The 60,948-nt window shown below is 39.2% G+C and overlaps 2 protein-coding genes across 3 annotated transcripts; both read left to right on the top strand.

Annotated features, from left to right (window-relative positions):
- The first annotated feature begins 290 nt into the window (after window positions 1–290).
- Window positions 291–7,738, top strand: LOC115006419 (secretory carrier-associated membrane protein 2-like). Of its 2 annotated transcripts, none has more exons than XM_029428663.1 (9): window positions 291–436; window positions 1,190–1,267; window positions 1,378–1,464; window positions 2,433–2,550; window positions 2,673–2,801; window positions 3,208–3,367; window positions 3,952–4,053; window positions 4,591–4,708; window positions 5,857–7,738. In XM_029428663.1, the coding sequence occupies exons 1-9, from the start codon at window positions 380–382 to the stop codon at window positions 6,010–6,012; spliced, it is 1,005 nt and encodes a 334-aa protein (XP_029284523.1). In that variant the 5' UTR covers window positions 291–379; the 3' UTR covers window positions 6,013–7,738. The 2 variants fall into 2 exon arrangements, with proteins under 2 accessions (XP_029284523.1, XP_029284524.1); XM_029428664.1 differs by lacking the exon at window positions 291–436 and adding an exon at window positions 804–864.
- A 147-nt stretch (window positions 7,739–7,885) lies between these two features.
- bbs4 (Bardet-Biedl syndrome 4) lies at window positions 7,886–22,796 on the top strand. The gene is made up of 16 exons (XM_029428697.1): window positions 7,886–7,945; window positions 10,022–10,064; window positions 12,753–12,832; window positions 14,725–14,788; window positions 15,037–15,148; window positions 15,417–15,489; window positions 15,901–15,954; window positions 16,050–16,177; window positions 17,084–17,138; window positions 17,289–17,357; window positions 17,574–17,726; window positions 18,790–18,961; window positions 19,227–19,296; window positions 19,398–19,542; window positions 19,629–19,833; window positions 21,915–22,796. Exons 1-16 carry the CDS (start codon window positions 7,886–7,888, stop codon window positions 22,067–22,069), a joined length of 1,638 nt encoding a protein of 545 aa, XP_029284557.1. The 3' UTR covers window positions 22,070–22,796.
- The last annotated feature ends 38,152 nt before the right edge of the window (window positions 22,797–60,948 follow it).

Here is a 60,948-nt window from a genome sequence, read left to right as displayed (position 1 = left end):
AATAAATTAATTAAATTGTTTAGGTATTCCGTAATTCCGACAGTACCTAAAGGCAACTGAAAATCCTTTAAAAAGCAGAAGGTTTTGGATATTTATATACGTTTAACACAACCGACTGGATCTAATTTCAAAACAGACGTGAATGGACTGAATTCAGACAGATTTAAAACCAATTAACATTATTTCTAAAAATAAATAAAGGTAGTTTAATTGATTAGATATTACTCGGGGACAACATCCTGGTGACGCTGGCCACCTATAGAGCGACGCATGCGCAGAAGCCCAGCGTCACAGCACCATCAGCAGGAGCAGTAGCCACCGCCGGGGAGACGGGAGCTGTAGTGTTGTTTATTCCACACAAGATAAACTTTTCTCGACAATGTCGGGATTTGACAGCAACCCCTTCGTGGACCCAATGGACATACACCCCTTCCAGGTGAGATTGTTGCTTTGTTTTCTGTGTGCGAAGTCTTTAGGAAGCTGTTTACGTGTCAAGTGAAGACTGAAAGAAAAATATGCTGCAACAAAAACCTGTTTGGTTGGTTGCTGGGTTTGGCCTCAGTATTTCCTGACTAAGAATCGTCCCTATTATGAAGTATGACACGTTGTAGTTTCATTATATTCTATTTATAAAGATGGTCTATAAAACATAGTATTTACGCTGTAGCCTACGTGAGCTCCTAGCTCACCTGCGCAGGTAAACAGAGCCACGAACAGGTGCCTGCTGTTATTGAGCCATTAACGATGACTCCTCTTCAACACGCCATTGATGGAAACCAAAATGTTAATTTTGTAAACCAGATCCCGAGGGGCAATGCGGGATTTTATGGCGTACCTAATAGCCTTAAAGCATCTTTATTTAGTGTGAGTGTTCTAGTTTATTATCACAACCCGGTGCTCACAGGTGTACTAGCTCTAGGAATGAATGGTTATGGGTGAACAATTGTTTTAGTGACATATTAACTTAAAGAAAACACCTTTTTATTGATCCAACATGAGTTTTAACTGAGACGGATGTAGTCCAGGTAAGGGCCAAGAGTCTATTAATAGTCAATGTGGTGTGGGACAAATAATGGCTTTACTTTGACTTGTTGGGACTCCTCATATGTCAGGCACCAAAAAAGGTGAAGGGTCTTGGCTCTCAGCAATACATCATGATGACACCAAGTCATTGTCTTTTTTCTTTCAGGATGCCTCAATCACACAAGTTACCAATGGAGCCTCTGAAAACGTTGGGGAGTTCAACCCATTTTCTGCCAATGACATGGTTAGCTTCTCCGTCTTCTTTTTAAAAATGTATAACTATTGATGTGATGTATAGTTGTTCCATCATTGAAAGATCATTTAATTATTTAAAAAGCTTCACTTGTTTCACAGGGAACCCACACTGGCACTACCATCCCCATCTCTGCTGCCTCCTCTCAACCCGCCATCCTCCCGACGTCCGTGGAGCAGAGCGCACAAGTGAGTCAGACACACGCATATAAAGATAAAATAAATGAAATAAGATGGTGTGAAATCACACTTTCAGCCATTTTATACGTCAATTGAGATTAACAATAAAAAATAGATCACATTACACTGGCTGTATTTATAGGGTGTTCTTTTTCACATGAACGCTCAAATTCAGAAGTGGATGAAGTACTCAGAGCCCAGAAATATCATAGTCTAAAATACTCCAAGTAAAAGTCCTGAATTCAAAATGTAACTTAAGTAGAGAAGTATTATCATAAAAAAAACTACTTTCACAGTGTTGTATTATTATAAAATATCATATTATTCAGTTTTTATCATTAACTAATACATAGAAGAGCATTTTATGTAGTAATTTGTCAATGTGGAGCCAATTTTAGACACTTTGTATACTACTGGGTAGATGCATCATATATCAGCATAGCATATGTTTTTATGTAAAAATAAATGTAGTAGAAAGAAGCATAAAATGGAAATACTTAAGTACACGGGCAGAACTTGAGTAAATGTACATTGGTTACACAACTGTAGAAATTACATATTGATAAGGCACATTGTGAAACAAGAATTGTGACCAAAGTTCAAATATTGCAGTTGAAATCCAACTTGCTAGGGCTCGTTGGTGCCTTATCTTCTCCGTTATGCGCCACTATATTTGCCAATACAAATATATCTGTCATTTGCTAAAATTGGGTGATAGTATCACCTGGTTTTAATATTGATACATCAGTTAGGCTATAGTAGTGAATCGGTAGGTACGATCCATAAATCTGGATAACTTTTGGTCTCTGGAGCCTTTGTCTTACACAGCTGAATCAGGTATGGAGTGGGTGTACTATTGCCTGTAGTGTAGCTCATACATTTCCCATCACTAGGTAGAAAAATGCAACAGGGAGTTGTAGTGCTGCAGTAACAATATTTCACACTGTTAAGAGTGCGGCTCTTCCATTGCCCACCAGGAAAATGCAGCTGCTGGCCAGGCTAACCTGCTCAAACAGCAGGAGGAGCTGGAGAAAAAAGCAGCCGAGCTGGAGCGTAAGGAGAAGGAGCTGCAGAACAGGTCCGGAGGCACAGGCAGTAAGTCGTTTTAGAAGTTGCATGTCAACTTGTGTTGTACATGCATACATACGAACGATAAGAATTGACACACCGCTCACAATGTTAATCCAGCTTTGAATAACATTTTCTTTGTCCGTCAGTTAAAGAAAACAACTGGCCACCTCTTCCCAATTTCTCCCCTGTGAAGCCCTGCTTTTATCAGGACTTTGAGGATGAAATCCCAGAGGAGTATCGCAGTATCTGCAAGAGAATGTACTACCTCTGGATGTGTACGTACATGCACTATTTGCTTCATACCTGTAGTTTGTCAATATGAAAAAGTCATCGATCTATAATTTAGCATGATAATGATGGCTCGGTATGTTAATAAGTCTCATTTATGAACTGAGTCGTGTAGTAACCCGGGTCTACCTGTAGAGTGTAGGGCAGCATTTTCATATCATGACTTGCAACATAATATTCACAATTTTCTATATGATATTGATCAAATGAACAAGCCATCTGATAACCCCCACAGTTTGTTGAATTACGGTAAATATTTAATGTCAGAATTACATGAATCATAAACATACTTTTGTTGCGAAGAAACACGCACAACTCTACTGAACTATTCCAAAGCAGAGTGGTGCGTTTGTCCTTCAGTTGGTGCCTCATTGTTTGCTGTCTGTCTAACAGTCCACAGTGCCACTCTCTTCCTCAACGTGCTGGCCTGCCTGGCTTACTTCACTGCAGACTCTCAGTACGGCGTTGACTTCGGTCTGTCCATCCTCTGGTTCATCCTCTTCACCCCCGTGTCCTTCCTCTGCTGGTACCGGCCCGTCTACAAGGCCTTCAGGTACACTGTTTTACTCGCCTTGTGCTCAGCATGAAGTGTTATTTGATTTGCATGATTTACAGGACTGGAAGTACAAGTAGAAAAGGGGAACATGCAGGTTACTGTAGCTAGTCAGCAGTATTTTCTCTTCTTTTTTTACTTGAATAAAACTTTGCGAACACCCTCGTCCTCCCAACACAGCCAGAGGAGTTAGAGGAAGTATATGTGAGCCACTCTGTACTCCATTAAAAATATCAGAGAATGCTAATATCAGATTGTTCTTGCTTACAGCTCAGTGATTTGATTAGGTTGCATTTTTGGCAGAGGAGAAGCTTCTGAAACAGCATTAACCCTTCACTGGACTCCAAAGATACTTTGAACAATTGGAGTGATATCTGTAAAATAAAGTTTAAACAAAGACTATTATTATTATTATCATTATTTAGTTATATATGGAGGCTACACATTGTAGACGCTCTCTTGATCATCTTTGTGACTTGTACTCTTGAAAGTGTAACCTCTATATCTAAATAATCTGGCAGCAAACAAACCTCTTGAATACTAAATATCATTAATAACACGTCGTTTGTGTTTTCCATCTCTAGGTCTGACAGCTCCTTCAGCTTCTTTTCCTTCTTTTTTGTCTTTTTCTTCCAAGTGGCAGTGTACATCATCCAGACTGTAGGGATCCCCAAGTGGGGAAACAGGTCAGTGGGAACCTTTTCTAACTGAACAATCAACATTTGCATGTTGGGAGAAAGTGAAGGTGTGGTGTAAAGTTGTTCAACAGGTTTCTATTTTTATTATTAAGAATGAGTTTTTTGGGTAGATGTGTAGTAAATGTTGGTGTGCATGGGTCCATCTTCATTCTCGCCTGTGTGTGTGTGTGTGTGTGTGTGTGTGTGTATTGTCCTGTATCTCCTCTCTTGCATCTCTTTGACAGATTCCTGCTGCCTAACTTGTCTGGGTTGCTGCTTTGTAAGTGTGTGGAACTTTACTCTTTGGGTTTTCTTTTCTATGTCATGTTATATATTATGCTTCTCAGTTTTCCATCATTCACTTATTCAAACTTCATGCTTTTCCATTGGTCACTGGGGCAGGTTACGATGTTGGCTTATTTCTCTTTAATTTAGTCATTTCAATACTATTTAGTTTTTTATGCTTGAATTTGTAAACTGTACAAACACACTCATTGTAGAGAAAATGTGAAATGACACATTGCTATTCGTGTCTTTTGTTGACAGCGGATGGATCGCGTCCATCAGCATGATCAACAAAAACTTGGCTGTGGCTGTGGTCATGATGGTGGTGGCCGGTTTTTTCACTGTAAACGCTGTCCTGGCTGTCATCTTACTGAAAATGGTATGTTAATGTCAACTTCTTGTCACAAAAGGGAATATTAAGCCGTGTTACAGTTTGTACTTTGCAGATAATCTGATTCCTATTTGAATATTACCAAGTTGGGGAAGGTTACATATCTCTAATTTAGGTATTTTAAAGTAAATGGCAGTCTACACATACTATATGTTTGCAGTAAAATTAGAGATTGCAGTGCCCATTTGTTTGGAACTTTCCCAAAATAGAAAGTCAAACATGGCACGGCATACGTGCATAAATATGGGTATTCCCACTGTAGCTTCATATTGTTTGTTTCAGTGACAGCGCATGCAGATCAAAGAGAGAAACATAACAAGAGAAACTAAAAATGTTAGTGACAAAAACGTGTAAAAGCAACCGAGGCACCAGAGGGAGTATGAAGTTTAAGAAACTGTTGAAGGGTTATAAAGGTTTAGAAACAATCTAAGTAGGTCAGTCTAGACATAATTTATTAGACGGAGACAAGGGCAAATACTGGGAGATGGAATTATTTTAAAAGCAAGCATGTGCACTTTGTGGAGTCTGAAGCTATTTTCATTATCGATTAATCTGACAATTACTTTTACTTGATTAATCGTTTGGTCTATAACAAGTCAGAATTTATTTTTTAAATGTCCATCCCAGTGACTCAAAGTCCAAGGTGATGTCTTTAAGTCTTATTTTGTCAGTCCAAAAACCAAAGATATTCAGTTTAATATAATATGAAACAGAAAAGCTGTATTTAAGGCTCTGAAAAAAACTTCTTTTTGTTCGTAGAAAATTACTTTTACAATAATTCTCTAAATAGTGGGTGATTATCTTTCTGTCGACCGACTGGTGTAGTCTGAAGACCATGTTGTCCTTCATTATTATCTAATAATATCTGCTCTTAATGTACATACAAAATTCTTAATTGCAACGAGAAAGCAATCTCAGAGCACATACGTCCACCAGAACTTTACAATCCTAGAAATGTGTTGATTGGATCGTAAAGATTTTCAGAAATATTTGATCTGCATCTTCTCCCAAATCCATATTAAAATCCATATAGTGATAGAAAATCATCATATTGTTTTGTATTTAAATATACTAAGAAAAAGATCTTGCAATGTAAACCGATTCTTTAAAAATATAAATTTTTCTTGTATCCCCAGGTCCACTCTAAGTACAGAAGGACAGGTGCCAGCTTCACCAAGGCCCAGCAGGAGTTCTCCCACGGAGTCCTGACCAACCCAACTGTCCAGACTGCTGCGACCAGTGCTGCCACCTCTGCTGCCCAGGGAGCCTTTGGCAGGAGCCAGGGAAATTAGACTATTTTTCACATCCTACGTGCTTCAGGCTAGTCTCTTCTCTGGCCAACAGAGCCATCTCCCAACATACTTCAGCGGGTTTAGGGATGGGGGTTTGATTATTTATGAAAAAGGCCAAAAAACAACTTATGATGAAAGAAATTCTTCTCGCTACAATATGAGCCTAGTGAGCGTCCCTATTTTCCACTTATAAACTTTGAAAAGAAAAAGGCAGTGCATACGACAAGTTAGAGGTCTTTTATAAGCATGCAATGACTTGCATGTCTCGGTTGTTATTGAACTCTCGACCACCCTCATCAGTATACAGCGGTATACAAATTCATGTTTATACTGGGAAATGTAGGAAGGAGTTAGAAAACTGAATTTGAATAAAACAAGTTAAAGGAGGAGGCAGAGTGGGTATGACACAAAAGCAATTGGAAGCACCTCATCCCAATATAACTAACTGGAATACATTTAACATAGTTGACTAAAGATAAACATGAAAGTTTCTGCGCTGCACCAGCGAACAGGACTGGGGATTAGTGATAAAGTACATTTATTTCAATCCTGTCACTGTTTAAAGACGCTGGCAGAAAGTGTTAGGATTTTTCTATCTCTCAGTTTTATGTAGAAATAACAGACTGGGGCCTCAAAAATAAACACTGCGAAGAGTTGGGGTTATTTAAAAAGCATACTTGACATGAGAATGTTTTACCATCATTGAATGATGGATCCACTTGATGTATGTATACATATTTTTGGCATTAAGGCAGCAAGTAGAGCGTTGCAGGGTAACTGGTCTATCATCCTGCCTTATAAACAATGTTAATACATACAGTACACTACTGATCGTTGCTGTTTGAATTCTGCTCTAAATCGTATGTGTTCTCGTGTGTATTACTGTATCGGATGCTGGTTAATGAAGGTGACGGGATGAAGGTTTTTTTCTTATACTGTTTTGATCAGTTTACTGATGTAGATGAAGTGAGACAGAGTTATTCTAAAGGCAAATGAAGACGTGGTTTAACTGGGATGGCACATTTTAATTTATGTTGTTGTCAAGAATACCATTATGTTTTCTGTATGGAGCCTTGCTGTGATTAAAATGAAAGACACAGCACAGGATTGTAATTGTAAAGTTAGTGACAGTATAGAATTGAGTGCATTTACTTGGAGAAGTGTATTAATGAGCAGAAAGAACACAATATTTATCTGTCAATTATCCATTCTTTAGACTTTGTATTTGTAGTAAATATACTGCAGATTAAAGTCATGTTACTGAATAGTTGCAGACTTTCTACCTACTTGTCGTTAGGTATTAGCATTTTCCCATTTTTACTCATGCATATATATAATAGAATATATAAGCTGTCTGATCTTTTGTTACTGTAACACTGAATCATTTTGTTTTGTTCCTTTTGTTGTAACCTCAGTGCCTTTTCAGCAGATTTCCTGTGGGAATTTAAGCACAAGGCTGTTGGTTGTAGTTTTGTCTCATTTTGTTTGTCTTAATAGTAAATAGAGAAATTAGTTTTATGTTGAAATGTTCATCAATGATCAGAATGTGTGTTAAGGTGTGTTGTACATATTGGTGACCTATTTAAAACATATTTACTGGGGGGGATGGGTACTTGCTGGAAATTGATTCTCAGTCTTAACATTCTTGTTGAATGTTGTGTAATTCTTTCCCTCTTTCAGAAACTGTTGATCATGTGGCCTGCTAAGTAAAGAATACTGTACATACCAACTGTCTTGCTCCATGATGTAAAATACACTTTAGACGTTACTAAACCTAAATATGATGATGATGATATCGCTTGGTTGGTAACACACAGAGTGAAACCATTCATAAATCCAACCAGCCACTCCTCCGCATACCACTGGTGTATCCATGGCAACAGCTTCTAGTGTTGATCATCCCAAGATGGCGGACGAGGAGAACGCCACGGCGGTGAGTGCAAAACTAAAGCTAGTTACCGTTTTCTTGGGTAAACAGAAACATGGCTCTTGGGTGAAGTAATAGTGTGACACTCCCGGAGTAAACATAACGTTGTGTTTTGGAGTATAGCCTTCACAATAACGCCCGTTTTCTTAATGTTAGCTGCCTTGCTAACCGATTCTAAATCGCAGCTAAAGTTGATTAACCTGCAGCTAACGGTAACTTTAATCTCACGCATTCAAGGACAAGCTACTACCTGAGAGCTAACAGCTACAGCTGCAGTGAGGTGACAACAACAGAAATCTGTAGGTAACGTTACAGTGCAAATGTTGCATCGTTGACCCCATCGTTAGCCCACGCTTTATACTGGACCTTAGGTTGGATAACGTTATTAACTGTCCAGCTTTGTAGTAACTGAGGCTGGCTTTACCACACATACTAGTTGTGTTGTTGCTATAACGTCTAGCGTTTAGGATGTGAACTAAAGAGAATGTTAATGCACAAAACGTCAGTGGCAATGCAATCCACAAGTGAGTCAAATATGGAGAAAGAAAATGTGAAGCAAAACACTGGGATTGAGCATGCGTGCATCTACCTGCACACAAGGAGGCTGTATGAGCCCACAACACAGTCTATGATATGTTCCCTGTCAATCAACACATGAGGAAACACAAACTGCTCTTTCTGTGATGAATATTCAGAAACAGTTTCACACCAAGTCCTTTGCAGTTGCCATTGATCAGACTTAAAATTATTATGGGAAAATGTGGTGTGTGCTTCTTAAAAAAATGTTTTTTTATAATGCAAATGATATTTATGCAAAATATTTTATTCATAACTACATTAAAAAAATAAAACGTGTTTTCCTGAATGATGTTGAGCAATATGTGGAAGTACTGTCTAGTTTGACACAAAGCTATCAAGCCTCTTAATATAGTATAGTTTTATAATCTATTCTTTTCTAGTGTTTTATACCCCTGGCTCTTTTGTTATTGTTGGATTTGTTTACTCTCCTCTCTATACTGAATCTGTATTAGCGTATGTTCTTTTGTTAAGGCTATTTAGAAATAAAGAGCTTTCTAATGTAATGTGAGCTAGTTAATGTTTATGTTAATGTAATGACTGATTAAAACTTATAGCTAGTCCCCAGTAAGAACATGTAACTTGGTAGGCTACATTTACTCAAGTAGTGTACTTTAATACAATTGTGACGTAATTGTTTACCACTTGAGTATATTCATTTTATTCTACTTTTACTCCACTACATTTATTTGACACTTAGTCACTAGTTACTTTTTGCATTAAAAACAAACACAGGGTATGCTTATATATGCCTACTATTACTATTACTATTATACTACCTACCTACTTACATACGACTATCTGCCCGGTCAATGTCCTATATTGTACCTCTCAGGAATTTGAACTTTTTAAAATCTAAACCTTGGCTATAATGATAAGAAAAAACATCTGCACACACCTTCAGAGATGGTCTCTGACCAAAAGCTTCCCTCAGTCAATAAATATTGAGTGTGTGGATAAGTTTGTTCTCATTACACATTCAGCATCTGCTCCGACACCGCTCAGAAGCTTTTAGCTGGTGAGCAACAGGCGTGTTGTGCTGCATGCCACTGCAATTAAAACTCTCCACACCTGTAGACAGTGGGCAGAGTGATTTTGCTGGGGACTCTGTAATGTACATAAATGAGTGTGTCCCATTTGTGATGGGATGGGAGTTAGTTGGAAGCTCCAACATGTACAGTACGTCAGTGCAGTTTAGTTAACTGGGAACGCTTTGCAGTCCCTGAGCAGGACATACTGCACAACATACAACGACAGCACGTTCAGCAGACATCTCAGTCAGTTTGAACTTCGACCTGTATTTCCCCACAGCCTTTTAACAAGAAGGAACACGACAAAAAACTCTTTCTTTAGGTGGAGAAAGTCTATTTTGATGGGGCCATCGTACCTGCTGCTTATGGGTCACACTGATAGATGTTGTCCAGTGTATTTTATATATATAGTGTCTATAATGTATCGCTCGAATGGTGTCACTTATTTGTTTATGCTGTATTTCATATATTTCAGCTTCCAGTTGCTTCTGAAGCCAAGAAACGTCGGGCACCTAAAGGTACAGTGAGACCGTTGACACTTGCAAGTCATATTACAAAATGATTTTGAAACAATTCCTTTTACAACACTCATTATTTAGATTTCTGGTCATTAGAAAGGATAGAAAGGATTAGGGTAAAGGATACTAATAGAGCGAGTGGAACTAATCGTCCTGCAGAGGTCACCCTCACCCTTCTATCTACCGTCCCTATCGGGAAGAAGCTACTTCCTGTTATACAGTGTGCTATATTCTAGAGATTTCTGTGTGTGGAAAATATGTGTTGATTATATATTATATCAAAATATTTTGTCATCATAATGAGGGTTTAATGTCCCATTAACCAGTTAAGCTGTTGTTCATGATTAAGCTTTTTAGTTTTGTTTTACAATGTTTTGTAATCATCATCAGCGCTGCTAAGAATGCAAATCCTATGGGAGCAATTAAGTGCATGCTATAGTATTGTATTCTATAGTATTGTATTTCCATGCATTGCAGTGATCTTTCACTTTGCGTGCAAGCCTGCACTCTGATGTTCTTAGTATCATTTGAGGAGACAAATCAAAACTCTACATTAATGTAAAATACTGTAAGATGACTGAAGTCATAAAAACAGAAAGAAGAGAATTGAATTTTAAGCGAAGTGAAGTACTACAAGGAATTAAAAAAAAACAATAAAAATGGTACTTTAGTTTATGACTCTAATGTGCAGATATTAGAAAATAAATAACCATTAAGAGTGCAATATTGGGAATAACCACACAAAAGTTTAAAAGTACAAAATTGAAAGATAAAGCTGTAAAAACAAATGCCACACGAATAGACTCCAAAGAAGGAATTACAATTACAACAAGTACATTATGTTCTTTTATTACATTTTGTGCAAATGCGACATTCTTAGCGTTTAAGACGAGGTGATGCAAAAATATGAGCATGCACACAAGAAAGACCTGAAACCAGCCACACAAAAACTGCCAATGGCATAAGGTCATGTTTCAATTGTATAGAATCAAGTGTTCGTGTTGCAATCTGCCTTATTTTAACACAAAGGTCTGTCAAATTCACAGGAAGAATAAATGTCTGTAGCTGAATATGAGACTTAAGTTGCTTAACAATGCCGAGGGGTTTTTGGAAGTTTTTTGGTGAAACTTCCCCCCCAAAAAAAGTCATCGTATTTTTCATTACATTCTCCCCATGTGTCTTTTGATCTCAGCATGCCTCTCCTCTGCTCTTATCCCCTTTTAACAGATGGTTGAAGCACACGGAAGCCAAATCTGTATTAGAATTAGCCAGATCAAATATAACAATGAGAAAATTCCTCCATGTTTTGGATGATTTTCTTCTTCTTTTTTTATAGAACTTTATTTAGGACACCTCCTGCTGCGCTCTTCTTCCGAGCTCCTTTCTACCCTTCTTTCCTACAGTAATTACAGGAATACATGTCACACATGTATCCCGTCTCTCCTCCACCAAATACGCCCTGCTTTGTGTATGTGGACACTGGAGCGCCACAGGACCCCATCTGAAACCTAGAGACAAGAATATTATTGCTGTCTCAGCAGGAAGAAAGCGGATTAGGGTGCTACAAATAGGGCCATTCCGAATCTTGACGGGGCAAACGTGTGAAACCCATGCAGTTTCACACTCGGCGATGGAGAGGATTTCTCTGAAGTTGTTGGAAGAGGCTCTAGTTCTCGTGACAAATCAACACAGCACTGCTTGAAGCGCTGTCAGATAAAAACAGAAGGGAGCTTTGGTGTAATTCACACTGTATTTTTACACTGGCAGTTCATTAATGATATCCCCCGATGTTGGTGGCAGACTCAAAGCCGAGCACTTCATTCCACATTGCCTTGAGTCCTATTTTTAGCCTCAGAGGAAGGTAGTAGGTCTAAGATAACAGGATTACCAGAATCAAACTCGCTCGAATTGGAATTACGGTTGCCTCCTTGTGAAATGAAATGTTGTACTCCGCTGGGAAGAAGACTCGGAGCATTGTGGCTGGGTTCTTGAGGTTACCTAACCCTTTTCTAAAGCTGGCTTTGTATTGTGCTGCTCATTCCTGCAGCCCTCAGCCTCCCTCCCTCAGCCTCCCTCCCTCAGCCTCCCTCTGTACCCTCTGTGTTCTGTCACAAGCACCTGGTTTGCGAGATACATTGTTGCCCTGGCAACGGGGAGAATATCTCAACCTGCCAAGACGAAACGCAGTGTTTGTAACGGAAAAAACTTGCTTACAAGGTGACATTTACAGCGTGGCTGCTGAATTGATTATTGTTTAGCCCGGGGGTTTTGGGTTGAAGTGTTAACATCTATGTTGCTGTCAGATCAAAGACTTGCTAGTGACAGCGGGGGATTATTTGTTCAAATGCCAAAAAAATAAATAAAAAAAGACTTCATAAATAAAATAAAAACTGTCCAAATAGACATAACTAGTGATAGTCTGAGCTGTCTGTTTGTGAATGAAAACATTGCCGTGTGATTGGTGAATTGACTTTAATTTAGCCTGTGGATTCAGGTTGAAGTGTTACAGCTGTGTTCACTGTCAGATCAGACACTTACTAATGACTGCAAAGGGAGGGAGCTTTCAGGATGAATCATTCAGCAACTAAATAAGACATTATCTGAACAGCAAAAGGGTATTGAGCTTAAAAGTTTCCTTGATTCTTTTTACATTATAGTCTTCTCATCTTCTTTTATTCTTCCTTCTAGCTCCAGAGCTTCCCATTGTGGAGAGGAGAAACTGGCTCATCCACCAGCACTATATACGTAAAGACTATGATACCTGTAAGGTAAAGTACCTTCATTCTCCCTATGGTTCAGTCCGTCATTGACCCGTGTTGGTCTGATTGACCTTTTAAAAAAGAATGAAGATAATGTACAGGGTTCTGTCTGACACTGCACTCTATTATGGGCTAATTCACTGCATTGACCTGTGTATTCTCACATGAAAACAGTAGCTACTTAATAAAGTCTCCGGATACATGCCTGTACTTGAGTGAAATCCTTCTGGTCACTTTCTCTTTGTGAGAGATGCACTCCTCCTCACTTCATTTTAATTGCACCAGCGCAGCGGCAAACATTGAGTAAGTAGGTCTGTGGGCATCGCAGCCGACCTGCTTTCTTTGGTTCATGTATGTGCAGCAGTGCAAAAGAACTGAGTGAGGCGAACCAAAGACCAGAGGGTGTGTGGTGATGATAAATACGCTCCCAGGCAGTCACATCACTGGACTCATTGCCCTAACAGCTGAACCAATCACAGTGACGCACAGTGATACAACATACAATACTCAACTAATGCAGATCGTATCGTGTCTGAATAGTGCGGAGCAGCAAGATGTGAGCACACAGCCCCACAGATCTTCAGCCATAGGCAGAAGAAGTGGGTCCTTTTTTTTTGATAGAAACTATTAGAAAAATATTTTGGCGAAGCAGTTTAAATGATCGTAACAATATTTAAATGCTTCTGTATTTCACGTTGCAACTGGTTACATCATGTCTTAAGATGTGACAGAACACGGTTTGCTTCGTACCACTACATTTCTTTTCTTTTTCTTTTTTAATTGGAAAAGAGGCTGTGATGCGCAGGATTAATGAGCCTCAATGATCATTAGTATCATTTCATTATGACCCTTATGAAGGCCACGAGCAGAAACGCATTGGTCTTGCAATTACAATGTTGTTGCTGGAGTTTTGACGTCTCCGGTAATCTAATGGCCAAATGTTGAGTTATAACGCACCTGTCTGGTGTGTGTGGAGGTGTATGGGGTTACTTTGTAGCAGCCTGGTGTCATTTACGCATGACTTAATGAAGGTAAACACGGTGGACGGCGTGAGTCACTTTTTCTAATCAGAGACTGCAAATGTATCAACATATTTGTCCTGCTGTCTTCAGATGGCTGCAGAGATTTAATGAACTGAAGGAGAAGGTTTGCACACAGTATAAAGCCAACAGTAGGTGGACAACAAACACTGTATAGTCACTTGTTTAAATGTGTGTGTATATATATATATATATATATATATATATATATATATATATATATATATATATATATATATATATATATATATATATATATATATATAAATACAGACCGATTTACCACATTGATGGCTATTTAATTGCATCTACTGGTTTGATTTATATATTATATTTATATTTTAAGCATTATTCTGTTATTTCCACACATTTGTATTCAGATTGCTTTTGTTGACAAAATCATCAGTTTGGCAACATATTGACCAGAAACAGACGTGGTTCTGAGAAGAGTGTTTTCAGCATGAACTCTTAGGGCCACATTTTCAAACAAAGTAGCAACAGCTCGCGCTGCGCTGCCTCATTAGAATGAACCTCCCACCTGTTTGCGCCTTTCCTCCCATCTGTGCACCGTGCGCTCTGCACTGGACACCAAAATACCACACAGCTGGGCAAAACACATTTTAAGGTCAGCAAACTGTCAGAGCAAAAATACAGCTCTGTCTGCTGCAATGCAGATACAGAGCGCAGTATAATACTCGAGAATTACAGAAACTGAATCACATTGGGCTTGGTGTTCAGCTGGGCATGAAATGTTTTTTCAAGGAAATATGCAATTTATTTTAGCAGTATTCCTATTCACACATGTTAGAAATAAAATCCACCTCAGTTATAGGAATTGTCTGCCGTTTTGTGTCCATGTAGGCGATCATCAAAGAACAACTGCAAGAGACTAACGGGATGTGTGAATATGCCATCTATGTTCAAGGTGAGCCATAGTATTTATAGTAACTCTTCCCTCTCACACATGTATGATGTTAATTAGGAGCCACACCAAGTTAAGGCTCGGTGGTTGTCGACACCCAAGCGCCCCGATACATCATTTAGTTCCCTAGAAATCAGGGTTTTTTGGACCCCGTGCTGTGCCTTTGATTTTGAATGTGTTTTTTTTTTACTTCCTCGTGTAGATGAAGATCCTCTTTTTTTTTTGTGTGTGTTTTTAATTTCTTACCACAGCACTAATCATGCGTCTTGAGGGCAAGATCCAACCGTCCCTGGAGCTGTTTCAGAGCTGCGCCATCCTTAATCCCAGCAGCACTGACAATCTCAAGCAAGTGGCCAGATCACTGTGAGTCTACCGGCCTCCAGCCTGGGGTGCATCAACGCGTCTCCATTAGCCAACAACACAGACATAGGAGAGACATTTACAGTGATGACTGCAGGCCAGTTATGTCCAGAACTTCTTCTTTTTTGTTATACTAGTTAACTACTTGTAGAGAAAAGTTAATCCACCCCCAGTGACTATTTTTCATTGTTGTAAGAATAGCTATTCAGCATGCAGTGATTAAGATTGACTCATTTCTCTTTTGTATTATTGTTGTTTATTCTTTCCGTAGATTTCTCCTGGGAAAGCACAAAGCAGCTATTGAATTCTATCATGAAGCTGCAAGGCTCAACGAGAAAGACTGGGTAAGAGAAAAGAAACTGTAGTACTGAGTTTCTGCTTTGTCTTACAGCGTGTGTGTTCAGTGGGTCGAGCATCTTTCGCTCTAAACACACAGCATCAAGTTCTCTGCACAAATTTTAAAATGGAAAATGCCCAGACTGAATGTCTTTTCATGCACCGACTTTTCAAAAACTTCATGGTTGCACTTCCAAACTGATCCGTGACTGTTTTACTATGAGGCCAATAGAAAACATATTAAACTGGGCAGGCATTGTTCACTAACATGACTGTCGGTAATACTGCAGAATTTTATATTCCACCGAGCTGTTGTCTTAAACAGCTTTTATATTTGGAAATTAAATTATGCTCAGCCTTTATCCACCACTGTTCAATTAAGCATGCCCCATTTAAAATTTGACATTTTCTCACCCCAGGAGATTAATCATAATCTGGGGTTGTGCTATTTCTTCATCAAAGACTTCAAAAATGTGAGTATTTCTTTTCAGATTTTTCTGACACTGTACAGTACAAAATGTACTCAATCCTTAGTGATTTGATCATTTGGATCTTCTTTCTCTGTCAGGCTGAAGAGCATCTAAACATAGCTCTCCAGATAAACAAGCACGACAAGACTTTCATGATGCTCGGGAAGGTTCATCTGCTGGCTGGACAAACTGACAAGGCCATCGAAGTGTACAAGAGGGGAGTGGAGTAAGTAAAAGTGGACGATGTTATAAAGCACTGAGAGAGACATTTAAAGATGAATCAGTCAAATTAATATTTAAAAATAATATTTCTAGGTGTATGGTATAATGTACCGCCACTATGGTTCTCTATATATTTTTAAAATATTTTAGAAATGCATGTAGATTAATCCATTATGAGTTATATTTCAGTTCAGGAATTGTTTTCCAAGACGAGTTTTTCATCCAACCCAAATGATAAGAAAATCTTTTATTAATAACTGTTCCTCAGTATGACATTTTTCTTTATGATAACATTGTCTCAAGACACTAAAAGAGATAAGAGCCATAAAACATGCTGTTTCAGAGGAGGTTGGTTACTTCCAAGAGGTTCATTCTTGATTTATCTGACGCTTCTCAGTCTTTGGAGCTCATTTCAATAAGCGGTCCTCCTTCAATCTCATACAAAGATCCACTCTTGCCACATTTTAACCCGGGGCCCTTTTCAGTTCAGTATAAATTCTTTTCATTTACACTTCCATTCACATGTTGAATATTTAAACATTAGGCTCTGATGTAAATAAGGAAATTACATCAGTGTCTACAATAGAGCTCATTATGGCTACCTCCTGTTGGGGTTAAATTAATTAATCAATCGCCCCAATGCTGGTGTTGCTTTTAATGAGACGTACCACTGTGAATCTTATTTTAATGCAGATATGCATCTTGACTGCCATTTTCTGTTGAGAGCCGCATCATCCCCCCACAGGTCATAATTAATACTCCACAGTAATGTCGAATCAAACCCTGATTGAATCAGCAGATTCCCTGAATATCAAATATGTGTGCTTAAGAGTAAGTGCAGGCATTAAATGTAATTATAAGCATAGATAAAGGGACATTTTTCCTTCTACTTGTCTCTTTCTTAATTCAGATTCTCTTCAGAGAATACTGAACTCCTGACTACTCTTGGCCTGCTGTTCTTACAGGTAGGTAGATCTTTTTTAATAACCTTTTCAGTGAAATGATGTGTACACAAGCAACACGCACGACAAGATGAGAGTGGCATTTACTCTAGGTGTCAGAAACATCTTAAAAGGAGTAGATGTATAATTGTCTGTGTTTATGTTTTTTGCCAGCTTGGGAAATACCAAAAAGCATTTGAGTACCTTGGAAATGCCCTCACTTTTGACCCCTGCAATTATAAGGTATGTGGTTTTTTGAACACGCATTATATTATTGGTACGATGGTACATAGTTTGCTACTAAGCTCCCGAAGGACATTGCATTAGACTTCTTTTAAAGCGGTTCAGTTAAAAATAAAAGGTCATTTTTTTTGTCAGGTGGCACCATCTTTCATCATGTGCACTTTCAAAGGGTACATCTTCCTCTAATATCTCTCTAATCATTGTTTTCATTCACAGGCCATCCTGGCTGCAGGCAGCATGATGCAGACCCATGGTGACTTTGATGTGGCCATGAACAAGTACCGAGTGGCAGCATGTGCTGTGCCTGAGAGCCCCCCTCTCTGGAACAACATCGGCATGTGCTTCTTTGGAAAAAAGAAATATGTAGCCGTGAGTAAGACTCTTTATCGGTTCACTTGACGGTTTAATGGATTCAATGAAGGGAGTTCTCCAAACAAAAGTTGGTTTACTAAAAGCTGCTCTGTGGAGTTTTCTTATAAACTAACAAAGTTTTTGTTAACATCTTTGTTACTCCCTGAAACGCATTGTGTGTATCCTTGAGGTCTAACAAACATGTTGACTGTATTTCCTTCCTCATAAAGCATTTGCAAAGCGGATTGTTTTTCAATTGTCATGCATTGTTTATGTAATCCATGTTTACTATTGTGCAGTCTTCTTCTTCTTCACTGCCTTTTTAGGCACGTTAGTGTGTGTTGTGCCACCAGTTGATCACTATAATAGTGTAAAAGTGGTTTGTGTATCACGTCACCCCCGTGTGTGTGCGTCCTCATGCGAGTGCAAGCAAAACGGGGACCAACACGTAAAAACATTTCTCCATATCATTGTGTGTGTGATATCATCAGTGGTCGAAAAGTCCACAAGGAACCTTTTTCCGTAGGATTTTGAATACAATACTTTTACTTGTAATTCATTATTTCTACAATGAAGTAAAGGAGATCCTTTAGATAATTACCAGTACTTCTTCAACCACAAAGTCCATAAAGACAACCAGGAGAGAATCTCTCTTCAAACTGCTAAAATAACACACCCACATCAGGGCTCATCTATATCTTATGTATCTTGTACACCGGCCACAGACTGGACCTTTGTTATACTTACATAGCATACATAGCTCTGGCATATTACACTGAAGTTAATGTAAGATGCTCAAATCTGTGTCTGCTTTGCGGGAAACTATGTTTTCCTTTAGTTTAATTGCTCACATCAACTAACAGACCAGTTACCCTTATTGTACTGTATTGTTTTTGAATCAATTTCGGAGCACATAACATAACATCTGGACACATACAATATACATTGCCACTTTATTTGGTCCATATATTTCTGAAGTTTTCCACCATTGTACAGAATCTATTGTTATCGTAGGTTCTTCTTGGGATCATATATTATTAAGATACATTTCTGTCAGCTGTTTGACTTCATCTTTCCACAGGCCATCAGCTGCCTGAAGAGGGCCCACTACATGTCTCCTTTTGACTGGAAAGTGTTGTACAACCTGGGTCTGGTACACCTGACCATGCAGCAGTATGCCTCTGCCTTCCACTTCCTCAGCGCAGCCATCAACCTGAACCCACGGATGGGGGAACTCTACATGTTGCTGGCAGGTGCTGTGACCGAAAAATAATTCATGATCGGATGATGTCTGTGAAGATTAAATTGATGATTTTGTGGCAAAGACATGAGTTGCAACAACAACAAGTACTGCTGTACATCCATTTAATAATTTGCAAAAGGTGCATACTATAACCTTGGTAGTACACACTACATACAACAATCTGAAGAAGCTGAATGTGCCTCGCTGAACAGTCGTCTGCTTCTTCAATTGACAGTATTTAAAGTGTAAACCTGTCTCATACTCATTCCTAACAGTGGCTCTGACTAACTTGGAGGACGTGGATAATGCCACCAGAGCGTATGAACAAGCTGTGACAATTGACAAGTGAGTCTGTCCTTAACCTTGTACCTTTTTTAATGTCCTGTGTGTCTGAATTTAATCACTTAATATTTTCTTTTCCTTCCTCTGTGATCCATTATCTACAGCTCCAACCCTCTGGTCAACCTGAACTTTGCCATCTTCCTCTATAATCATGGCGATAAGAAGGCTACTCTGGATCAGTATCAGGAGATGGAGAAGAAAGTCAACCTCCTTCGAGACAGCAGTAGCAACTTTGAATTTGACCCTGAGGTACTTAACATCCTGTTGATTTTGATGTCTCAAAGTCAGTTGCAAAAGTCTATACTTACAGTAGTGGCCTTCTTTGTCACTAACAGCTAATGGACATGGCTCAGAAGATGGGAGCTGCCCTGCAGGTGACAGAGGGTCTGGTGTGGACTAAACCCGACAAGGACTCCAAATCAAAACCAAACTCTGCAGCAGCCACTAAAGCCTCTGGTGCTGCCCTTGGTACTAACCAAGCTCTGGGCCAAGCCATGTCTTCAGCTGCGAGCTACAACAAGAACATCCAGCTACCAACAGGTACAAATGACCCATACGGGTTGTAGAAAGTGACAGTTAATATTCACCTGAGTGTCGCTTCTGGTTTGTCCTTTCGATATGTGACAGAGTGACTCTGACGAGTGTCAGGAGCCTAAAATGAAGTTAACTCTGATCAGAAAAGACCAGTGTTACCCCCTCAGTGCAGGTGGTGACACATTTCACAGTCTCCACCTCTCTCTATTAAACCAAAGCCACATTTTCATTTTAAATGGACACGTGAAGATATCTCCTCCCTGTGTATGCACAGCCTCTCGCCTGCACTGTAGCAGATTGAATATATGGGTTTAGGCAAAATTGAATATGTGGGGGAAAAAAAGAAGCTAACCTCTAGCCAGTATACTGGATATTATTGGCCAGAGAAGAAAGTCAGCAGTGTAGAGAAATGACACACAGTTAAGCAGATAAATTCAAGGCTACTGAATTTATTGTCGTGGGTTACAGCTCTCAACTGTGAGTGGAGTGTTTTTCTTCACGAGAGCCTGCGAGCTGGTTTTTCTACCACTTTTGTTTAGCTGTTTAACAAATAACACCAGAACAATGCATCCACGTGACAGACATTTTACATCATTCCACAGCTATGACAATCCAGGTTCGTAAAGAAATCTGTCACAGAGTGCAAAGTGGGTTGAAGTTATTTGTACAAATGCAAACAATGTCAATCTTTTAAAAGGTAAGTTCTGTTTGTTTTACAGGCCTTCAGAAGCCCCTTACATCTCACTAATGTGTGTTACAGAGCGGAGTATTATGTCACTGTTAAGTCTTGGGGCACATTTTGTTGTTAAAGTTATAAATGTAGTGTTAAATCATCAAACTGGTTCTCCTTAATCACTCACCACCTTTTAAATGAGAGGAAATTGCACCATTTAAACAGTTATAGCTAACTTTTCGAAACGTATGGTCACATTTGGCCTCCATTCAACTAAATTAACTTAAACTCAAAACATGATGGCTCATAAATTAATAATTTACAGAGCCATCGTGCTGCTACAGTTTGTAGTCTGGTTGTGTGATTTTGTAAGAAACAAGCTGCTTGAATAGTGACTTCTCCACAGTGCAGTGTTTCAGTGTTTTCTATTAATGAGATGTATTAATCCTCTAATGAGATCTATAAGTACGGAAGCCCTGAGGGCCAAGTGAAAACAAAAAGAATGAAATTCTTGTGATTCATTTTCTAAGTCTGATCATAATAGTTTCTCTCCTGTCTTTATGATTTCCGAACAGGTGATTAAAAACGATTATGCCAGGATAATCTTTGTAACTTTTGTTATTTACTCGTGTAACTTGTGGGTAAAAAAAGTTTTCTATAAAAACCATCATTTCTTTTCACTAAATGTTTTGGCATTTAAAAAATAGGACTAAAAGTCAGTTTTTCTTCCAGGTGAGTTTTAATTTCTCCATGCACTCTAGACACAAGGTACATATATTATATGTACGTAGGTTATGAAATCAAGTCATGTATGTATCAAGAGAAAGAATCATTGATTTAAATGAAATGACTCCAATCAACAATAATCTTATATCGTACATCATGACAAACAAAGGGACGGGTCTAAAAGTAAAAAATGAAAGGCAAGGGGAAAATCCAATACTTAAAGTAAGAAGCATAATTATGGGGTGGTAGTGCACTTTAGCCTCTTGTGGCCTAAATGAGTATTACAAGCACAAACACTTTTTCTCAGATGAAAGAAAAAGAAATAACCTAGAAAGATGGTCCTGGCAAAACTTTTTTTAAGCTGTTAAGTCATTAACACAGGTGAGAAAAATGGATGACAAGATTTATTTTTCTTACTTGCCTCTCAGAGGGCTTCCGTATGTTAGTGTATAACCACTTGAACAATGGTGACCTGGGAACCTGAGATTGCATTAAAACAGGAAACGCATGTTTAATGTTCCCGTTGTTTGGACTTTAATTGGAGTGAATATAAGCCCGATGGATGTGCAGTGTGCCCGTTTCTAAATTCTTGGTCATGTTCTGTACTGCTGGATATAATATGGACCTTTTCTGAGCAATTTTCTTTTTTTTTTAATTGCATCGACTCTTATTCCTTTGTTATTTTTAGGAGTTTCCAAAGGCCCCTCTATGCCCCTTGAGCCAGAGCCTGATGTGGAGAAATCCCCCAGCCCGCCCGCCGATCCTCCAGGCTCTCCACAACCTGCAGAGTCCGAAAGCCCCAAACTCAGAACCTCCAAGAGGAAATCTAAGGTGGAGGAATGAGAGTTACTTTGGTATCTACAATCTTACTGGATATCTTTCTCATAAGGTCACTCTTATTTTATGGAGGCAAATTAAGTTTCTTAAACAGCAGCCAAGCTATTTGTGGTTTTCTAGCTCATTGTAGTTGGACATGAAGCCTTTAGGTTTTGGCTTCTGCTTTAGGTACATGCTGCACTGACATGTCATGTCCTACACAATCATTTACTTTATTTTGAAAAGGTCAACGGCAATATGCACTTTTGCCATACTATTTATTTCCGGATTATTGAATGTCACACACCTACTCACTTTTTAAACCAACATTGAGAGAAAATGGAGAGTTTCTTGTAGATCTATGTAGATGTGGCCGGTTTGATGCACATGTCAAAACCAATTCCAATGGATGTTGCAGTTTAAGAACTTCGCTATTCAACAAAATAGTAATCTGGGCATTTGTGCGGTTACGACTGTCAATATTTGAATGAGCTTAGCAATAAGGTTAAATGATGAATGTTCCTTGCATTGATATTTCCAGAGAAGGTGTCAGTCCCAAAATGTAAATGTGAAGGAAATGCTGCGACAATCATCGGAGGACAGAGAGGATTGTTTATGAATAGTGACAGGATATTGTGTGTATGATAGGGCTCTTTTTGAAAGTTGAGTGTAAATAGTGACACATGCTTTTATATGTGGATACATGTTATGTTTATAGAGAGTAATGTATTTAATATTAAATAAAAGACTTTAAAGTAAAGAGCTGTGTTGTGTTGTTTCTTGCTGTGTTTTCTAATGTTAAGGTCCGCAGACACCAACAGGGGACAGAATTGTTTTAAAGCTTCAAAGTCGATCCATTATCTAATTAATTTTCTTAACAAGGAGAATAACTTACAAATGAATACGTTCATCCATCCTCTACATACTAATGTTGAAACTGTCAACATGGTGGATGAAGGCTTACAGTGGAATATCTGTTTCTAGAAGGTAATGTAATTATGTATTGATATTGTTATTGTGTGGATAATATACGTACATATATGTGGACTGTAGAAGTGAGGTACTCGTCAAGCTAAATATGTTTTCAGTCATGGTGAACATCCTCTAATGGTGGTGGGGTAAAGACTTATGAACAAGGAAGATAGGACCTCATAAATTATCTTTACCGAAGTTCACAGACAAACTAAAATCATATTATTTATGTGTATGAATTACAATATGAATGGGGCAATTTGTACATATTCACCAGAAATATGTATGAAATATGTCCCCTGACAAAGTCTAGATACACAGGAATATATTTATTTGTGTGTACTGGGGCTTTTAAATATCAAACCACTGGTGTTTTGTTTTAGTATTACAAAAAGCTTTACACACAGACACATAAAACACAACAATAAAAATCACAATGATGTTTTAATAAACGGGCAAGAAAAAGGGAATAAAGAGGAATAAACAATAATTCCACTACTTTATTCTCGACGTCGTGGATAAAGTACAGTGTAACTCAATAGTTGAAAATAAAAATAAACCTACAAATGAAAGCAGAAACTATAGTAAAGCCTCTCCATCAAATCTTCAAATGTGATTTAAAAGAAGATACTGATGTAGCAAGCCGGACTTCCTCAGGCAGGTTTTCCACAGCCGAGGAGATATAACAGCCAACGATCGTCTGTCCAATGACAGATGCTCGACTGAGTAACTCTCTTTAAGAGGATTGTGGATTTAAAACTATTCACATTGCTGTGTAATATAATGGCAAACAAAGAGGTTTCTCTACAAACTTGACTGCAGTTTGGACATCATGTTCAAGAATGTGCATAAGAACAGGCTCCTCCTGGGACTTTAGTCTGAAGGGGCTTCCTATGGGCACGTTTAAACACCTGTAAATACAGTGTTTGATAAAAATGAAATGTCGTCATCCTGTTTATTTGTTTATCCCTGACGGACCTCCCAGGTGCCTCCTAGCATTGAGAGCAGAGCTTTGGTTGTATTTGTTGAGACTTCACTGAGTTTTGAGAGCGTCAGGACTGAGATCGTGTCCATGTTGAAGAAGAACGATGCAGAGTTGTGACAGTTTTGGTAAATATGCTGCTCGTCGGTCTCTCTCCCTTGTTCTGCTTGCATGTGTTGTTTGTCATTGTAATGCAGTCATGGCTGGAGATTGTGCAAAGAGATTCTCTGGTTTTAAAAAGCCTGGTTTCTGTGTTATTTGATTTCAAAGCTTTGAGTCATGAGTCAGATGTACACAGGAGACATCTGGGCCAACAGTATGTTCTGTATGATGGAAGAACATTTCTGCCTCAGTGACATTCACATAATTAGTAGTTGTTTAACTATTTTTCCACAGCAAAAGAAACAATTAATTTCGCCTTCAAAGTAGTTTGTTTCTAAGTATCTATTTCTTTTTGCGACGTATGTATTTTCCCTTAAGAATCCATGCTACACAGATATTGAGTTTTGTATCAATAATGTCTCCGTATATAGTTACTGAGGTTTCCTATAAAAAGACTGCAGTAAGAACCTCAGTTAGGCTAACTTACAAGTACATATTGCAGTATACGGCACAATTCGGTAATAAAAATCTGAACAAAAATGTATTTATTTGTATAAACTTGGTTTGACTGAACTTAGATGGTGCCTGCTGATTAGTACCATGCACTACACTTCAGAATATGTTTTCCTCACAGCATTAGTTTCCTCAAAATACCATGATTTATATTCAGTTTTACTTATGGATGACACTAATGGTGTCTGTTTTAGATGTGCTGTAAAAAATGTATTCCCCATGTAGGACACTGAACTGAACAATTCCACAATAAGTTTATTGGCGCCATTTATCTCTCAAACTGAACCCCACCATTTCAGACTCAAAGAAGTATCTGCATCATGGAGGAATAGTTTGAGTCAAATTAAACTCAGTTAAATATAAACGTAAAAAACATTACATGTAAAAACTGTATGTTTAATATCTATTTTTCTTGCTTAATGTTTTGGAACCACATTTATGATTTGGACGTCAAATTAGCAGAATTTACTTGTGATGTAATTTTCATGTTTCGATTCCACTGAATGTAATTTGATAATCTTTAAAACAGTGTTTTAATCTTTTAATCCTTGATGGAGATAATACTGACATGTTTCCTCTTTGGACATTAATTGAGTTAATTAATTAATTAATTAGTTAATTAAGACCTAATCCAAAACAACGATCCTCTTGGAGACAGACGGTGATGACATCTTCCTCACATGACACTGCCACCTGTTGTCACTGAGGATTAAATCCAAGCAGAACATCATTGACCCTGACGGTGCACACAGCAGCCGTCATTGATCTACCTTCCTTATCTTAGCTTTTTATGTTTTCATGATGGAAAATAGCATCTCCATGGGTTGCTATTATCGCCAAAAGACTGTCGTTTTTTCATTAGGTCCTTGTTAAACTGTGCATTCCTGAATTGCCTGTGGTCGTAACTTTTACAGGCCAGCTGATGGCTTCTGATTTACTGCTCCTGCTGCAGTTGTTTTTCAGTGCAGCTGTGGAAAATTGGTTTTCCATTTATCGCTCTTTCTACGATTCAAATCGCCTGTGGAAGCGTCAGCATCAGTACTGAAAACATAAATAAAGGTCAGCACACTGTAGCTCCCTTAAGTGCAATTTATAAGCACATCCCACAAGTGACGTTTTGAGCTAATGCTCTTCTTCAGACTCAGTACCTCGTGGAAGTTTCATTTTGTTCTTTGCCTCAATTGCACAATGGTAAGTTGTGCTATTTTTAAATTTAGATTTAGATATTGTGCACTGTTGAGGGTGTTCACTTACATTGTTGAACACAGTATTTTCTATTTAGAGTGTCTTTATCTACCTTTTTCTCATGGTTTGTAGGCTGTATTTTTCTTTTTTTCCTTGCAGCACAGAGCTGACGGAGGCCAAACTTGGACAAAGAAGAAGTCATTTTTATTTTCTCTGTCCACCCAGTCTTTCTTATTTGAATTAGGGCGACATGTGGTGGTTTGATATTTAAGGATTCTGGATGTCTGGATTTCAGATGAGCTGTGCTGTTAACCTTCACCCCATTTTCCTACTGCAGTTCTACCGTATAACCTTATAGCTTTAAACTTGTACATCACATGCTGTAATTCTGTCCGCACCTCTTCATGCAGCGTCTGCCTCTTGTCTGGCTCTTTTAAATCGTTCCCCAGATAATTGTAAGGTCTCAAGTATCAAGCTGAGGACTGCCTACTCGGTGAGGCTTAAAGTCCTCCACACACTTCTCATCATCCCGGCTTTCCTTTTTCTCATCACTGACCTCAGTCACACATCATTTGTATCCAGTTCCCTCTGAACTCAGCACAGTCTCTCCTGCCTGACACACAAACTGTGTCCCAGCTTCATACCACATATTAATTATACAAGTATGTACTAATATTTATAAAATAATATTTTTTCTTCAGCTATTTTACAAGAAAGAAATATACTTTACTGTTTTATACTACCAGGAAATGATTCAGTATGCGCACCGTGCAGATATAATCAAACTTCCACCTTAGGATACCACTGCTAATTAAAGTTAACACAGAGACAATTAAATGTTTTTCCAAAATGTAATATTTATTATTTTGTGTTTTCTGAGGTGTAATTGGAGCTGTTTTTACCAACATCCACAATTAGATTTTTTCCAGCTGTGAGCAGCTCTTTCATTCCCTTTGTGCATTGCTTTGTGGGAGAATAGTGTCGATCAACAGTACACTCCAAATGTTTGTGCTGTTTAGTTAACTATGGATACTGTCTTTTTAGCCGTGCTACTGTCGCAGCAGGCTCTGTTGGTCGATCAGTCCACAACTTTGGTTCTGACTGAAATATCTCAACAAAACCATTTTGTGCAGACATCGACCGACTTCCCTGACATTTCCTCTAGCGTCCCCACGAAGTTCACATTTGTGTTATTTAGCAAAATATCTCAACTATTGGAAATGTGCCCCTCTCAGGAACATGAGGTCAAAGTTTTTACTTGTCCAATCTTTTGGTTTATAATCAGATTTCTGTAAAACTAAAAACTTAATAACATTACATCAGCTGTACTTTGTGCTTAGAGCTAATTAGCAATTGTTTGCATGCTAATGTGCTAACTGTTACCGTACCTCCTTTACATCAATATGTTAACATTGACACTGTAAGCATGTTAGCATTTACATCAAAGGCCCCGCTGTACAGCCTCACAGGCCCGCTAGCACGGCTGTAGACTCTTAGTCTTGTTTGAATAGCCTGTATGTTTGTTGTCATTTGTCCAAGGTGAACACACTACAAAACCTGCTTAGGCTTAGCGTGTAGTACGATACTGGGCTGCAGCTACGCTGTGCAAATCTTTGTATGTAGCTTTTGAAAAGCATAAGTGATCATACGTCACAGTCTGCCTCAGTCCTGCTTTTCCCATTCTACCTCTGTCCTTCTCTTCAGCCACTTTCTAACATCCCCAGCCCCCTCCGTTGTCATTCTCCAAGAAACCGTCAAACCATCTTCAGCTGGTACAAAACACATCTGCTCGGCTTTTAACAAATACTAGAAGATGAGATCAGCCCTATTTGAGCCTCGCTTCACTGGTTACCAGAAAGATTTACACTTGATTTTTAAGATTTTACTGATTACTTTTAAAGCTCTCATGGTTCTGCTCTCAGTTACATTGCTGAATTGTTGCTCCCCTATGAGCCAGAGTGCAGCCTCAGATCCTCAGACAGGACTCTGCTGGATGTTCCTAAGTCCCAGCTCAAAACTAAAGGAGACCGGGCTTCTGCAGTCAGCACCCCTCAAACTCTGAAACTCCCTGCCTGAAGATCTGAGACTTGCAGAATCAGTAACCTCTTTTATTCACTTCTCAAAACGTTATCTTTTTAATATTATTGCCTACTCTTATTTTATATTAATTTGGGGTATTTTATTTCCATTTTGATTTGTATTGCTGTAATTGTGTGACAGTATTTTATTGCAATCCTGAAATGTAGCATATCCCTTTTCAGCACTTTGTAACGTTGTTTTGCAAGGTGTTGTATGAATATAGTGTATTATTATGTATTATTATTAATAGTATTAGTAGTAGTATCTAATATTATTATCCATCATCATTATTATTATTATTATTGCTTTCCAGCAACCTCAACCTGAACCCTTTACCCTGTGATCCGGAACCTGTACCTGTATGTCTCTCCACTTCTTCATTAAATCACTGAACTCTCCCTGTCTGCCTGCAATGATTGCATGTTAGTCCCATTCTCCTGACATCATAACCACAACACTATAGAATATTTTTCAAAAGAGATAACATCTAAATTGAAAAGATTACAATTTCTGAGAAAAGAAAGTTGATGATGCCTGTTTATCAGACCAAGGCCCTGCCAAATGAAGGTGCGGCAGGCTTTGCTGCAGTCTAATGTTGATCCATGCTGATTATGTTACCATGTACAGATCATCAGAGTCGGATGATGAACCAGGGGTTGGAGGATGCTGGGAATAATAAGAGGAGGTTGCAGTGCGAGGTGAGCAAGGTGACGGCGGCGTCACGTTCACAATATTCCTTCTACTCCATCAACATTATCATCTCACTCTTTAAGTAAGTCTGTTAGACTGAGCACAAAATGATGTATCAATATCTCAATAGGAGTATTCCACCTTTAATTTTAAATACTGAATTCATGTTTTGGAAGTTTTTTTGTGCAGAAATTACCTGGACCCTCATTTATAACAATTGGGACACTGTAATGAATATTTCATGGTAACTTAAGATCATTTTTAAGATTGTTAGTTTGATTTATGAAATTATCTGAATGAAGCTGAGTCTGTAATAAATCAAGCATTCCCCACAGACACATTTTATGCGGCGCCATTGTCATCAGTAGCGTTGTAGAAACTGAGGATTCAATCATCAGGCTATCAATTCTATTTGAAGACTGGACTCGTTTTGAAGAGTAATTATAGCAGCATTAAAATGATAGGACACTGTGTATCAAAAATATTTATGCATCCTGCATGTAGCTCACTACGGGCGTCACATGTGGTTCTCTAGCCTGAAGGAAACCTCAGCACAGCAAGCAAATAATGTGCTATGACGGATATAAACCTGGTTTGTTATTGATGCTTGTTTTACAGAGAGTTATTATAGTAATATAGTAAAGCTTTTCTATGAATGGAGCCCTTAAATTGAAACATTTCAGCTCTCATGGACTGGAAGGCATTATTTGTTTGAATGGCATGTTAAACAATAAAGGTAGTCCGTACGTCATGTTGTCTGACCTTGTCAGAAATCAAAAGTGTTTTTAGGTTTAAAGAAAGGCAGAGTGAAAAACTGACTGCCATAGAAAGGAGGTAGATGCGACATTGTTTAAATATGGGGACAATGGCGCACATTTTCAAACAGTGTCTCCTGCAAGTCAAGAATGAAAAGATAGGTATAGAAGTTAAAATCCTGGCCAAACTATTTAAATACACACATCAGTGGGCCACACTGGGAGATATATTCTTTCATTACCGTCAACATGGTCACTGTTGTTTATTTTGGGTCAAATCCTACTGTCGTACTAATGCACCAAATGTGTATTAATCCTCTACTGAAAGAAGTCCCTGACAAACAATTCACTCCTGTTTGAGTAATGTTTGCTAATAACTACAGTGCCCAGCTGTTTCAGGACATTATTTAGCCTTTTTACAACTGAGTATATGTTCAAGACATGTTGTTAAAGACTTAGCAGTTGGTCGGGCTTGGACACAGTGACACAAATATGAAAGTAATAAAAGATGACCATTGTTGGTTTTGGTCTATTTGCTGGATTTATTGACCGTAACAAAAATATAGAATAAAGCCAGCATTATCCTGTAAGCTACCATGTGCAATGCTTCCTGGGAAGAAAGAAGGAACATATCAACATCGGTTGTGACTGAAAAGGGGAAATTTATTTCACAGCAAATCCTTTGCTTGCTTTATTTCGTGCTGTTGGTTTCATCAGCATGTACTAAACAGTAGTTTGGCATTTCTATGAGATTACTATACATATAAAATCGATTTGTTGGGTAAAAAGCTACAGATCAGAGGATACGAGAAACATTCAAACAGTGCAGAGAGTGTCGGCGACCAGAGATGAGATGTATCTTGTTATCATCTATAGATATTTAACAAACCTGCTGAGATGTCCTTTGAGCAGGAATGTTTCCTCTACCTGACACAGTGGTAAGGACCAGAGGCTGATCAAATAATACAATTCTTATGAGAGATTGATAAGTCATAGCTTTAAACGCAAGGCATACCCGGTGTTATTACTTATGATGGATCTAAGTTTCTGTATTTATTTAGGATTGAATATGTTTACAGTATGGCATACGTAAGGCGTGTGAGACTTGTGAACCCTACCCAAAGATAAACCGAGAACTCGCAGAGATACAGTATGTCAATCAATTTAATTACATGCTATGGAATATTTTAGTGTCTTTCAGCTCGTTGTTTTGGTTTAACAACCTTAAACTTTATTTAACTTCTTATGGCTCTCATCATAGTAGGCAGATGACGGTAGCTACCTGGTGAACATAGTGGAGCATTTAGCGGCTAAAAGAAGATGGACTTACAATTGTTATGTGAAACACGAATTGAAACACGACTCCAAATGAATGATAAAGTTGCTCTATATCTGCTGGACGTGAAAACACATACTGTTTGATAACAATTTAGACTTAAGCTTTATAAGCGTGTGGACATTTTCAACTTGAATTTCTGTTACCAAGTGGCAACAGAAATAAATGTGCTTTGTATTTCATATGAAATGTAACAATAGTGAACTATGCACTTTATATAACAACACATTTCTAAGAGAACTACCTTGGCTGAGAATAGCTGTATTCTGTGTTTCTGCGTCCTTGCCTACAGACCGAATCAACAGTCCAGAAACTAAACTCTTCAGTATTTTCTTTTTATTATTTCATGATCGCTTGCTGTAACCTTTAGTCCTGTTTCACAGTAACGAGGGCTTGTGCCTGGGTGGAAACTTCGAAGCAGCAGCAGACATAAATCTGTTTGATCAAAGAGACATATAAATGGTTGTAATAAAAACCTATTAGCACAGCAAATCAAGACTGTGTTTGTTACCACCCCACTTCAGCTCTGTAAATTCATGATCGATAGATAATTAAATTCACTGAATCAAACATGTTTGGGTTTTTGGACTTCATGAAAAGCACTTCCTGATTGGTGTCCGAATTTAGGTGGTTGTTATTCTTCCAATAAGACATGTTTATGGTGCGGGCTGAATTGCTCTGCCACCTCTGGATGCATGCGTCATGTCTGTGATCAGGGAAAAAAACACAATAAATCTCAGAGGAGTGCTTCTTCTTCTCTCAGCGGTGCAGGTTGAGATCTGGCAGGCTGTAAAGAACCGGGGAAGAGTCTGAGCCAACAAGTGAAATAAGACCTCAATGCTGAGACTTTAGAAACAATATATTGTTTACAGTCATGCTCACACTCATATAGCAGATGTGGCAGAATATTTCTATCTCGGTGAAATACTGTGTTAGTGTTGCACTTCAACTTGTGTGAGTGGAGACTGGAGATCTGACCTGATTTTACTCTTATAACGGCTTCAAAGGAAAGGATCAGTCCAAATATTAAATTGTTCTGATACTGCATGTATTACCATTTAGTGAAAAGCAGTGTGGACAGGGTGCAATGCCTCAACATCAACGGTATTTAGCTGTAGGCTATGTGGGATTTTATTTCTGATCGTTTTATTGGTGGTATTCTTCGTACGCAATGTACTATACTGTTTGTACAACATCTGCATGCCTGTTTTTTGGAAGTTAGCAGTTTGATGAGTAGTTCAACATTTTGGGAAATACGCCTATTTGCTTTCTTGACGAGAGTTAGACAAGAAGATTGACACCATTCTCATGTCCGTACGGGTAGTATGAAGCTACAGCCTGTTAGCTTAGCTTAGCATAAAGACTTGAAACAGGGCGAAACAGCTAGCCTGGCTCTGTGCAAAGCTAGTAAAACATGTTTATAGGCATTTTAAAGGTTCACTAATTAACATGTTATATCTCGTAAACAGGAAGTGTAAAAATTACACGTTGTGGTTTTACTGGAGACTTTTCTTGACAGGAAGCAGAGATTTCCTGGAGTCTTGTTGTCATTGTGAGGTTGCCAGGCAACTCAACACCACACGATAATGGAGTCAGACGCAAAAGCTGTTGAAACCTTTGTGGTGCTTGTTGCCAGATTGTGTTACTTTAGCACAGAGGCAGGCTAGCTGTCTCCCCCTGATTCCAGTATTTATGCTAAGCTATGCTAACAGGTTGCTGGCTGCAGCCTTATATTTAGCGTACAGATATGAAAGTCAGGTTGATTTTCTCATCTAGCCCCCAGCAAGAAAGCAGATAAGTATATTTCACAAAATGTTCTTCTGGTAAATCGATGAAAGTGAAGTGTGCAGTAAATTGCATCAATTAAATGTTTGTTTATTTTATATTTAAGGTTGATCGTAACCTTGAAATTGTTCATCAGGGTTACAGTATGGATGCTTTACACTATTTAAAAATGACTCTCATCATTTCGACTTGACATTGTCTCACTACTTTGCCCTTTTATAATTCCACTTGGTTTGACACAAACCAGTGTTTGGGATTTGGAGCAGCAATACAATCTATGGATTAGAACATAGAGAGAGAAGCCTTAAATCCAGAGTCTTTGAGGTGCTGTTTCATGTAATTAATCTGCCTAGCCTCACTACACTCACTCCATATTTCACGATGACACTAATAATGCCTAATTATATGATGTTGTAAAATCTTAGTTGGTGTTTAAACATGTAATTTAGGTAGAGTAATGGTGCATATAATGTATTTTACTTTTAATCACTGGGTTTTTTCGTGAGGAACTGAAGGAGTGAGGCTTTGCATTTCAATAAAGCCACTTGATTAGGGAATATGGTTGTTGCTGTTGTTGTTTTTCCAGCAGATACTGTTTACTCTGAGCTCTGCCTCCCAAAATTCCCCACTCCGCCCATCTCCAGGAGACGACTCAAAGACCCCCTGCTGCCAGCTCAGCGGAGCAGCTTTATCTGGGTTCTCCGTTCTCCCGTCTTTCCACAAGCCCCGTCTCATTGTGTCATCCCAATGTGTCAGCCACAGGCTGCAAGTCACAGTCACAAACTGCATCTCAGGGATGAGAGAGCCATTCATTAGAGCATCAGCACCAGCCCTCTCAAAAAAACGTCCCTGTTTCATTTTCTATTGCTCCATATGCATGTAAATTAATATGAATAAAAAAGCAGGAAAGTGGATGTTCTGTTGACAACGGTTAAGGGAATTTATGTGCAGAGCAATAGAGAGAATTTTCAAAGTTATCTCTTCAAAGGGTTACTTTGAAAATGGTGTGCACACACACAGCTAGAATAATATTTTTCTCGATAGCAAAATATGTACAATATGAACACCAACACTAAAAAATTCATGAAGCTCAAGCCAGTGAATCACATGGACTTGTGTTTTCAATGTCACCTTAACTTGAAATGTTCAGATTAACCGTAAATGGACTTCATTAAAGCCTTTTTAGATCTTTGTTTCCGTCATGAATACAGAATCCAGATGCTCTGAGGGGAACCTTTGTGAACTATAAGGCTTAATATGGGCTTGACTTTTCTGCTGTCAATCCTACTTTCAAGTCAACTCATAACAGAAGCTGTTTGCACAAACTAATCCTTTTTCAGCTCCTGGAAAAAGCCACAACTTCTTCAAGTGTTTTACACAGTAATTACAAATGCATGCATGAATGAATTACGTTTCACACAAATACAATATTTAGACATCACTCTCTGATTAGCAACCTCAAACTACAATTTAAAACTTATCTTGAATTTTACCACGGGCACTTCTGTATTAACTTAAGTTGGGATTTCACAATATTTCTGATTCTTAGGGACGCATAACGTTTTGCCTCAGCAGTCGATTTTCTGTTTGCTGGAGAACTGAGCCAAAACAAGTCAAATTGACTATTCAAAAAAGGGTGAGGAAGCATTTTTTTTAAATGGGAAAGGAATCGCAGGGGATTTATCATATTTCAGTTATTTATTTATTTACTGGGGCGCCATTTTTTATGGTGTGTGACTTATTAGAAATATGTGAAATGTGAGCAAAGTCCCTGGTCAGTTTTCCCTCATTATTATGGACTATAATGTGATTTTCCACTCAAACAAGCTGAACTAGATTCCTATTGCCAAAGCAGACATTTAAGCTTTGTGTTAAATTATGAGAACACTGGATGAACTCGACCATCTGAATTATGTTTTACTACCTAAGAAAGAAACCGTTTCCTCTCATAAACTGGTTGCAGAATAAAATACTGTCCTTTTACTGAATAAAGCTGGTTTGCTGAGGCATATAAAAAGAGTTGAACATATATCACCAACCCTTCCTTCCTCAACCTCCAACCCATTTTTGTCTGTGCATTTCCCTACATTTTTATGAGATGGGATATCGCTCTACAAGAGCCCTCTCACACTCCAATTTTATTGTTTCACATCTCTCTCACCAGCAGCCTGGAAAAAATAATTGTACTCATGTAAGCTAAATACTGTCACTGCAGTGATCCGGTAAAGACTATTTATTTTATTCCTCTCTGGCAGTATTGATCTGTGGAGCTATCTGAGCCCTGTGGTGAGATTGTATTCCATGCAGAGTCCACACAGGCAGGTAAGCAGGACAACTGCAGCGTAAAACAACATGTCAGCTATCCTATCATCCAATGAACCCCACGCCTCCTCTGTGCACATAAACGTGTGCACAGAGGAGGCGTGGGGTTCATTGGATGAATCTATTCTAAACGGAATAGATTTAAACACAATACTTCCTTTTACGGATGTTTTGTCGTTGTATTTGACTAGGTTAAAGATTTCAAACATTGAACTCTGGTTTTCTCCCCATAGGTTGTCAGAGACCTCATTACAGTGTTGGCTGATTCAGTCTGTTCAAAAGGGCGTGAAGGTTTCTGTTGGTAGAGGATGACAGTGATAGTGATCAACAAATAGTCACGCTCACAAGTGACTTGTAAAACAGGCACGAGGTTAAAAGTGGCAAAGACTAGGACTTTGGTAAAAGTAGTGCAACAAACATTTACCAGTATTTCATCCTGGCATTGACAAGAGTCTACAGCCATGCCTAGCGGCTCTGTGAAGCTGTACTTAACGGTGTATTCAGATCGAAAACAGCCCTGCGTTACAACAGCGTTGAAATACGAAATCTGTTCTTGGACACCAAAAGACAGAGAAAAAAAATTCCGCACACAGGATTTTACAACATTGGAAATAGGTTATGACGGTTGCGGTCTTAGTAGTTAGGTAAGTAGAAATACTGCGTCCATGTTACAAAGTTTTCCATCAGTGTGCGCTTGCATATTTGTTATTGGTCAACGCAGCGGCTTGAAGGATGACGTTGTGTTGCGTTGCAGCAAAAGTTGAATGTAACTTTTTAGCTGGACGATTCTGCATTGTTCAGGTAGATCTGACTCCACTGCTGCGGTGACAGACGGGCTCCATATAGAGGGAAAAGAGTCAAGTCGGTCTGAATCAAACACAGACAATCACAGCGGTGCTCAGAGCTACATGCTAGCATGCTGATGCTGTTAACCATTTTCACCGTCTTAGTTTATCATGTTAGCATGCTAACATTTGCTACAATGTCAATAATTGTTTGAAACAATTAACTCTTTATTAAAAATATAATAATAAAAGTCATAGCCTACTCCATATGATAATTACAATTCAAGGATAAAATGCTGCAATGAAACCAGATTGAAGTAAGTTATATAAAGTTGTGGATCAAAACAGCAGCTCTTCAAAGGTTTAGTCATCTTAGAAATGTAAATCGGAGATCAGAGACTAAAATGTCCTCAATAGTAAGAGCAGTGAGACTTGAAGTTGGAGTGAAAATCAAAGGCTCAAGTGACTTCTGGTAAATTTCAGACTCAGGATTTTTAAAATGAAGACACACAAGTTACAGTATGTTAAAATGACCTGCAACAACAGCTTTGTTGTTGCGTAACAAACAGGAGATAACCTCTCAAAGTAAAGCAGCATTTGCTTTGGAGTGAGGCAGATAGCACATCAAAACAACCTTCTGTGATTTATAGATTGCATAGAAGATTTTCAACCTGAGCACATCAAATTCGAAACACTCACTTACAGCAGCAGGGTTACATTTAAAATGTTTTTTGAACACTAGAGGAAGGCCTCCTACATGGCCACTGGTCTTAGGAAAGCTGATAAATAGAGCTTGTAATCAGGAGGCTCAGTTGGATATGTTCACCGCTCCACAGCCTCGTTTCATTCGAGAGGGGGAAACTCCGGGAAAAAAGAGGATGTTAAGTCATATGGACAGAAACCTTTGAAACAGCAAGATGTGAAGCATCAGGGGGAAACTTGATTAATGATTATACAGTTTGAAAAAGCAATTAAACAACTGAATCACGAGCAGCAGTACGACTCTTTATTTCAGCACTTAAACATGTGCTGTGCTTTTAATATCATCAGTGATTTTATTGCATGCAGTATGTCACTTACAATGACCAAGAGTATGTGAACACCCAAACATGCAGTAGGCTTATGTGACCTTTGAGCATCTCATTACAAAACAACGGGCATTACTGTGCTGCTATAACAGCCTCCACTCTTCTGGTCTCTGGCTTTCCGTAATAATTTGGATCCTGGCTGCGGATTTGCTCTCATTAGTGAGAGCATTAGTGAGGTCAGACAGTGGTGTTGCGAGATAAGGCCTGGCTCGCTGTTGGCCATCCAGTTCATCCCAAAGGTGTCCAAAAGGTGTCGGATTGGGGTTCAAGTCTATGCTCTGTGCAGGCAGTTCAAGTTCTTCCACACCGAACTCTGAAAACCATTATTAAACTTTTTGGACCTGGCTTTGTTCACTGGGGAATAAAATAGTTGGAACAGGAAAGGGCCTTCACAAACTGTTGCATTAAAGCCACATTACGTAACTATTTAAATATAAAATAACAGCATTTTGATGTTACACTGACTTGTAATAGGGAGAATAGTATCTCTGTCAGTCTAACTTTGTGCCCCGAAAGCCTATTCATGTAACTTTGGTTAGCGGGTCGTACAATCTCCCAGGAGAAGTGCATAAGGCTTTACGGCATGTTTTCTGGTTTTCCCTCTGCCTCGACTCCTGGTGAATTACGGAGTTTCTTAATAGACAGAAAGCTTTACTTAAAATAACGCTAACCGCTGACTGCTGCTAACAGTAGCTGCGGTTAGCTGTTAGCTCAGTTAGCCATGCTGCCAGAACTGAGAGCTCAGAGCACCGGGGGAGTGTTGGTGTTTAAACCGCTAGCACAGGAACTATGAACCCCTGGGAGGTAGAAGACAATAAGATGGTGTGAATACTTTTTATAAAAGTTTGTTTGTGCAAGGTAAGAGCAGAAGCAGTGCATACCTTGATGAACACTGAGAGCGACAGGCTCCTGACGACTCGGGAGAGAAGCACCGGGAAGGTTTTACACTTTGTGAAGTGAATTCAGATAGCTGTGGAGGTGGATCACACCGAGCCTTCCTCCGTGTTTATTTTATTTATGAATACAGTGTGTGATGAGGTATTTAGAGAGCAGCAGTAAAAGAATTGAACTGCCTCAGGCCAAGGGCGAGGGCCAGTGAATAATTGAAAAGTCCTGCCAGCCTGTGTCAGGCTGTTTCCTGTGCTGGGATCAAAAGCTGGCTGACGTCATGTTTGGGTTACGGCGCACACAGGTGTATTACGGCGCACACAGGTGTGTTACGGCGCACACAGGTGTGTTAAGGCGCACACGCTTTTCTATGTGATGGTAAAGGATTGGTTCACTTTCTTTCTGTCTTCAACTGCTCGTTTGTACATTGAAACTGTTTTTGTTTGCTGTAATAATTTATTACACACGCTCTGGGTCTGACACTGACAAGAAACTTCCCCCGCTTACAAAGCTTTTATATTATATAAAGCTATCAAAACTAAAGTATGACAACCTTAAAACTATTAAAAACTCCCTTGAGTTCTGTGTGTGACAAAGTTTTGCTTGTTTTTAGAGGTGCGGGTGGTGACTAACCGACAGATGTTTTCCCCTAGGGGCCTTCCTTCGGTGTATGCGCTTCGCTGCTGAGACCATTAAGTACAAACCCGTATACTTGAATCCACTCGACTGCTGCTGATACCAGCCCTCTACATACTCGCTGCCTTTGTCAATTCCTGGCTTCTTGGCTCGCCAGATATGTCAAATCAAATCAAATCAAATTTATTTGTATAGCCCAATATCACAAATTATACATTTGTCTCAGTGTGCTTTACAGACTGTACAGGTTACGACATCCTCTGTCCTTAGACCCTCGCATCGCACAAGGAAAAACTTCCTAAAAGAAACCCCAAAATTAAAGGGGGAAAAATGGAAGAAACCTCAGGGAGAGCAACTGAGGAGGGATCCCTCTCCCAGGACGGACAGACGTGCAATAGATGTCGTGTGTACAGGATAAACAACATAGTACAAATACAACATTTGACAGAAATTATGTTGTGTTGAAAAAGAGAAAGTATGGATGAATCCAGGAAAATGTCAATAAGGCTTCCCGGTGTCCAGCAGGACCAGGTCAGCAGGCGCTGTCACGATTCATGATCCTGACGTAAACTTTATCAGAGGCAACCTGCCACATGAGAGACAGACACTCCGGGGATGATACCCCGGATGGTGAGTTAGTAACCTACATTTACATAAATGCATACAGATAGAGAGGGAGAAGAAGAGAGAGGGAGAGAAGGAAGAGAGCAGGGAGGTGTCCCCCGGCAGTCTAAACCTATAGCAGCATAACTAGGGGCTGATCCAGGGCAAACCTGAGCCAGCCCTAACTATAAGCTTTATCAAAAAGGAAAGTCTTTAGCCTACTCTTAAATGTGGAGAGTGTGTCTGCCTCCCGAACACAAACTGGAAGCTGGTTCCACTGGAGAGGAGCTTGATAGCTGAAGGCTCTGGCTCCCATTGTACTCTTAGAGACTCTAGGAACCACAAGTAACCCTGCAGTCTGGGAGCGTAATGCTCTAGTTGGTTTATAAGGTACTATGAGATCTTTAAGATATGCTGGAGCCTGACCTTTAATTGATTTGTAAGTCAGGAGAAGGATTTTGAATTCTATTCTGTATTTTACCGGGAGCCAGTGCAGAGCAGCTAAGACAGGAGTAATAGTGATCCCGTTTCCTTGTTCTAGTCAATACACGTGCCGCTGCATTTTGGATCAACTGAAGAGTCTTAAGCGACTTTTTGGGACAACCTGATAACAATGAGTTGCAGTAATCCAGCCTTGAAGTAACAAATGCATGGACTAGTTTTTCTGCATCATTTTGAGACAGGATGTGTCTTATTTTTGCAATGTTACGTAGATGAAAGAAGGCAGTCCTTGAGATTTGTTTTATGTGGGAGTTAAAAGACAGATCTTGATCAAAGATGACGCCAAGATTCCTTACAGTGGTGCTGGAGGCCAAGTTAATGCCATCCAGAGCTTCTATGTCATTAGAAAATGCGTTTTGGAGGCGTTTAGGGCCAAGTATAATAACTTCAGTTTTGTCTGTGTTTAATATCAAAAAGTTGCTAGACATCCAAGTTTTTATGTCCTTAAGGCATGCTTGAAGTTTAGCCAATTGATTGGTTTCATCTGGTTTAATTGATAGATATAATTGGGTATCATCCGCATAACAATGAAAGTTTATAGAGTGGTTCCTTATAATATTGCCCAAAGGAAGCATATATAAGGTGAATAGAATCGGTCCAAGTACAGAACCCTGCGGAACTCCAAGACTGACTTTGGCTGTCATGGAGGATTTATCGTTAACAAGTACAAATTGAGATCGCTCAGATAAATAGGACTTGAACCAGCTTAGTGCGGTTCCTTTTATGCCAACACAATGTTCCAGTCTCTGTAGTAGAATGTCATGATCAACAGTGTCGAAAGCAGCACTGAGGTCTAACAAGACAAGAACAGAGACAAGTCCTTTGTCTGAAGCCAATAGAAGGTCATTGGTAACTTTCACCAGTGCCGTCTCTGTGCTATGATGAACTCTAAATCCAGATTGAAAAACCTCAAATAAACTATTATTATGTAAAAAGTCACACAACTGTTTTGCGACTGCTTTCTCAAGGATTTTAAGCGAGAAAGGGTAGGTTAGATATCGGCCTATAGTTGGCTAAAACCTCTAGATCAAGACTAGGCTTTTTAAGAAGTGGTTTTATTACAGCTACTTTAAAGGATTTTGGTACGTAGCCAGATAATAGAGACAGGTTGATCATATTTAATAACGAAGTGTTAATTAAGGGTAAAACTTCTTTCAACAGTTTAGTTGGAATCGGGTCTAAAAGACAGGTTGATGGTTTAGACGATGAGATTGTTGAAGTTAGTTGGTTAAGGTTGATTGGAGTAAAACAGTCTAGATATATTTCAGGAGTTACAGATGTTTTTAAAATTCCAACAGTTGAAGTTAAGTCATTACCAATTGAGGTCAGGAGGAGATTAATTTTGTCTCTAATAATTATAATTTTATCGTTAAAGAAACTCATGAAGTCGTCACTACTGAGAGATATAGGAACAGAAGGCTCTGTAGAGCTGTGGCTCTCTGTCAGCCTGGCTACAGTGCTGAAAAGAAACCTGGGGTTGTTCTTATTTTCTTCTATTAAGGAAGAGTAATAAGCTGCTCTGGCATTACGGAGAGCCTTCTTATACGTTTTAAGATGATCTAACCAGACTAAACTGAGATTCTTCCAATTTAGTGGAACGCCATTTACTTTCAAGATTTCTCGACTTTTGTTTTAGTTTGCGGATTTGTAAATTAAGCCATGGAGCTTTCTTTTTCTGTTTTATGATCTTCTTCTTTAGAGGAGCGACAGAGTCGAGTGTTATTCGCAGTGAGGCTGCAGCGCTATCAACAAGATGATTAATTTGTGAGGGACTAAAGTTAGCATTGGAGTCCTCTGTTATATTGATATTGAGTCCTGGTATTGAATTAAGTGCTGATGGAATCACTTCCTTAAATTTAGTCACAGAACTTTCAGATAGACATCGAGCGTAGGATATTTTGCCTACTGGCTTGTAGTCCAGTAACAGGACTTCAAAAGTTATTAAAAAATGGTCTGATAAAAGAGGATTATGTGGACACACTGATAAACTTTCAATTTCAACACCATATCCCAGAACAAGGTCCAGAGTGTGGTTTAAACAGTGAGTTGGTTCATGTACATTCTGACTGAACCCAATTGAATCTAATATTGAGATAAATGCATTATTAAGGCTGTCACTATCAACATCCACATGAATATTAAAGTCACCTACAATAATTACTTTATCTGTTTTAAGGACTAATTGATAACAATTCTGAGAATTCAGATAGAAATTCAGAATACGGACCAGGAGGGCGGTACACAGTAACAAATAAAACTGGCTTTATTGTTTTCCATGTTGGGTTTGAGAGCGTAAGAACAAGGCTTTCAAAAGAGTTATAGTTTAGTTTAGGCTTAGGATTGATCAAGAGGTTTGAGTCAAATATGGCCGCAACTCCACCTCCTCGGCCAGTACCTCGAGGAATGTGAGTATTAATATGACCAGGTGGAGTAGATTCATTTAGACTGACATATTCTTCATGTCTCAGCCAGGTTTCAGTGATGCAAAATAAATCAATCTTATTATCTGATATTAAATCATTTACCAATCCAGCTTTCGTTGATAAAGATCTGATGTTTAAGAGCCCACATTTAATTTTTTGATTTAGTTGCACTTTTGCAGCGGTGGTGTTTATTTTAATTAGGTTTTCATGTATAACTCCTCTTCTGTTAACTATAGACTTGATTAGTTTCAGTGGTCGTGGGGCAGACACAGTCACTATGGGGATTTGAGTGGGTGACTGCCCGGAAAGAAGCACAGAGAAGTGTGTAAGACTGCAACTCTTTGTCCTGGTCTCATATGTTCATGTACCAGAGTCAGACAGGAGACTCAGTGCTTGTTAGCTTGTGGATACTATTCCTGGCTGTTTGACGAGACTCACTGCTGCAGTTTGGTTGATAATTAGACAACGTTTAGTGCCTATTAGTGTTAATTGTTTTGTATTTTGATTCAAATACTTTAGCATTACTGCACACACACACGTATTACAGATCCCAGTCTATTTAGTAACCAAGTCTCCCTTTATCTTATTGTCCCTCCATCACAGCTTAACAAGGAAACACTGTCCAAGGAATCCACAGAAGACAGAAGTTGGTATTAAAAACTTTGTAACATTGGAAGATTAATTTGCGGTGCTAAAGCCTTATGAAAACTTTAACTTTAGCATCCATGAACAAGAATCAACCATCTCTTACTTTGGAATTACTTTTAGAAGGGATTTCTTAATGGCAAGTATACGGACAGGAACAATACAGTGACCACAAACTCTTTTTTAATGCGTATATAGCCATGGGAATGTTCTATTAAGATATACTTTTAAAAATATGAACACATCCTTTAACAATAAATGCCTCCAGCAGCAAGTGTTTACACGATGCTCTCCTATAGGATTAATTGGCCTTGGTAAACTCAATGTAAGTATGAAAATGTCAATAATAACCTCTCTGTATCGGTGCGTCTATGTGCTTGCAGACATACAAATGTGCAACCACAACTGAGTTTGTCATGTCATTCAAATGGGTCATAAATCCGCCCTGACCTGGGTTTAATTGCCCCCTGAGCAGCCGTTTCATTGTTTTAAATGCCTCTCCACCATCGCATGGCAGCACAATAACTTCTGGCTGCAAGATATTTTAAGACAACCCCGTAAAAAATGCCACCAGTGGTGCTGGAATTGCTTTCTTGAGACAAGCTAAACAACCAAGCATAGCAGTGTGCCTCTTCACGGAATTGATCCCTGCGAAAGGATGTTACTTAAATTAGGCCTCTTGCTCGGAGACTGTTTCTAAGCACTAAAATGGTCGAATGTTTATTCATCAGCCTGGGCTGTTTGTCTGGGGGATAGGAATCAATGGATGAAAGGGGACGGGTCCATTTGAAAGAATACTCTTATTTGCTTAATTCGCTTATCCAGCCAAGCAAATTCTAAGAAATCAAAAAATCTTTTAAACTATTATTTCATCCCCACACATCATTTACTCCATTTAGACCTCAGTAAATATTGGCTCACAAAACCCCCATCTAATGAATAATAAACATACGTCACCAAAATTAAACTGGACCACGATCATTTCTTTATTTCTATCAGAGCTTCTTATACAGTGAAATACAATTTTACATTTTACATTCTCTGTATAAATTATAGCTTAAATTGTAAAACATATATATATGTATATATATATATATATATATATATATATATATATATATATATATATATATATATATATATATATATATAAATATAAACGCATAAAAATAATAACATATTATAACAGGACAACATAACAAAAAGATAATACACATTTTAATATTGGGGGTGGGGTTTTGGGTGAACATGAAGTTGAGGATAATTTGTAGATAAGATAATAATGACAGTTCGAGTAGAAGAGCCACTTTTTAGAAAAAGCATGTAGGTTTGAGGCTGCTGTAATCAATTTTTTTTTTATATTAACAATGGATTAAATAACTATGTGTAATGTGAAAGGGGTCGCCTGTGTCCGATTTTCAGCGTCTTTTAGGTATTTATTGTTTACTGTTTATGTTCACGCTCACAGCGTTTCCAGCTGCAGCAGGCAACTGTTTGCCCTAAAAACTCAATGTACAGTACCTGCTCTGCACCAAACAGCAGATAGACACAGTCAGACACTAGCTGGTGAACATGGTGGCAACATCTATCGTCTAAAGAGACATATATTTTTTTAGATTAGGTGGAGTTTCTCGTTCACAATGCATTAGGGGCAGTTTGGCCCATCTGACGCTTTAGAACAGAACTGATAACGCCCATGTAATCGGCTGATAACATTCAAAATGGGTGCCCCGCTATCCCCAAGTGCCCAAATAATAGATAATGGCAGTTTAAAATGTTACTTTTCTTCATAGCGCTTCACAGTTTCAACCTAAATGATGCTCAACAGCATCAGAGTCTAGTAATTATTTGTTAAATGGTCACATTTTTACTTTACCGATGTTCCAGCAACGAACAATTAAGTGCGAGCAGCCAAAGATGAACTCAGTACTGAGGTCAAATATTTCAGTGGAAGTGCTGCAGGAACTTTCTAAAGCCAGACCCCCTGGTGTGTATTTTCTCTCTGCCAGCCTCCAGCAGCTAGCAGAGATGAGCTGTCTGGGAAGAGAGGCCGATGCAGCGCTTCTCATCTCATCTCCTGCTAATCCGGCAGCCCCCCCACCGGCCCTCCACCACTGCATCCATACCCCGCTCAGTGACACTTAGCACTGGACAGTCCTTCCAATATATTCCACATCCCATTTCACCTCCGACTAATTGGTAACCTGGAGTCTCAGTGTTTTTTCTGTCGTGATTTTTTCTTCTTCTTTTTTTTTTACATTTCCTTTGTTCTTCCACTCCCCTCAGTGCCTGCTGTCTCCTTTTTTCTCTCCATCATCTCATTGTGAGAGACAGACAGTAAACTACCCCCTCAGTTGTCAGTGTAGCAAAGAAATGAGAGCGTAACCTATGAAGCCAAGCGCGCCCTTTATATTGGTTCATCTGCATGCAAGAAGGGGGCCGGGAGACTGGAGGCTTCATTGGAACAGATGACCTCGGGTTTATGTTTCATACATCATTATCACAGAGCCAATCTCACTCTGCCTTTTAAATGCACAGGGTCTACAAGCACACACACAAACACACTTTATCTCAATCTTCATTTCTCTTTTTCTCCTCGTCTTTCTCACATACACACACACACACACACACACACACACACACACACACACACACACACACACACACACACACACACACACACACACACACACACACACACACACAGACAGAGTGGAGGAAGGACAATGTGCCATAAGGGTTTTCGTCTGGGGACTGGTGGTAGTGCACTTACACTAACAGCAATTACCTGATGTGCAGTAGAGACCATGTGGAGAGTCCTGGGGAAATCCATCAAAATGCAGTAAACCCAGTGGGCCTGTAATGAACTGCTGCTCTCCCAGCTCCTGTGCAGCACATCACATCAGTGTCTAGAACCATGTATTAGTCATGACAAATGAAGGCCTAGGCCAGGCATGTGTGTATGTTTAAGAATAGGTAGTGCAGAAAGTACTTTCAGAACTGCTTGAGGTTTCTTTTTACTCTGAGTTAAGTCTTGCATTTACCTTTAAGAACCACCTACAGTTTGTAAAGATTTCTTTAGTTCACTAATAAAAACATGAAACATGTGAGCATGAAAGTCTTTCAAGGAAATGTGATCTGATTGATTATTCATTATTCATCACTGTTGTTTAACTGTTTATTTATCCCTATATTTCCTATGTTTAATAGTAAGGGGTTAGGGTAAACAATTCAAGTAGTTAATTTCAGGAAGTATAATTATTAATATTAATATTTTCATAGTGTTTTTACTTTATGTATCTGATACATTTTCAGACTTTCATTCACATTTTACTTTCATGTTTGTTGTTATCATTAAATACAGAAGTCCATCTTTGTAAACAATAATACAAACAATAAGTCAGGAAACATTATCTCCTTCGAGGTTGGACTTTTCATTTGACTGTCAGTTGTAATTTTTGTGGGTTAAACTGACAAGAAACCAAATCAACAAGCAGCTTTCTTTGAAGACATGATTTGAATACGACTGAGCTCCATCTCCATGTGAAACCTCACAGTTCTGTTTGTTCACATGTTAGTGTTGTGCATTGTGTAGCAGGTCACCTCTAAATCACCTTTAGTCACCCTTTTGACAAGTTTTGCAGATTAATTTTCTCTTCGTGACATCCCATTTTAGGATTACCCGCGGGGTATTGTGTTGCCATGGACAAGTAACCTCCTTTACTAATCTGTCAACAGACTTTAATGGATTTCTATATGGGATATAATTATCTGTTTAGGCTGTCAGTCAAAATCATGTCAGACATTGGGATACCCTCAAGGTAAGAAAACTCAATATTTTCTAAGCATAACAGTGAAGAATTGCAAATTAAATTGAGCTCATAGGAACCATGTTGATGTATTTTAGCTGCTGCTGCTCAAAGGAAAACTAAGATGATGGGAAAACTGAGTCGTAGCTCATATCTTTTTATATATGTTCCTGTAATTGAAGCCAGATGACGAAACATTGCATATGCAAAAAAACAACTTGAAAATCTGTAATCAAGATGAAAAAAATAAGCACGCCATGAGGTGGTGCTTACCTTCAAATATCATCAACATGCTTTCGTGTGGGTTATGAGCAAATGATAATTAGACAGAGTAGAAAGGACTTTGTGTCACAACAGAAAAGAAAAGATGACTCAATCTATTAAAACATAATAAACCTCAATCTCCACTGTGTGTTTCCATATGTGTTGCTTAAAAATGCTTTTTTAATGACCCAGGATTATTAAAATATTGTAATGTCTGTTTTGCATATTACATTTTTTATTGTTTGATATGGTTTCTTTAATTATTAATATTAATATTCATTCTGTATTTAATATGGCTGAGCATGCACCCAGATTAAACAGGAATAAATGCATCAGCTCACGCAAAGGTTTTCAGAGTCTGACACAAGTGTGCCATTAGCAGTTCCTGTTTGCAGTGTACGCACGGATTGATAGATAGCTCTCGCTTAGAAATATGATGATTTTGAGGCAAGTTCTGGAGATGTAATGAGGGTCTTTTTCTATTATTTCTAAGTGGATTTATTGACCTCGGAAAGTATCACTTACACTGAATCTAACAATATATTTCATCATCATGTATCTACAGTACGTATTACTTGCAGGCACCCGAGGTAAAGACAATCCCCTTGTTTGTTTGTTTGTACTGTTACTAAGAATTGCTCTGTTTACAGTTGTGCCATATGTTTGAGGTTGATGCTTTCAAATAACGTGTTAGAGAGCATCTTAGAGATGTGGCCTGCAAACTAAACCAGAAGGAAAAAAGTTTGGCATCCATTTATTGAGTCTGCAGCTGTGCTTACTAACATGCTCACAGGGACAATGTTAACATGCTGATGTCTTAGTAAGTAACTAATCTTTATCATGTTCGCTATCTTTAGGGTGTCAGCATGCTAGCATTTAGTTATTAATTAGCACTTTACACAAAGTAGAGCTGGGGTAGGAATGTCATTAGGTTTTAGCAGGTATTTGGTCATGAACCTAAGTATTGGAAAATGTATAATGTTGACCCTGATGATGGTGCTAGAGGAAACGTCAGGGCATCTGCAAAATCCATACGATTCATCCACTCGGGACCATGAATGTGTTTATTAAATTGACTTGCAATCCAGTCAATAGTGGTTGAACCTCGACCAAAGTGGTGGTCCGATCGACAGAGCAAGGTTGTTATCCACAGAGCCATGGCTGCCTGGCTAAAAATATATGGCCTCCATTTACTGCCAGTCGACTAATGTTCCAATTACATGTGAATCTGATGGGAATTTAGATAATAAACTTAATCCAACATTTCTGTGACAGGCAAAGAAAATGAATAAGCCTTCATGAAAGTCAGAGCACATCATACATATAAAGAGGAGTCACATGTAACAGCGTTATTTTAATTTCATCATTTCTGCCTCTGAGTGATTTTAATTCACACACTGAAACTAGCATTCAATTTGAGAAGTGTAATTTAAATTTCACCCAGGCATAATGATCTGCAGCATGAAGGTTGGATTGCTGCTGGCCCAAGCGAGGCCACTGAAGCATGATAATTCATTGTTAAATGGACACATGGCCAAACCCACATGTGTCCATGATCCTGGGTTACCTGCGGGGTATCAGTGCTGGACGGGGGGGGGGAGGGGCTGTGCAGGATGCTGGATAGAAAGGTGATGACACTTGGCTGCAGTGAGCAGGGATTCAACGGCTGCTGCTGCACACACACATACATAAATATGCATATGCACACACACACACACACACACACACACACACACACACACACACACACACTTTAGCCAGGCCTTTAGGGGCTTGGTGGGACGTGGAGGGGGAAGGCAGATGGGGGGAGGACATGACCGGTGTCTGCAGGGACAGCTGCGGACTTCTCGCCTCCTCACCGCCTCACACCTGTTACGCATCATGTCCGCTACAACACACACAGCATCTTGGGTGAACCCCAGCACGCCGCCGCAGAGAATTAACAAACTTACACATACACACACACACACACACACACACACACACACACACACACACACACACACACACACACAAACACATACACACACACACACATTGTATGAATAAAATCATTCTTAAATGAAGGAGACATCCAATGATTCCTTATTATTCTCATTTGTTACTGTTAGAAACAAATGTCTCAGCTTCAAAGCTGAGACAATGCATATTTTTATTATTTAAATACATTTCATGCATGACATTTATTTGGCACTGAGTGTGAACAATGATTACTGGGACATTATCAGGACATTAATTAAAAGCAAAGAATTATCACAAATGCCCTCAATTGAGAAATTCAGTTAATTGACTGAGCTGCATCCATTGCATCCTTTATCTCTGTGTGAATTCCCCACTGATTTATTACAGTTTTTATTTTTAACTATTTATCTGTTAACAGCCTGAAACAATTTCAGGCTGGTGGCCAATTTTCTTTATCTCCTTGTGTCTTCAAATCATTTCATGAAAGCAAAATGTAAATGTCATGTTTGGTCTTGTTTGATCCCCAACATTGTTATTGGTATAGTGTGCAACAAAAAAGTCTCAGGGGATTATTCTCTAAAAGTCCAACTGAAGTTAAATTGGTTGTTTCTTTTTCTGCTACAGAGCAGAGAAATGTATATTTTATATTTGTTTTGTTTTATGATGGAGCCACATATCTTATAGCATTAATTTGGCGTAATATTGTTGGTTTCTTCATCTATGAATGTCAAATGCCATCTTTTATTCTCTTCCAACATGTTCTTTACTTTGTAAACACATGTATGCTGTTACTCAAGGCAACCAATCCCTTGACACTTGACTTTATACAAAAAAAGAGGAATTTCTTAGAAGGACAAACTGTCGGAGGGGGTCACGGTCTCTCAGAGGGGATCTCAGTTTTTTCTGTATTGATGGAGGAAAAGCAGTTCATCCTTGAAAAGCTGCCTTTCATTAGACTCTATGGGAAACTGGTGTAAACATAGGTCAGGAAGCTAAACACTAAAAGGTAGCGGGCAACGAGAGGTCGGGTCAGAGAGAACACAGAGGTCAAGTGAGAGAAGGAGTCATGGCTTCCTACAAAGTCTTCAGTTACATCTTAGATACAGTGCACATTATGAAAGCATTTAGCTTTGAGGCATAAAAGTCTGAAAAGCTTAAAGAAGCTCAGTGCATCATCAAACGGAGAAAAGGGAATAGGCATAAAAATGATACAAAGACCAAAACTGATAACCCTGCTGACTTTGTAAAGTTGTCTTTGATTCGATTTTAACAGTTGTAGTCACTAACAAAGGATTTCTCTTTCACGGTCCATGACTCGGAGCTCCAGGCACAAACAGATGACCGTGCGGACCATGTTTGCTGAAATGATGTCAGTAGTTATAACCGTGTTTCCATTACCTTACATAGTGTGGCAGAAGAAGTCCGATTTTTCCTCTGCTGTCTAGGGCCAAGCCGGAGTCCTAAGCAGCCCGTAGAGAGTTGTAAATTATTGAGAGGATCGAAAAGTTATTTTCATAAAACATAACGCCTATGGCAACTCATTTGGAATTTGGTCCTGGGCGCTTTGTGAATAGAAAAAAAGAATTTGTAAAGGAAAGATAGTTCCTGTATACTTATACATTTATGAATAATGTTATGTTCAGGACAACAGAGGAGATACATTTTATTATAGTGATTTACTGCACAGATGAGAAAAGCATTTGTCTGGTAAAACATTATAGACTTAAAAATCATAGAAAATGGTGTCTAATTTGTGTTTATATATGAACATCATACATCGCTGCTGCTGTTCCTTAGTACCTTTTATCAGTGATACTCTCTCCCTTTGCCACAGTGTCACACTGATTCCCCAGCAGACTCCAGCAGGCTAAATCTCCTCCAGTTAACGTTGCCAGCTGCCCTGAGGCGAGTTTAACCTGCGAGCAGAGATGCACCTGTACAGCATTAAGCTGGGATTGCGGCGCTGAAGCTCACTAAATTTCTGTCCACTCAACAGGCATTAAACCCCAACAGTGAAGCACCACACAGGGGGCTGCAAACATCTCTCCTGCCTGCTGATGAGCCTTTGCTTCCCCATGTTTCCTGCCAGTGTTGTCAGTAGTCATGCAAAGAAAACTGGTGGCTCAGTTAGTCAGCGGTGCAAATTATTGCCAGGGCAGTCTTGTTAAGGGCACGAGTTGTCAACGCTGTACGTCTCTCAACATCTCAGTTTCTTCAGCATAAATCAACTGAACATGTTTTCAAATCTCCTTCCTCCTCACTCGTAAACAATACTTTGTTTGTATGAACGGAGAATACGTATTTAAGTAAACCAGGCATGCCGTGATTGTGATGACCGAGCTAAATCTATCCACCAGAGAATAATGTATACCCTGAGCGCTGAATGGTTTTGATAATGAAACAATCTGTTACTCATGTTGCATGGTTCATGGCAAAAACCCTGCAAACATCCTGCCAAATATCAAACAAACCTCTGAATCTGCTAGGCCGGTCAGAGATGTCCAAATCGCCCTTTCATCCTGTTTATTTGGAAATGTATCTCTGATTTACTGTGGTGGCTAAATTATAGGCACATATGTTTATACCCACAAGCTGTGATTGATTATTTTTGTTTTTGCGTTTTGTCCCTGAGGCAGTTTTAGGAATATGGCAATGTTGTGCTGCAGTGCAATGGAATTCATTTATCTTGTGTCTTTATTCTAAAACCTTTAAATTTAAAAGTCTCAGCACAAAATTATAATTACACTGCACAGTGTGATAATACACATTTATTCTAAACCATCAGGATGCTGGTTAGTAGATAGTGATTGATGGTGTGTTTTGGTCATGATGAAAGGAGGTCAAAGCCACAAGGGTCACATTCTTCTCTTTTTGTCTGAGAAGACAAAAAGGTACGTTGATGGAACTGACATCAACCCTGACATGTGTGTTTGTGTGTGTGTGTGTGTGTGTGTGTGTGTGTGTGTGTGTGTGTGTGTGTGTGTGTGTGTGTGTATGTATGTATGTGAGAAAGACGAGGAGAAAAAGAGAAATGAAGATTGAGATAAAGTGTGTTTGTGTTCTCAAGCTGCAAAGTGTTTAATGATGATGCAGCTTTAAGTCAGGAGATGATTAATTAGGATGACTGAGCAAAACTGACCACAAGAAAACAAAAATTGTATTCTGGATGATGAGATAATGACTTCTCTAGATGTCTGTTTGCACATAGACTTCTGTGTGTGTGTGTGTGTGTGTGTGTGTGTGTGTGTGTGTGTGTGTGTGTGTGTGTGTGTGTGTGTGTGTGTGTGTGTGTGTGTGTGTGTGTGTGTGTGTGTGTGTGTGTGTGTGTGTGCGTGCGTGCGTGCGCGCGTGCTGCATAGCAACAGTGGGGAAAAGGAATGGGAGGTCAAAACAAAGAGAGAGAACAGCCCTGGAAGCATACCTGGATTTTATGAATGCGAGTGCATATGCATTAATGCAAGTAGACAGTATAAGATTTTCATGATGCTAACATGTTGAAAATATCTGGCACGTGACCAGCTAATATTGCTATCCCGGTTACAATGCCCGCTCGCCTGGCTCCGAACCTTTTATAACACGTCTATGTTCAAAATGTAAACACCTTGAAAGTTCATTCTAGTTGGACACTTATTAACTCAAGTTCTGCTTACTCGTTTTCAGGGGTTGAAATAAAGAGTTACGGATAAAGCTGTATTGATCCCTGGGAGTAAAAGAGACAAGAGGCATAATCCAGTTTCCAAGCATATTGTGAAACATAATAACAGAATGCAGTACCATAATAGAAGAAATTATATGACATAATATAGAGACTATGGTTGGTTATTATGCATCCTTATTGATCATACAGACAAAAAGCAGTAATTTCTCATCAGCAGGCAATGTTTTAATAAACAATTGCCAGAGAGAGCAGCATGAAAAAGAAAATGTGAGGATATATAGCTGTGGTAATTAGCTGATGAGCAATGACAGAGCTAATAGAATCACAGAGGGGTGTTGATACAGAGTAGTGCTTGCTGCTGTTAACACAATAGGGCCAAATGCTGGATATCTTACATTAGTGTTTAGTAGTGTAGGAAGACATCCATCTATTAGAACTAGCCACCTGTTTACCGTCAGGCTCACAGAGAGAGGCAGTGCTGTTGCAAGCAGCAGCAGGGAGTCCCTCAGGGCTCTCTTCTTGGACCTCTTCATTTCGTCAGCTTCTTGACATGCTGCAGGCTGGAAAAACTGCACATTTTTTGGAGACTTTCCTGCGTTGCATTTAGACTGCTCATTAATCATTTTCCGCCTATCACACAGAAGCCTCCGCCGGTGCCAGCGAGCAAGTCATCGGAAACGTATCTGCAGCTTGCACGGCTCCACAGGTTGCTGTCATTGTGGCAGCAGGAAGGCGTAAGAGCAGGAAAAAAAGCGGGTGATAGAGGGAAAAGGGATCCAAAAATAACCTGCCAGAAATAAGGTGGTATGAAGCTGTTCACATGAATGATGGATGGAGTTATAATGTGCTTCTAATGACCAGCTTTTATGAGCCTGTTGAGGTTTTGTTCTCTCAAACTAAAATGGTTTGAATTGGAGGAACAAAATCAGAAAAGTGCCATTCAGAGAGCAACTGATCTTTGTTTTATCCTCGACTCTTTCACAGGAGAAAGCAGAAGAAAGGCAGCACTTAAATGTGCTTGACTGTGAAACTCTTTTATCAGTTTAAAGCAGACGCCGCTTATAGGAACTGTATTTCTGATGTGGATGTGTCAATCGTATCATTGATTAAGAGCCAGGTAATCCATCTGACGTGGAGATTATTGGATCAGTGCAGCACCTGCTCCAGGCTGATTCCAACATATGAAATGGTTGTGTTAATCCGTATAGGTGGAGGCAGTCCTTCAGGCTGAAGGAAAGGACAGGGAGCGCTGCAGCCAGGGGAAAGGCTGCCTGAGATATTGAGAGGCTGTCTGAGCTGGAGCTGTTTCCTCTTAGCGCATATTAGTGTTTTTTGAGGAATGGGGGTTTGGAAGCAGAGGAAGAAGGGGGTTTTGTGGCTTTCAGTCAGTTATACAGGGTAATTTAAGCCAGATTTAGGTGAGCTGTCGTCAAGGTCATGGCAAATAGAGGTACTGGGAAAAGTACAGGTCAGCAGTGTACGCCTGGGAAAGGAAGTCAATGTGACAAATTCACCTTAGATGCTGTGGCGACTCTTGAAATATGACAGCTTTCCAGCCCTCAGTATGTTGCTTTTACCATTTTGAGCAACATAATAAAAATTGCACACTGCTAGGACTAGTTACAGATATAAAGTAACCATGAGGGACAGTGGTTAAGTGTTTGCTTTACCACTTTAAACAGCTAGAATAAACACCAGCGTTTATTAGCGCACGGCCATTACTTCCAGCTATGTCATTCGGGAGATCCGGAGTCAAATCTCTCAGGTTACTCTGCTACTGTCAAATGTCATGTTTTACAACCGCTGGGTTTTATTATGGGCCCTGTGGCTTCTATACAATGGGCCCCACTCTGGAATGTGCCATAACACCCACCCTGCTTCATGTATGTGCACTCACGTACAGCCGTAGTGACACGCTGTGTAATGGAGACAGTTATATCAGGAGCAATGCTCTTTGGCAGCGTGGACATGCCACTATATGAGTGTATGTTGTTATTGGAAAAAGCAGAGAGCTGAGCGGGGTCATGGCTGCTGCGTAGCACCTCATCAGTCAGCCCCACAGCCCAGAGGAGGGATTGTTTAAATTTGGCTCTGTGCCTCGTCTTGAGTTACGTCCAGATGGTCGATGAGAAGTTGAGAGACGGGTTCCTGCTTGGTCGAGCGTTTGGCCAGTCGCGGCTTCAATTTTGAACGACCAGTCATTTCATATGACATCCTTTAAGCTTGTCCTGAGTAAAAGAAAAAATGACCGCTGCTGAGACTCGTAAATTCACTGTATTTTTTCGAGTTCACTGCACAAGGTCACAAAAATGTGCTCTGTCTTCTTTTTATCAAAACTGTGTTGTGTCTTGCTCCAGATGGACTTCTACACCACATGGGAAGTGGTATCACCTGCTAGGCAATCAAACATTGGCTCCATAGTCATTGAAAACAATCTGACATGTTGCTGATCATGTGTTATATCACTAAACATCTACTGAATGTTTCCATATGCTTTTTGTTTGGAGTCTCAAGGTTTTTTTTATTTGGTGCTCACGAATGATGTGCTCATCTGCTGAGCTTAGTTCAGTCAACGCAATTGTATTTATACAGCCCGATAATACAAATCACAAATTTGCCTGAAGAGGCTTTACAATCTGTACAGCATACAACACCCTCTGTCGTTAGATCATCTATACGGATAAGGAATCAAATACACAGAGGGGGAGAGAGAGACAAGGACAACATGTAAACAAGGGAGAGAGCGAGACAATAGGATAGGCTGAGTCTCCTGAAGGATGAAGATTCAGGTCCAAACATCTGAATGAGGCACTGAAAATCAGGAGAGAGAGAGAGAGAGAGAGAGAGAGAGAGAGAGAGAGAGAGAGAGAGAGAGAGAGAGAGAGAGAGAGAGAGAGAGAGAGAGAGAGAGAGAGAGACAGAGAGAGAGAAAGAGAGAGATCCCAGGACGGCTGATGGTCCAGCAGAGAGAAGCCTGAGTACAGAGAGAGGACAAAGAGAGTGGTTGGCACACAGTTTGGATGGTCATATTCTTGTGAGACACAAACAAACAGTGATGCAGTGGTTTTCAGAAAATGTATTCTCATCTGCAGGACAGACATGGACTGTAAGTACTGGGCCTAATGATTAATGTAATCAGGAACCGACCTGCCAGACGGATAACAGTAATGGTACAAGGCCTAATCAAAGAATATTCAACTTACTGAAAGTTAAGGCAAAAAGATGACTTTTAAGTTTGGATTTAAAAGCCTCAATAAAGTCAGACTGTCTGTATACTGTTTACTTGTAATGTGAAAGGGGTTGCTCATAGTGTAAGACCTATAATAATTACCCAAATCTGCATCTTTTTTAGCTTTTTTTGCCTCTTTTACCTTATTGTTTAGTTTTTATGGCCCACACATGTATTTATCTTTAACCCAGAAGCAGCAGGTAGCTGTTTAACGAACCTCCATATGCATGTGCATTTATTAGATAGTCGTAGTGTGAGTAGGGCAATCTGCCAAACAACTTAATAAGGCCATAATGTGTGGAATGTGTGTTCAGCCCTGAAGTGGTCAAACAATAACGCAGATGTAAGAAATAAGACCAAGTCAGTAGCTTCTATAAGTGACTGTGTTGCATGTACAGTACATTGTGATTCACCAGAACAATTTCCTGATATGACCCAGAAAATTAAAATGTAAATGTATGTATTTATAGTTTCTTCTTCATTTATGATTTGCATACAAGTGATTAAAAAAATGTGATGCTAGTCTTTATTTTGGGTGTGGTTATTGTAGGTGTTTTCTTTGCACTCTTTGATGAATTAATAAGCATGAGAGGGCAGATTACCTGCAGCTGTGTCTCTATCTCCCCTGGCAGCAGTGACGGGTCAGTACCTGCTGTAAGGGCAGAGGATAGGCGGACAAAGAGCCAAACTGCCAAACTGCCATCTGACACAGAGGAGAGCTGTGCACAGCAATATGAGGTCAAGGAGCCTCCAGGATGCAGCAGGTGGGAAGGCAGTCTGGGGAACCAGATGACAATGATGATGTTGATGATGATAATGGTGTAGATGATGATGAGAGGTAGGAGTGTGACCTAGAAATGGAGGCGGAAGAGTCTGAAAACAGTGAGGAGAGACAGAATAATGAGACCGATATGGAGAAGGAGAGAGGGAATCAAATACTTTGTAGAACGACAGGGAGCTGGAGACAGCAGACCTCAGAGGAAAGAGAAGAAAACCACATGAGAGCAGCAGTCTTGACACAAGAGAAGCAGATAATAGTGAAGTGCGAGACAGATTTTAGGCGAAAAGATTAGTTTTAAGCCTCCATAAAGTCAAACTGTCTGATGTCAACAGGGAGGTGAAAGTGGTCGCTCATATAGACCTATGATAATCACCCAACTCTGCAGCTCTTCTGAGATTTATTTTAGCCTCTTTTACCTTATTGTTTAGGTTTTTTTATGGCCCACACATGTATTTCTCTTCAACCCAGAAGCAGAAGGTAGATGCCCTGCACCAAACAGCAGACAACATTGGTGAATAGATGATGAAGAAAGATGAGCATGATGAACAGTAAGCAGTGTGGATGGTGGTAAGGTTGCTCGAGGATGATCTTAGAAAATGTAATCTTTTGAAAACATTTTTTGCTTTCTTCTTATGAGATAACATTGACAGAGGCATTTTCAAGATGCATTATGATTCATGTCCGTCAATGCACATATTGCATCATTTGATTTTAGTAGAAAACATTTAAATACAGTATTTTCTTGTATAATAACTGCAAGAAAACTGTATGCTATTACAATTAGCATGATAGTCCAAACTGCATGTGGTATTAAATTGGGACATAACATGCAAATGTCTCCACATGATGTGTGCAGATACAAGTGTCTAAAAACAGGGACTGAATAAAAGGCTTTTTTCTTTTACAGTTAAGACCATGAGGCTGACTTGTTCAGACACTGATCGTACAACTTCACAAACCGAGCTGAAATATTGTAATACCATATCATTCATAAACCCTGGCCCATAATCATTAACTCATCTGCAGACTAATATCATATGAAAATAGCACACTAGCTGCACACCCTCCATCTGCACAGTGACAAGATATTTAACTGGTCTCATAGAGTCCCATTCGTCATCATGGCTGTCTTTAGTGGAGAGGAGGACATTTCCCCTTCCACTTCTGTCTGAAAGATGAACAGCTCCACTGGCTCAGCTCCGGCTCTCTCTCATTTTATCTCTCTCTGTACTCTCAGCGGCTCTGTTGGAAGACACCACTGATGGCTCTACAACTTCAAGCTGTTGGGTTTTAGCTTGAAGCGCATGTATTGTGGCAGAGGGATTAATGCTGATGGCCAGTATGATGTTCATATGTAGATTAAAGAAGCATCGCCACGCTTCTATTTTTAAAAGTAACCCTTTTAATCCACCAAAGTGAGCAACATTCTTTGAAATATGTAAATCATGTCAATTTATGATCATCACACCACATATTTCATGCTAATGTAGATGGCACACAAACGTCCAAGACATCTTCTCTTTTCTTTTTGTAGTAATCCATGTGTTTTATTATTGTATATTTTTTTATGTCTTCAAAACATACGTATATCATGTATAAACTGTACCATTCAATACACTTTGAATTGTTTTTATCTTTGTTTGCAAGTTTATAATCCTATAATATATACTTTATATAGCCTACATTATATTCTTCACATGTCATACATTTCATATACATGTCTTGCTTTTGAATGACTCCAAATCGGGATAGTTATCGTTACCCCTCAGTACTCGCATTAGTCTGTCTTCTATAGGTGCTTTGTCTTATAATGTCAAACAAGAAGCTCATAATGGAGACACGCTTTTTGTTTCATTCAAGACATTTACCAAGGTTAGGTTATTCCTCTCATCAGATCCATACTTTTATCATCCCATAACTTGATTATGCACTTTATTCTGGTCACATCAGGTAAAATCACCACAAAAGCAAACACACCACATAAATTCTTGCCGCCTTTTACAAGATTTTACTGATTGTTTTACCAATGAAGCTCTTGCTTACTACCTACGTGCCTAAATGCTGCTTGGCAGGGCCTGCTAGTGGTTCCAAAAGCTCCCCTTGTTACTAACATCTCAAACTATGTGAGAAAACACATATCGGTACCTCATTCAATATGATTGAACTCTTAAGGTGTCCTGTTCCGGGCAGTGAGTCAGTATCCTCTTTTTAAAATTGTATCTTTTACCTATTGAATTTTATCAATATTTCTGTTTTGCTGTAGAGCACTTTGTAGCTTTTCAAGTGCCATCTAAATGAAGTTATTTTCTATACTTCTACAGTCTGGTAGGAAATTTGTGACAGCGACACTTAGCATAATAATTAAAGCAAAGTGGGGCAGAGTCAAACATCTTCAATTAAATAAATCACTATGGCAACAAAGCCGTTGGTGCAGAGATGATGTGTCAACAGGGGGCACCATACCACTGTCATCCAATGGACTTTAGACAGTAGTCTTAATTGCCATATGATAAGATCAGTGGGAATGAACCCCTCTTAAATAAACAAATTTGCAGTCGTACTTAAAAAATGATTGAGGTCGACAAAGGCGATAGATTTGTGAGCACTAAATGGCTCGAGCTCTTGATTGATGGCCGCTGAAGATGTCTGAACAGGGCGAGGCTTCTGCAACTTCACTTTGCTCCTTGCTTGACCTTTCTGTTTCCTCTCAATACTCAAAATGATTCATCATCCTGAAGCAAGCTGATGAGTGCTGAGTACTGATAGATGAATGAGAGTCATGGCAGGCTGTGTCACATAAAAGCTCGAGCTGCAAAGTGTTCGATGATGATGCAGCTTTAAGTCAGGAGATGATTAATTAGGATGACTGAGCAAAACTGACCACAAGAAAAAACTAATTATATTCTGAATGATGAGATAATGACTTCTCTAGATGTCTGTTTGTGTGTGTTTGTGTGTGTGTGTGTGTGTGTGTGTGTGTGTGTGTGTGTGTGTGTGTGTGTGTGTGTGTGTGTGTGTGTGTGTGTGTGTGTGTGTGTGTGTTTCATTCAGGACTGGAATAAAAAAATCTATAATAAAAAAAATACAAATATTTGTTTCTGTATGTAGCACTAAATTGGTTGGCTTATTTAAAACTAGTGGTTGAATCTTTATTTTATTGTTTCTGCATGCTGCGCTTACATCAGTTTGGCTTTGAAGCTATTGTACTGCACTTAAATGATTGTACCTATTTGAAGCTAATGTAATTTGGAGTTTGCACACATTGTAAGTCGCTTTGGACAAAAGCGTCAGCTAAATGAACTGTAATGTAATGTAGAAATGTAATGTTTCATGGGAACCAGCTGTCTGTACTGAGCGCCATTTTCACAGAGAGCTTCGTTCCAGTGATCACTGCTGGTGTGTGTGTTTGAGTGGTTATGTGATTGTTTCTTAGACAATTGTATCCTGCAATAGGACAGACACACACCGCTGCCTCTCTGAAGGCCCAAGGCTCCTCCATCCGCCCCCTCCCACCTGGCATCGCTGTCAGAAGCATGGCTCTGTGCCTTGGCATGCAACATGCCATCTCCCTGGCACTTCGTCTGGCTGCGGCACTGAGGGATGGGACTGTGCCAACTGGGGCTTTTCCGATCATTGTGGTTGTCCACTCTTTAGATGCCCAGAGGGGGGCTTTTCCACCTGTTCAATGGGAACCTGAAGTGCACCTCCAGTGGCCTCCATATGTCACCCAGATCCACACCATCCAAGCACTGTGCTGTGACAGGTGAGTCTTTATTAGCAACGTGTTAGACAAAGTCATACTAAAATGAAATATAATTAGAGTAAAATATCATGTTAATCTTCATATTAAGCCATTTTGTGCACCAAGCAAGTTAATTGCAGCGACTACTGCCAGGCCTTCTTCACAGCAGACATTTTGAATCAGTGTATAGTAGGAAATTACTTAGACTTTTTTCCCGGTCAGCCATGACTGTGACAGTGAGCCAGCATGCATATTACCAGGACCCTGAAGCTGAAGCAGCTAAATGGAATTCAGCCATCAATAATTTCATGTTTTACATCCGGCTTGTCCTACTGTGTCAAAGGTCTATAGTGTAATTGTGCTGTTTAAAGCTGCAATCTATAACTGTTTATACATTCAAACTACAACAAAATCTTATGAAGCTTATAGTTTAAAATCATCGTTGCTGTTGTGCAGTAAAATGTTTGCAGATGACCAGGTTAAGTTAGTCAGCAGTGGCATAAACAACAGGAGAGGTTCAATGTGACAAACCTTATTAAATCCATATTTCAATAGTAGTTGAGAGTAGTAGTTGTCTCCAACCAAAATCAATGCACCATATTTAATTTCACTGTACAGATGGAGATAGCAACTATATATCCATTTTAAAAACTAAATAATCGTATTAACATGGAGAAATGTTTTGATTGACTCACGTGATTTATGAAGGTTATGAAATGAAAGCTTTGTTTCCATTCAGTAAGGAAGTGATTCATATTTACTTTTTATCTTTGTCATTAATAAACAAAAAAACCTGCAAGGTAAAATACAGCCTACATAAAACAGGAATTCTTCACAAAAAAGGAATTTAACCGTTCACTCAAGTTTCACTTTTGCCTGAATAGTTACACATTTCAACACTGTTCCCTTTGTGTCAATTTGGTTTGTATTTGGCACAAATGGTAATGATTCTCCAGTTTCCCCTTGACATATTAAATAATTTGCAGCTTTCAAGCAGTGCAGCAGCAATTTTGGCTCAGACGATTGAGACTCTTCAGAGCTCTGTTAGCGCTCTCATGTTGCTTTGACAGCTCAAATAGCCAAATGCGGATTACCAGATCTGCTTTGTAGCTGTCACATGCAGAAACATACATTTAGCACAGGAACGATATTGATCATATAATATGCCATT

This window comes from Cottoperca gobio, chromosome 3 (genome assembly GCF_900634415.1).
Source record: "Cottoperca gobio chromosome 3, fCotGob3.1, whole genome shotgun sequence".
In the NCBI taxonomy this organism is placed as follows: Eukaryota; Metazoa; Chordata; class Actinopteri; order Perciformes; family Bovichtidae; genus Cottoperca; species Cottoperca gobio.
The sequence above is the reverse complement of the archived record's forward strand: the minus strand, read 5'-3'. Positions and strand labels throughout refer to the sequence as shown.

Coding starts and splice junctions, on each gene's coding strand:
- LOC115006419 (XM_029428663.1), top strand. CDS start 380: ATGTCGGGATTTGACAGCAACCCCTTCGTGGACCCAATGGACATACAC. Junction 1,268..1,377: donor CATTTTCTGCCAATGACATG/GTTAGCTTCTCC, acceptor CTTGTTTCACAG/GGAACCCACACTGGCACTAC. Junction 2,551..2,672: donor CAGGTCCGGAGGCACAGGCA/GTAAGTCGTTTT, acceptor TTTGTCCGTCAG/TTAAAGAAAACAACTGGCCA.
- bbs4 (XM_029428697.1), top strand. CDS start 7,886: ATGGCAACAGCTTCTAGTGTTGATCATCCCAAGATGGCGGACGAGGAG. Junction 12,833..14,724: donor AAGACTATGATACCTGTAAG/GTAAAGTACCTT, acceptor GTGTCCATGTAG/GCGATCATCAAAGAACAACT. Junction 17,358..17,573: donor TTGACCCCTGCAATTATAAG/GTATGTGGTTTT, acceptor TTTCATTCACAG/GCCATCCTGGCTGCAGGCAG.